The sequence below is a fragment of the Poecile atricapillus genome, chromosome 1 (genome assembly GCF_030490865.1).
Source record: "Poecile atricapillus isolate bPoeAtr1 chromosome 1, bPoeAtr1.hap1, whole genome shotgun sequence".
NCBI lineage: Eukaryota > Metazoa > Chordata > Aves > Passeriformes > Paridae > Poecile > Poecile atricapillus.
In genome coordinates this window covers 115,929,372-115,997,694 of record NC_081249.1, presented here as the reverse complement: position 1 = coordinate 115,997,694, position 68,323 = coordinate 115,929,372, and the positions used below count along the sequence as shown (strand labels likewise).

Below are 68,323 nucleotides of genomic sequence, written 5' to 3'. Positions count from 1 at the left end.
CGGCACCAGGGAAGCAAAACACCACGAAAAATGAGGCATTAATTTAAAAACCAGGAATGAGTGTTTCTGGAAATGTGCTCTCTGGCTAGTCTTCAAGGCCTATACCTGCTCCAGGACATTTAATGGGCTATGGGTAATATTGGGAGGCTCCAGAGAGACAGACTGAAAACCCCACCACTAATTCTGTATTAAACAGATACCATGGACCTAGTCTGAAATCAGGGAAAATCGTGTTAAATTCAGGCTCTAAACATGACACTGCCTGCACAACTTTAATTAAATACGTCCCATTATACAGAACTAATGCAATAAATAATTACCTTCCATTTCAGGCAGATTTGGAGATTAAAAGACAATATTCCATCTATGTGAACCAGTTTATTATTCAGGAGAACAAAAAAAAAGTTAGTGGTTTTTTCCAATCTACAAATAAAAGCCAGGACACCTTGAGATTTACTGCTCCTAAAAGAAGACTGGATCATATTGTAATAGATACTTGTGTATTTAAAAACACTTGGTGGGATGTCAAAGGCATTTAGTGTTTGACTCTTAAATTTGTCTGTGGGAAAAGGGGAACAGACACTGAATTTTCCCATTTTCTTTTAAAATCCTCTGGGGTATCTGCTTGAAGTTTTAGATGACATTCCTGAAAATCTGACAAGCAGCAATGAGGAAAATTAAATTAATTAAGCAGCAATTCCTTTGCTTAATAAGCTGAAGAACTTTAAATATAAAATACTGTAAATTAGTTTATGTTTCTTCTGTTTACCAGGATTAAAAATTTTCTTTAATTAGGCAGCAAAAGAGCAAGTGGCAAGAAAACAAAGGCAGGTAGGATAAATAAAAATTTGCAGTCTGGGCCCTCAGTGTAAAAAGCAGCAAGGAAAGAGCGTGCAGTGTTGAGGAGCAGTATGGGAGAGGGATTTCCATCCCTTCCCTTCAGGAGGGATGCAGCTGGATCCACAGCATTCCGGCTACACCTACTGCCAGCAGGCAGCAGTGCAGGGCTCCTGCAGCTCTCCCTGCCTGTGCCAAGGGATCAGAATGACTTGAACTTTAATGTCCTTCCTAATCCAAACCAGCCAGTGATACTATTTTATTAATTTTTATTAATATTAATATATTAATAATATATTATAAAATAGATAATATATAATAAATTAATGTATTTAAATATATTAATATTATTTTATTAAATATGTATTAATTAATTATTCATCTTATTTTAAAATTACACAAGCTGCTAAGACAGAGTTACAAAATAATTATTTGTTCCTATGTCAGAAGTCACCTGTTTGTTTCAAATACATTAAATATAACAGTACTGGTAGACAATCCCTTGGCCAGTCCTATTGAGCCAAGGGACTCATGATTTCCAAAAGAAATGAGGGAAAAACCTGTTAAGCTTGGTTAAATGTGATACTACTCATGCACCTTTAAATACATATATTCCATCACACAGAACTAATGCAGTAATTAATAACCTTCCAATTCAGGCAGATTTGGAGACTGACAGCATATTTCATGCATGTGAACCAGTTTATTGTTCAGGAGAAAAAAAAAAAAGGTTTGTTGGTATTTTTCCCAATCTACAAATGAAAGCCAGGACACCTTGAGATTTACCATTCCTAAAAGAAGACTGGATCATATTGTAATAGATATTTGTGCATTTAAAAACCCTTAGTGGGATGTCAAAGGCATTTAGTGTTTGGTTCTTAAATTTGTGGGCAAAGGGGAGCAGATATTGAATTTTCTCATCTTCTTTTAAACACCTCTGGGGTATCTGCCTGAAGTTTTAGTTGACATTCCTGAAAATCTGACAAGCTCAATGCATTAAGCAGCAATTCCTTTGCTTAATAAGCTGAAGCACTTTAAATATAAAATACTGTTAATAAATTAATGTTTCTTTTGTTTACCAGGATTAGAAAGGTGGTTTAATTAACAATACAACTTCAAAACTGTTCAAGACAAACTTCAACTGTATGTTTGCTGTTCTATTTGCTATTATTCCATGCTACATGAGTTCCAGGCTCCCTCCAAACACCCCTCAGACACTTCCATGCCACAGCAGATCCTGGGATGTGGATCAGCCGATCTCAGAAGGGCCCCTCAACAAGGCTTTGTAATCTTTGCTGCCCAACAAGAGCAGAGGATGAGAAATGGGGTAGTGGGATCTGAGCTGATCAGTTGAGAACCCTGGTGGGTTATTCAGCGCTGTGCTCCCAAACCATGACCAGCTGATCTTCCCTGACCTCTGTGTGCACGCTGGGACAGACAGTGACCTTTATTCTGTCCCTGTCCAGGAGCCCTAGCACACTGCAGCTCCTGCTGAAAAAAAAGCCAGTTCAGCTTTTGGCTGATCACAAAACAAGGCAGAAGAGTCACCACAACAAAGGGCTCACAGACACCTGTGAGAAGTGAAACACTCACAACATGGCCATTCTGGAGGAGGTTTCCTGCTACTAGGTAGGTGACGTGGAGCTGAGCTCCTGAGTTCTCCTTCCGTTTCCTCTCCACATAATCATAGAGCATTCTGCACAAAAGAAACCAGCGTTAGCCACCAGAAAGGAAAGAGCCTGCAGCCCCCCTCCCACGGAGCCCACGCTGGAAATGAAGAGGAAAGCCTGCCTGATGTGGACACTTGTCACACAAGCACAGTTGTTTTCCCCAGGATTAATTTAATCTTTCTGAGACCCTTGCTCCTCTGCCACTGTGAAGAACCCCAGTGCAACAACTACAGAAACCAAAGGGTAAATACATTTAATAGTGGGTCTCACAGCCCCCGGGCAGCTTGTTCCAAAGCCTCCCCTCCAGAAAGGCATTTCTGAAGCCCCTGAGAGAGGAACTGGAGACTTTTTGGTGCCATCATTGCCCAGCAAGCCTAGCACACAGGCAGGCACACAGAGTAACACAACTGGCTGTGCCTGAGAAGACAGGCAGGGTTTTTAAATATTTCCAGAGGAATAATTTTAATATGCTCACTATGATGATGGAAACAGGAATTAACATGGAATTAACAGGAGTTAACCAGGCTCTGGGGAATGCAGTGACACCTACTGTTTAGCCAGGTTGACGTGGACGCCCAGGGTGTAGCTCAGCCATTTGTATGTCACCTGGAAAAGGGAAAAAAACCCAACAAACCATTTCAATAAGAAGACCTCGACCTCTCAGTTTGATAAATCTCCCACCTTTGGCTTGTTGGTCAATCGAATTCTTTAGACAACCCCCTCCTTTCCAAGAAACCCACAGCAAAAGTGAGAGCACGTGGACACCCGTGCTTCAGTGAGTGCACTGAATTCCTTAGACCTGTCCCAAAAGCTGGGGAGGGAATTTCTGCCCCTCTCCTGTCCTGGGGACACGGGGATCTCCAGCTACACCAGAGTGCAAAGTCTCAGGGCTGGAATCCCAGCCCTGCTCTGCCTTGCTGTGTCATTTTGACCAGGTACACCTTTGACACCGGTTCCTCCTCCTGCTCTGCCCTTTTAAACCAAGCCCCAGGCTCTGGGCTGAAAACACAGTTTTCAGTTGAATTGTTTCTCTAGATTTTTCTTGGAATAAGCTACAAACCCACAGGCTGCTCTTGTTTACATTGACAGAAAAGTTGCACCAACTTTGCTGCACCATTTTCTACGCAAAGCCTATTTTATTTTATTTTATTTTATTTTTTCCAAATAAAATTTCGAAATAAAATTGGAAAGGAACAGACCCACGCAGAAAGCCATCAGCTTTCTGAACTGCCTTCAAAACAATTAAGGAAGGGGGGAAGAGAGGAGGAAGAGAGGGGAGCGGGAAGAAGGAAGCGGGGAAGAAGAGGAAGGAGGAAGGGAAAAGGAGGAAGATGGGAAAAGGAGGAAGAAAAGGGGAAGAAGAGAAGAGAGAAGGAGGTAAAGAGGGGAGAAGGAGAAGGAAAGGGGAAGGAGAGAGGAGAGAGTAGGAAAGGGGCTAGCACAAGACAGAGGGCGGGAAAGGAGGAAGGAGTGGAAGGAGAAGGAAGAGGGGGCAGGGAAGGAAGGGAGTAGAAGGAGGAGAAGGGAGGGGGAGGGAAGGAGAAGGCGCCGCGGGACTCACGATGCGGTTGTGGTCGGTGACGAACTCGTCGATGTTCTCCAGGTACAGCTCGTCCGCCATGGCCGCGCCGGGCCCGCGCTTCCCGCGCGCCCCCGCCATGGCAACGGCCCCGCCGGCGACGGCGGCCGCGCGGGGACATGGGGCAGAGCGCGAAGGGCGGACGGGCGGCAGGCCCGGCGGGGCCCGGCGGCCTCAGCGGCTCATGGCTCCTGCGCTGCTGCCAGGAACGTCTCTCCTACGAGCTCCAGGGACCTCCCGCAGCCGCTGCTCCCCACTGCAGCGTGTTCCCAGCAGAGAGCTGCTGTGTGGAGACACCCACGGGAACGAGGACTGCCCGTGGGGCTTCTCATCTCCCTCTTAGTGCCGGCTGGGTGGAGTGTACCTGGCTCCCACCTGGATAGCCGCCCTGTCGGCCTTCCCCTGATCCTTACTCATCACCTCTCCACTCTTCCTTCCATCACCGGCTGGACTCGACTGAAATAAAATAAAATAAAATGAAATAAAATGAAATGAAATGCAATAAAATATAAAATAATAATTAAAATAATAAAATAAAATATAAAATTAACTTTAAATTAAATTAAATAACAAATTAAAATTAAAATTAAATAAATAAAATATAAAATATTTCATATAAAATAAAATATAAAATAAAAATAAAACGTAATTAAAATTAAAATTAAATAAAATGAAATAAAATATAAAATATAGAATAGAATAGAATAGAATAGAATAGAATAGAATAGAATAGAATAGAATAGAATAGAATAGAACAACATAACACTTCTTAGTAGAATAGGGGAAAACCAACCTGTAGCAGCCAGAAACAGCAATGCCAGACCTGCTCCAGTCAAAGGAAGGGTCAATGACTCCACAGAGCTTGGGGCCTCTGGCCAAACAGCAAATGCAGTGGTGTCATGTCTGGCATGGCAGTGCATTTCTGTGTGCATTGTCCCTCCTGGTGCAGTTCCCTGGCCGAGGCAGCAGGTGCCAGCTGGACACCATGCTTGCCTGGCGGGCATTGGGGATGGTGAGGAGCTCTGTCACCCCTCAGCCCGTGAGACAGGGACATGGTGTGGGACAGCACCTGGCCTTGTGCCACCGAAAGGTGTCGGTGGAGTGGGGAGAGAAATCCCAGAATTGTGGGAAAGCCCTCCAAGGTCATCCAGTGGAATCTGCCAAGGTCACCACTAACCCGGGTCCCCAAGTGCCACATCCACATGGCTTTAAATCCCTCCAGGGAGGGGGACTCGCCTGGACAGCCTTTTCCATGCAGGAATTTTCCCTAATATCTAACCTAAACCTCCTCTGGCACTACTTGAGGCCATTTCCTCTTGTCCTGTCACTTGTTCCTTAGGAGCAGAGATGGTCCCACTCCCCTTCACGCCTCCTGCTCGGTCTGCACCAGACCTCTCAAAAGAGGTGCCAGAAGGAGCTGAGCAAGTTGAAAAATGTCCAGTTATCAGCAAATACCTGGGGTTTGCTTGAACAGGGTTACATGATCCCAGGAGGAACTGTGCTCTTGCTCCAGCAGGCACAGAGCCCCTGGGAAGAGCCTCTGTCTGGGGAGTACAGTGGTGATGCCATCCCTGTTCATCAGGAGCATCCCTTGCCCTGGGCAAAGTCACTCACCCCATGAGAACTCCAATACAGGTCCTCACTGGAACACAACAGCTTTTTACCTGGCAAAGGTCAGGGAAGGAAATCAGACACGTTTAATAAGTGTTAAAATAAACTCACAGAGGCCCTGTGCTGGAGTGTTTCTCTAGGGCTCACAATGGCATTCATTACTTGGCTGGCACTGGGTTTGTTTTGCTGGAAACAAAATGATCCACATCCTCTTCCTCCTGTGTCCCAGGCGCCTCCTCTCACACTCTTGTCTCTTTTTCTTCGTTTCACTGTAGTTATTCTTGTGCTGTGACATTCCTGGCTTGACGTTTCTGTCTGGTTTATGGAAGGAGTGTGCAGGTCTTAAATATGTTACTCATCTTTTTGTTGTTTTAAGTCTCTTTTCATCTTTTGTATTTTTCTTCCTTAAGTTTCCTGCTTTGAGCTTTCTGGATGATTTCATGACCTGGGCTAAGGTGCCTGGTAAGTGTAAAATCACATTTCTCACCCTCAGGGCATAGTGTGTACTGGTACTGCAGGGTAGGAATGAGTGTAAGAGGTAAGAATTCCCTAGCTGAGGATTTCTTCCCTCTGTATTAAAATGCTGTGGGATCTGGATTTGGTCTCACTCACACCTGCTTTATACTCTGAGGGAGATATCTGGGCATAAATTGAAACAGGAGAGGTTCAGACTGGACATTATTATTAGAATTGCAGAATGGTTTGGGTTGGAAGGGGCCTTAAAGACCATCTTGTTCCACTCCCCTGCCATGGGCAGGGATACCTTCCACCAGACCAGGCTGCTCCTGATCTCCTCGGTGAAGTATTTTGAAGTCTCTTATTGTGGGCTTGCTTCATTCTCTTCCTCTGTTGTGCCAACTCTGGAGTTTCAGCTCCTCTGAGGTGTGAAAGGCAGAGTCAACAAAGCACAGTTCCTTCAAACGAGCCAGGTTTCTGAAGGACACACTGACAAGCAGGGCTGGCTCCTTGGTGTCGGAGCTGCGGAACAATCCGAGCAACCTCACCCAGTCAGGCTGCGTGGAAGTGCCCTGGAGATTTGTAATCACAAACTTGAGCCTGGGCTCTACATGTGATTCGGGTCCCTTGGAGCCCCTTCAGGCCCTGCAAGGGGCTCTGAACTCTCCCTGGAGCCTTCTCCTCTCCAGGTGAGCACCCCCAGCTCTCCCAGCCTGGCTGCAGAGCAGAGGGGCTGCAGCCCTGGAGCAGCTCCGGGGCCTCCTCTGGACTCTCTGCAGCAGCTCCAGCTCCTTGTGCTGCTGGCCCCAGGGCTGGGACAGCTCTGCAGGTGGGGTCACACTTGGACATTTCTCTGGTGTTCCCGAAGAGCTGCCATTCCCCCCCTGTCCCCAACTGAGCTCTTCTGGGACATCTTTCTTAAAAGCAGTGCTGTGCTGGGTGTGTAACTCAGCAGTGGTGATTTTGGCTGGTCTGAAGTCATGCTGGCTATGCAGGTGGCAGGGTGACCCCTGGAAGGGGTCTGGCCAGCTGCTGGGGACAAACTGGAGGTGAAAGCTTCTTCAGCAGCGTTGATGAAGGACAAACAACACACCTGAGCTTCGCAAGTGGAAATGTCAGCTCCTGGTGGCACGGGAAGCTTGGAGGAGCGTGGGGCCTGCCATGTTGGCTGCAAGATGGGACAAAAAATGACGACTGTCCTGAGAAGTGCAATCAGCACAGAAACACCAGCTCTGGCCTGTCTGCCCAGCAAGGAGCTTCCTTAAGTACTTCCTTAATGCACCCGTGGGGCACAGCCCGTGGCACAACCTGACACGTGCACTTCCTTGTTTTTTTCCCCCTTTGGCACAGCCTTGGGAATGTGCTTCTCTGAGTCAATGAGCAGGCTGGGGTGGGGGCAGAGCAGTTCTGCCTGTGGGACACATCCACTGAGATCCTGCCCAAATGCACAGGGAATCTCAGCCTGAGCCATCCCCTCCCAGCTCTCCTGGGGGAAGGCGCATTCTGGAACAAAATGTTCCTAATAAGGTGGCTGGTGCTTGTAGGATTTGAGTGATGCTGGTGTTCTGTGTGAGGAGGTTGGTTCCAAGGCATCATCATGTGGGAACCTGGTGTCATTGGATCAAGCCAAAATCAAAACACTGCTTAAGGCTTCCCAGCACCACCTCCTGCACCGAGACAGGAGGCCTCAGACACCCAGCTGGATCCCAGCAGGGATGGCCAGGCATGATCAGACCCCAGCAGGGTCAGGGGCACAGGGCAGGTGATCTCTGCACTCCTCCCAGCCCTGTGGGCAGACATGATTCCAGAAACACGGTCAGGGATGCTCCTTTGGGACAGGCTGCTTCTCCTGTGTGGCTCCTGGCCACACACTGAACTCCTGCACGTTCCAAATAATTCATCTCATTGGCACATGCAAATGGCCCTCGAGTACAATCTCCTTGGGGAAAATAAAAAAGGGATTTTGCTGAAAGGCTGTGACAATGTGGGGAGGGGGCTGCTGTGCTTGGGGGTGCCAGAGGCGGCCTGAGCCAGGCATTCCACTCTCAGCTCTGTCCCTGATGTGAGCATAGCTCTGTCACCTCTCTGTGACATGCCAGCCCTGCCAAACTCAACAGAAATTTTGTCCCGGCCTTCACTGGAGCCAAGATGTTGCCCTTTGCCCCCATCTGTAGCTCTCTGCGAGCTGTGACAGTCCCTCTTGCCAGGCACCTGTTTCACAACCACCACCTCTGTCCTCCCCTCCTCCTCCTGCTGTTAAGCCCTGACTTGCATTATCCCTAAAGTTCCCCGAGGAAGGCTCTCCTGCCACAAAAAAAATCAGGTCCTGCACTCCAACAAATTGGTGAGGATTGCAAGGGGCTCTGCTAATGTTTAAGGCACTCAGAAGAGAAGATACAACAGGACAGCAAACAACTGTTTCATGGACACAAAAAGCCCCCACCTCGCTTTAGGAACACCCTAGCCCCGACAGAAGGATAAAATGTGAGCCACCCGTGGCCCCCTTGCACACAAATTTCCGCCCTGGTTCAAAAGCAGGATGTGGAGGGTGAATGGGGCAGTGACGCTGCTCTCTCATGTTGTTTACAAGGGTCCCAGCCCTGTGACACACAACTTGCCTTGTCCTGTGCAGGCCAGCCAGAAAGGAAGAGCCCTTGGCTTTGATCTCCAGGCAACAAGTGGGGGCTTAATCATAAAAGAAAGGAAATAACTCGCTGCACACACGCTGTTGGTGAAAAATATGAGTGCCTCCTACCAAGGCAGAGACACAGAGCAGCTCTCCTGGACTTGGTTGAGGCGATGATCTCACCCCGGGCAGGATCCTTGGGCTGGGTGCTGCTCGATTCCTGGTGAGGTTTGTGGTGGTTTTTCTCCCCTTTCTTCTCCTTTTCATTGAGAAAATGGCCTAACAAAGGGAAGCACCTTCCTTCCCTGCCAATAACACAGAAGTTGACCTTGTCAGCTGACAGCTGAATTACCTGTGGTGACAAAGGGTAAATTACCAGCGAGGTGTGTTTCTGATAAAAGCTAGAGTTCAGTGATTGCTCTATAAAATCAGGACATACTTTCACACGCTTAACCCGGTCGATAAGCTGGGAGGGCTGCAGGCTGGGAACAGTTTGCTCAGGTTTTCATGGTTGACTCATTAGTGGTTTGACCACATTTGTCTATTTTCTACCTTTGGAATAAAAAGCTGGGGTGGGAACATTTTCTCTTTCACAGTCCCAGGGCGATGAACTGCAGCTCTCAAAACAAGAACTTTATTTACAGTCCACAACCTTGAGGTGCCAGCACAGAATCATACAATGTTAAGGGGTTGGAAGGGAACTTAAAGTTCATCCAATTCCTCCCCCTGCCTGGGACACCTTCTAGTAGACCAGGTTGCTCAAGGCCTTATCCAACCTGGCCTGGAAAACTTCCAGGGTAGGAGCACCTACAACTGTCCTAATTTTACCCCAGAATCTTAATTTTAGCCAATGTCATGTGCACACACCCTGCCCTCACCCCCTGCCTGTTCCCCCATCACCACTGCACTGTCCCCTCCTCACATCGTCCCCCACCCTAGTGCCCCACGCCCCACATCCTATGGTGAGAGGGGCCCTGTCTCTCCCCCCTGTGCCCCTCCTGCAGCCCTGGCCCTATCCTAGCCACCCCCAGGCCCATGGCCTCCTCCCCGTGTCCCTGTCTCCTCTCTCTAACCCCTGTCCCCAGGCACAAGCTCCCTGTCCCAAATCTCCTGTCCCCTCTCTCTAACCCCTGTCCCCGGGCACAAGCTCCCTGTCCCAAATCTCCTACCCCTATCTCTAACCCCTGTCCCTGGGCACAAGCTCCCTGTCCCCAATCTCCTGTCCCCTCTCTCTAATCCCCCACTGCAGGCCCCATCCCCGGTACCTGCTTTTGGGCCATGTCCCATGTCCTCAGGCCCTGCTCCCCACTCTCCAACCCAAAACCACCATCCTCTGTCCACCTGTCCCCTCTCCCTTGTCCTCCATGTCCCCATTCACCACGTCTGTGCCCTGTCCCCCATCCTTTGCCGCTGGATCCCTGTCCTCCATCCTGTCCCCGTGCCCTACCGCTGGCCCCCATCCATTTCTGTCCCCTCTGCCCTGTTCCCCTACCACTGTCTCTATCTTCCCTGCGTCTCGCTGTCGCCACGCTCCCTGTCCCCATTCCCACAGGAGCCTGTCCCCGCTGCCCGCCCACATCGCTCTGCGTGTCCCTATCCTCGCCTCCCGTTTCCATCCCCGCCTCTCTCTCCTTCCCCCGCCTCCTTTCCCCGTCGCCGCCTTCTGTCCCTGTCCCCGCTGCCTTTCCGTGTCCCCATCTCCGCTGCCTGTGTGCCCCGTCCCAATCTCCTTCCCCGTCCCCATCCCCATCCCCGTCCCAATCCCAATCCCAATCCAAATCCCCGTCCCCATTCCCGTCCCGCCGCCCGGCGCTCCCGGTTCGCTGCCGTGCTCTCGCCCCGCCCGGCGGTGTCTCGGCGGCCCCGGCGGTGTCCCGGCGGTGTCCCGACGGTGTCCCTGCAGTGTCCCGGCGGTGCGGGGCCATGTCCCGGGTGGCGGTGCGGGTGCTGCGGCTGGGCGCGGTGCCGTACGCGGAGGCGCTGAGGGTGCAAGAGCGCTGTGTGGCGGCGGCTCGGGCGGCGCGGGGCCCGGCGGCGCTGCCGGGCCCGGGCTCGGCCCGGGGCGGCCCCGGGGCGCTGCCGGTGGAGAGCGTGGTGCTCAGCGAGCCGGCGCAGCCCGTCTACACCTGGGGGCTGCGGGGAGCGCCGGGAGCGGCGGCGGCCGCGGCGCTGAGGGCTCGGGGCGCGGCGCTAGTGGCGGCTCGGCGCGGAGGCCACATCACCTTCCACGGCCCCGGGCAGCTGCTCGCTTTCCCCGTGCTCGACCTGCGCCGCCGCCGCCTCCCGCTCCGAGCCTACGTGGCCGGGCTGGAGGCGCTGGTGCTGCGGCTCTGCCGCCGCCTCGGGCTGGGCGCGGCCCGAGCCCTCCCGCCGCCCTTCACCGGGGTCTGGATGGGCGACAGCAAACTCTGTGCCATCGGTGAGCGGGGACGGCGCCGGGAGTGTGTGTGTGTGTCTGTGTCTGTGTGTCTGTGTCTGTGTGTCTGTGTGTGTGTCTGTGTCTGTGTGTTTGTGTGTTCGTGTGTTTGTGTCCGGAACCAGGCTGCGGGAGCTGGAGGTGTTCCACGTGAGGAACGGAAGGCTCCACGGGGACCTCAGAGCCCTTCCCAGGGCCTACAGGGGCTCCAGGAGAGCTGGAGAGTGACTTGGGATAAGGGGGAATGGCTTCCCACTGCCAGAGGGCATGGTTAGATGGGATATTGGGAATAAATTCTTCCCTGTGAGGGTGGGGAGGCCCTGGCCTCCATTTCCATCCCTGGAAGTGCTCGAGGCCAGGCTGGACGGGCCTTGGAGCAACCTGGGATAGCGGGAGGTGTCCCTACCTATGGAACACCTCCCAGCCCAGCCCATCCTGCCATTCCATGTGCATCGTGGCAAGGCACAGTGGCGGAGCCCGGAGCTGTAGGCACCCGGGAGGGTGGGTGTGCACCAGGGAGCATACAGGGGTGGGATTTGCCTCCAGGAGGAGGGAGTAGCACAATTTTGAGCCCCTGCAGCCCTCCCAGGCTCCAGCACTTTTCACCCCTGCACCTATCCGGCTCTTGCACCCAGGGCTGGGTGCCTGCCTGCAGCCCGGTCCCTAGCCTTGCCCGCTTCCCTTGTTCCCCCTCCTCATCCTGTACCTCTTCCTGGGACCCTGCGGCCTGGATCTGGGGTCCTGCAGCTTTCCCCATGTCCAAGCCCATTGGAAACTCCAGCGGTGGGAGGTACTGTGGGATGCAGAGTTGGGCTGGAAGGATCTGGACATGCTGCATGCCACCCGTCCCAAATCTGGGGAGCCTATCTGTGGGTTTTCCCTGGCAGAACTGAGGAGCACAGCGTGGTGGGGGCAGGATGTTTATAGTGATCTGGGCAGTGTGGTCACTCAGTGTCTCCCCCCAGGGCCCCCCCAGTGACAGTGCTGACGGGTGGGTGCTCTTGCAGGTGTGCACTGTGGGAACCACATCACCTCGCACGGGCTGGCGCTGAACTGCTGCACTGACCTCACCTGGTTCGACCACATCGTCCCCTGCGGGCTGGAGGGGAAGGGGGTCACCTCGCTGAGCCACGAGCTGGGGCAGCACGTCGCCGTCAACCACGTCCTTGAGCCCTTCCTCGACTCCTTCCAGGAGGTGTTTGACTGCACTTTGGTCTCTTCGGAAGAGCCCGGGGATTAGGATTGTTGTGGTGCCTTGGCTGGCTGTTTTGGCAGAGCCATGGGTGTCAGGGCAGCCCTGGGGATCTCTGTTGTGAGACAAGTTCTCGTGCCTTTGCCTGTAGACTGTGAGTGGACAGTGGCACAGCATTTCAGGCTGCTGTTTCATCATCCAAACCTCCACTGGGGCTGTTCTCTCTGGCCCCGTGAGCCTCCTTCCCTCGTCTGAGACCTCCATGGGTACCACGTCCCCACATCACTTGCTGGGGAAGTACCCAAACAGCTGCTTTTGTGGGTCTATTTCTGCTTTTTGCCCCACAAAAATGAAATATTTGTGTGAATGCTCACGAATTCATGTGGGTCGAGCATCCTTCCCTTGCTGATGGGTAAAAAGAGTCAGATTTTATATATAAAGAGAGTTGCTGGGAACTTTTGCCTGCTGATCCTTTTCTCATTTATTTACCCCAAGATTTTATCAATGACAACCTTTTTCTCGCCCTGAGCTCACTGAAATACTCATGTGGCAAAGATCCTCTCCCTGGTGTCAGCGAGGGTGGAAGATGGCTGTAAAGGCTGGTTAAAGGCCGTTGGAACACTGTGGATGCAGTGGAGAAGCAGGAGGAGGAGGGGAGGGGGTTGAGGTTCACAAGGAGAGAAGCCATGGCTGTCATGGATCCTGTGGGACCAGGCAGCATCCTGGCTGGGTGATGGAGAGCTGCTCCCACTGGCTCCGTGGTGCTGGAGGGGGTGTTGCTGTCAGCCCTTCTGACATCGCTGTCACAGCTGCAGCATCAGAGGCTGATTTCATGGACAAGTTTTGTCAGGGCTGAGAAGCCAGCCTGAGGCTGAAGTACCCACACCCTGACCCCCACCCACAGCCCCTCACTGCTGGTCTGGGCCTTCTCCCTGCCCCACAAGCTTTGGGGTTTCTCTACTGCTGCACAGCACTGGCAGCTCCTTGTGAACCACCTGTGGGTGCCCAGGGGGCTGGAAGGAGGGGAAATCCCATTTCCTGGAGCAGGCTGAGCTCCAGGAGGGAATGGTGAGCAGCAGGAACATGCCCAGGCAGGCTCTGTGCCAGTGTGAGGGCTTGGGGACAGCGGTGCCGGACAAGGAGGGACAGGAAAGCATGACCGGCAGCGTGTGCCGGGGGAAGGCAGGGCCCATTCTCCTGGCCCCATAAAGCCCCCGGGATCCAGCTGGGGCTGTGGCAGGACCCACAGGGCTGGGGACAGGCCGGGTGGCTGTGGCAGGTGGCTCTGCCCCGGGAAGGGGAGGAGGCTGGCAGCGCTCCCAGCCCGGCCAGCATCCCTCCCTGCCGGCAGCGATGCTCAGTCCCGGCTCAGCCTGGCAGCAGTGCAGGCAGGGAGGGCACACGAGGTGAGTGCGAGCTCCCCTTCCCACACCCTGTCTCCCACTCCTCTCCCTGCCCTTACATCCCCCCAAGTTGTACCCCATCTGTGGGTCCCCTCCTGGGATTAACCCAGCTCTTGCCCTAAACCTCCCAAATTCAGCCTACTTCTCTTAAGTCAGGAAGGCAGGCAGATCAGACCTCATCCCCTGGGCTCATGGCTGCTTGGCCCCTTCCTCCTCCTCCTCCTCCTTACAGCTGGAGTTAAGGGTGACCTGTTTGAGAGGGGGATCAGCTGCCTCTGCCCGGGGGTGCAGCAGGCGAGGGGTGCTTGGGAGCTGCTGGGGGACAGCGTGGATACCTGGGGGGACTGGTGTGTCCCAAAGGATGGCACACGTGGGGGACAGTGTCCCAGTGTCCCTTCCTGGCTGTGCCTGCCCCGGCACCCCAGCAAGTTGTGAGGGGAGTCCAGGGGGGCTGGCAGAAGTGCACCTTGCCAAAGGAGGGATGGCAGGTCAGAGGGGTCTGGCACCCAAAGGGAAGGGAAATCCCCAGGGAGGTTTAGGGCAGCAACCCCCCAGGATGGGTTCACAGCTATTTGTGGGGGGCTGTGCTAGCTCTGCACCCTCCAGGGATGCCCACCATCCCCACACATCCCTGGGGAAAGCAGACTTTGAACCTGGCCTTCTTGGTCCCTCTGAACAGCTGTGTTCCGACATTGTCCCCAGCCCTGGGGAGGAGAGAGGAGCGGGCAGCTGCCCCAGAGCCCTGGGAGCTTTAGCCCCGCTGTGGAAGGACTGAAATTTAGGGAGAAGGCTGCTGGGAACCCAGAGGGTTTAGCCACCTTGCTTTGTGGCAGAGGAGGTGCTTTGAGGAGCAATTTGGGGTCATTGCTGGAACACCTCTGCTGTGAGGGTGGCCTCTTCGGAGTCTCCCTGTCCTTCCCTGCAGCCTGAGGAGGACATGGGTGAGAACAACCGGACGGAGTCTTGGCACCAAAGCCTGCAGGCAGTGCTGAACGCCTTAAACCAGACGCTGCACGGGGCCATCCCCTGCCCCGGCCAGGCCCCGGCCAGCACGGTGGGGACCATGCACGGCGGCCATGCCGGGCGCAACGACAACGCCTACATGTACATCCTCTTCGTCATGACGCTCTTCGCTGCCACCGTGGGCAGCCTCATCCTGGGCTACACCCGCTCCCGCAAGGTGGACAAGCGCAGCGACCCCTACCACGTCTACATCAAGAACAGGGTCTCCATGATCTGAGCCTGGCCCATGCCTTGTCCCCGGGGAGCCGCTGGCCTCGGGGTCACTGTGCTGCGCGCATCCCGCTCACTGTGGGATGTGACAGTGCTGCTGGCCCCAAAGCTTCTGAGAACCCCCCAAAGCTGCTGGGAACCCCCACCATGGAGGAGCTCAGTCCTGGTGTGAGCAGTGCTGGGATGTCCTGGCTGGCAGGAGCTGGGACATGACCTGCAAGCAGGTCCTGGTCCTGCAGACCCACCTTAGCTCCACTGCGGGTATGGGGATGGCAGGGGCAGCTCCTTTCCCACCGTGGCCTGCAGGGGCTGACAGGAGCCTTCAAGGAGAACATTTCTCCATCCCCTACTCAGATCAGCCGGAGTTGACCTCCCTGGGCTCCCAGCAGCTGTGACAGTGGTTCGTGGGTTTTTTCTGGTGCTGAAACCCTGTAATGTTTGAGCTGGGCTGGGCCCTGCTTTTCTGGCATGGAATTAAAGGAGGTGGTGGGTTCCAGGGGACTTGTGTTTGTTTCTGCTCTGAACAGAGTTGGTGTTTGGGGAAATACACGGGGCACCACTCTGTCCCAGAGCCCAGGGGACACTGAAAGGGCTGAACCTGCTGCCTGTGTGCTGCCAAGGTGGATTCAAGTCAGCCCTTCAGTGGCATCACGGCCCCTACGATGGGAGAGGTCCCCCAGGATGGAGCGAGCCCCGCGTTCCCAGCTGGACGCTTTGTCCCCGTTGCTGTCCGGGTGGCTCTGCTGGAGCTGTGGGCACGCTGCGAGCATGGCCTGAGCCTGGCCGGAGGTGTGTGGCTCCAAGCATCTCCCAAGGTTTCTCAGGGCTCCGGATGGCGATGCCGGAGTCTTTCCTGCTTCCTTCCTGCTGTCAGCTGTAGCTTTGGCCTTTTGTACCGCAGGTCCCAAATGTTTTTTCCATGGGGTGAGGGCACAGCAGTGGACGGGAAGGGGATGTTCTTGGGTCCTGCTGGGCTCCTTGGCTTTGGCTCTGCTATTAAGCTGTCTGGGTTTGGACCTGGCCTGTGGAGTGGCCAGTGTCCAGGACAGTAAATGCCCCTGTCCTTCAAAACAGGCTGTGGGGCAGCGCCAGTGACCCAGTGTGCTGCACGCCTGGACCTGTTCATAATGGCATAATGAATATCTTTAATTGCAGATAGATTAGCTGGCCCATAGGGGCCTTTCCGCCTGCATTCCAAGGTTAAAAACAGTTGCAATCCCGAGCCCAAACAGTGACGCCAAACCCTAATCCAAAAAATAATAGTGAATGTGAGCGTGTTTGGGGTAGGGCTGGAAACTTTGGCACCGGAGGCACCAGGACGGCAGCAGCTTAATGACCAATTCCTGATTTGCCATGTCCTTGGCTTGGGCACAAAACCTGGAGCAGGGGTTCTGGGCAGCCCATTTTGGGGCTGATCCCACAGGGATTCCTGAGCCAGGCAGGGCTTTCTGGGGCGCAGGTGTCCTCCGGCACCTGGCCTGAGCAGGAAGTAGCTTGAGAGGCTTCTCTCTGTTTATCTTGCACCTGCAGCGCTGGGAAAGGAAAATAAACCCTTTATCTGCAAATAAATCAGGGGAATCGGGCCAGGTGGGGACAGAGACACACGCTGTGCTGATCCTTTTCCCTCTGGGGTTTGTCGTCCTCTAACACCAGCCCCTCCAGTGGGATGAGCCGTGGAGCAGCCAGGGCCAGGATGTGGGACCCTGCAGTGGGATGGGGGCTGGATGGTGAGCATGGTACCCCAAAATCCCCCCAGTGATGTGGAATTCTTGCTTTTCCCGCTTTTTGGAGAGAGGGGTGAATCTGGTGACTCCAGAATCCCTTCTGATGCTGTGACCCAAGGAAGAAAATCCTGTTGAAGGACAGCAAGTCATAAAAATTTGGGGGAAAAAAAATACTAAAATAATGCTGCTCTTTCCTAATCCAGAAGATTCTGAGGGTGAAAATTCCTCCTGCAAGACACAGCAATGCTTACCCACCCGATCTGTGATCCATTGGCAGCTCCACTGTCCATCCATCCCTGCCGGTAAATTCGGGAAGGGACAGGGCTGGGGGGATGCCCCGAGTGGCCCACCCCGGAGCTGCCGGCTGGATGCCACCAGGCTGCGTGACAAGATGCCAGTGCCACCTTGTGGCAGCTGCCTCAGAGTCCCAGTGTCACACACACCCTGGCACCCTTGGGGTGAGAGCAGGGACTTGTATCCGCGGAACCTCCGGCTCCTGTCTGGCCGTCCTTGTCCCCATGGCTCCAGCCTGGCTGGTGTCCCCATGGGATCCAAGGTCTGGGGCAGCTTGGCAAACATCCCCAGCAGTGGATTGTGTTCTGAGGGATACAGAAACAGGGATATGTGAGGGAAGGATGGGTTTGGGAACCTCCTGAAATGGGTTTGCTTCAGGAGCCAGGGGAAGGATTTTGCAGCTATTTAGATGCTTATCCCAGAGCTCAGAGATTCTTCCTTGGAGCCGATGGGCTCTGGCCTCACTCCCTGGACTGCAGCCCCTGGAGCAGATGATTCCTGGGTCACATTCAAAAAGCTTTTGTTAACAACAGGGAGATGCCCTCAGAGCACAGAGAGAAGACCTGGGAGTGTGCCGGTCTTGGCTGAATCTCTAAATCCAACTGAGCAAGTTGTAGCTGACTACATTTGAGGTTTAAGCAATGTGGCTAGGAAAAAAAATTAGGCTCCTGGGAGGCCACTTTATTTAAGGCTTTTGCTGTTGGCACACAGCAGTGGATCATGGGCGAGATAGTGTCTGGTACTTGGCAGAAGGATATCAAAAGGTGTGGGAAGCTGGGGCTGACCTTGGCAGAGCGGATCAATGGTTGGGTTGTTGGGGCAGCAGGAATCACAGGAGCCTGTTCCTGGGACTTTGATGCTTTGATGCTGGGCATTTCGATAAGGAATGCACCAGGTGAAATGATCACGGCTCAGGGTGAGAGAACAATAGCAGCAGTGAGTGCTGAGCTGCCAGCACGGGCTGCCTCGGGTCCTACTGGTTTGGAACAGGTGGTACAGCCTGAGTGAGCAGTGGGAAGCTGCGTTCCAGGGGAGCTGCTTCTCCAGGAAAGCGGGCAGTCCTCTGGGAGCAGGTGCTGGCCCGGGAAGAGCTGCTTTCCCCTCAGCAGTGCTGAGCCAGGCTCACATCACCGATGCTGCTGTGCAGCCTGAGGGACAGCGGGGTCACAATGGGGAAAGTTGATTTTGAGAATCCAAAAATGTTGGGAATCTGGGAATGTTGAAGGGACCCTCTCCTGCCCTCACTTTGGGACCAGAGCAGAGGTTTTCCCCGTGGCTCTGAGCTTAAAAACTGCTTTTAAAGCATATTTAAAATGTTGTGCTCCTGAGGAAGGTAAGGAGTGTGCTGCCAGTGCCAGAGGGGGTGGGATCAGGCCTTCCCAAAGCTGATATCGTGAAGCATTGAGCCAGGGGCAGTTGCAGAACTTCAAAAGCCATTTCCTAATGCCAGCAGTCCCTGTTGCATCCTTCCCACCTGCCAGCCAGTGCTCTGTGTCCGTGCTCTGCCTGTGCTCCTTCAGGACAAAGCCCTTCTCCTTCTGTGACCCCAGATCTGCTTGAAACCCAGCATTCCAGCCCAAAAAGTCACCCGTGTCCCTGCCCTGTGGGGGCAGCTCAGCAGGGAGATCCTCAATGCCCGCCTGGAGCTCTCCCCTTCCCAACAATCCATGGCTCTGGGAGGGAAGGGAAAGCTGGGAGGTGCTGTGTCACTATCAGAGAACCGAAGAGGCCTGGGAGAACAAACAGGGCGTTCAGGAGACGTAAATAATAAACCAAAAAACTGTGCCCCAGAGCCAGGGCATGCGCACCACTGAGAAGCTCAGCCACCCACTGCAGGAACACTCTGGGGTCATCCCACACAACCCTGGCTCTGCAGAAACTGGAGTGGAAAAGCAACCTGGAATGTCATGGGAGCTCCAGGCTGTTTGTACACAATGTGGAATAAACAGTGATATTGCCATGGAAACGCTGCTCAGACTGGGTTCCTCCCTGGGGCTGATCCTGTTTGTTGTGCGAGAGGATTTGGGCTGTGGAACCAGATCCCTGAGGATGCTATATTCTGATTCTGATGTGTACCTTAGCCCTTCCTGTGGGCTGATCCCCCAGCCTGGGAAGCAGGGGAGGAGGATTGTGCCCCTCTGCCCCTGAGCTCAGGTGAGACCCCCACCTGCAGAGCAGCCCCAGCCCTGGGGCCAGCAGCACAAGGAGCTGGAGCTGCTGCAGAGAGTCCAGAGGAGGCACCAGGATGATCAGAGGGATGGAGCCCCTCTGCTGTGAGGAAAGGCTGAGGGAAGTGAAATTGTTTAGACTAGAGGAGCTCCAGGGTGACCTAACTGTGGCCTTCCAGTACCTGAAGGGAACCTACAAGAAGGACAGAGAGACTTTTTTGTAAAGGCCTGGAGTTCCAGGACAAGTGTTTCTCAAACTGACAGAGAATTGATTTTGCTTAGAGTTTAGAAGGAAATGCTTTGCCCAGAGAAGCTGTCCCTGGATCCCTGGGAGTGTCCAAGGCCAGGCTGGATGGAGCCCTGACCAGCCTGGGATAGTGGGAGGTGTCCTTGCCCAAGGCAGGGCTGGGACTAGAATTGCTCTAGTCCCAGATGTGCTCTATGGGTTTCCTGCTGGCAGGCAGAGAGCAGGGCTTTCCCTGGCTGCAGGAGCAATGTCCTCACGGTGCCACAGTCCCGCATGGGTGCTCGCGCTCCCTTTGGCTCGGGAGCAGCACTTCCCTCCTGCTGAGCCCTGCCATGGTCCCCGCTGGCCCTGGCGGCTCCCAGCACATGAGCTGGCGGCTGCCAGCAGCCTGGCAGCCCTTCTCCTCCCAGCCTGGCTCTTATCCATTGCTGGCAGCCTGGCCTCTCCCTGGCTTTTGGTCCCTGGGCTGTTTGCCGCTGCTCGCTTTGCTCCGCGCGTGCTGCGCCTCAATCGGGCGAAACGATGCATGAGGGCGAAAACATGGGAACCTTGGCTTTCCTTCCCTCGCAGAACAATTGCCAATCTTCTGGCTTCTTTTCCACGACCACCAGGAGTGGAAATTTTGTTGCTAGCAGCAGATGAGAAGAGATGTTTGTGCTGGCAGGCAGTGAGCGTGGGGAGGCCCTACAATGCCCCTGGAGTGCCTGGGAGAGCCGTGCTGTGCTGGGCTGCCACACACTCCTGTCATGCCAGCAGATGGGACTGGGTGTAGCTTTCCTGGAGCAAGATAATCAGCTTTAAAAATTCTTCTGGAGGCTGATTAACCGTCAAATACACTGGACTTAGTTGTCATCTCCCACGAGGTCAGTGTTGTCTCCAGGCCAATGCAGGAAATCTCCATCAGTGCCATCTAAGCTATATTACCATTATCTTTTTCCATGACTGCCCTGCTCTAGTGCTGCTCAGGCTGCCTGGCATCTGCCACGGGGTGCCCTGGAGCTAGAAATCCAAAGCCTTCTCACAGGGAAGCTTTTAGGAAGGAATCATCACTTCCCAATGTGTGCTGCTAAGATCCTGGGAAGTATCAAACCCTCTGTGCTGCAGTTTTTCCTGGTAAGGAAATAGCTTTTACCCTCCATGAGACTATTTTGTTCTCCAGGAGAATAATCATGGAGGAGTGCTGACATCAGAGAGACGGATGATTCTCCCATCTTTCATTTGGTTTTGGGGAAAACCCAAGGTTTTATGGCTGGAGCTCCTGTTATCCTGGGCTCTGGCCTTCTCTCCTTGCAGACAAAACACAAAAGAGGAGATAAGAGCAGCAGAAGCATGCAAAGCACTGAGCTCTGGAGAAATGTGCCAGGGATGTGGTTCTCATCAGACTTCTGGGCTTGGGATGGCATCAGTGCTGCTGCAGATGCTGCCAGATGTACAAGACAAAATGATTACATCCCATTTCCTCACTTTATTGGTGTCCAGGCTCTTCTCCTTCTCTGTACCAGGAACAGGAATAGAAGGGGATTTAGGAGCATCCTCACTTCTGGTGACCTACTTCCTCCTCTTCTTTATCTTCTGTTCACTTTAATCAGTGTATCAGTTCACTGTAATAAACCAATCAAAAGGTTTATCTCCCCACACCCAGCCAGACCTCTGGACCAGAGGGTTTGTTTGTGTGTGAGCCAAACTTTCTTATAATTCCCCTCCCTATGTGCAGCATTCAGCACTTTGCTGTCCTTGTTGGGTGCCCCCAAACACCTCCTGTGAGCAGTCCCACAGCCTCTGCCCATCTTCCCAAAGCCTCCCATCCCCACCTGCAGAGCTCCCTCCAGCCCTGGGATCCCAGCACAGGGGGGATATGGAGCTTCTGGAGCCACGGAGCTGCTCCAGGGCTGGAGCTCCTCTGCTCAGGAGCCAGGCTGGCAGAGCAGGGGGTGCTCACCTGGAGAGGAGAAGGCTCCAGGGAGAGCTCAGAGCCCCTTGCAGGGCCTGAAGGGTCTCCAGGAGAGCTGGAGAGGGACTGGGGACAAGGCCTGGAGGGACAGGACACAGGGAATGGCTTCCCACTGCCAGAGGGCAGGATATTGGGAAGGAATTCCTGGCTGTTAGGGTGGGGAGGCCCTGGCACAGGGTGCCCAGAGCAGCTGTGGCTGCTCCTGGATCCCTGGAAGTGTCCAAGACCAGGTTGGACAGGGCTTAGAGCAACCTGGTGTAATAAATTATGTGTAAATAAAAATTCGTAAGAGATATAAATAAGATGTATATGTTGAAATAATAAAAAACCAAAGATGTGTATGTGAAAAAGGAAAGAAACCTCTCTCCCAAGCCTGGCTGGGAGCTCTCCTCTGAAAGAAAAAGGATTGTAGCCAACACCCAGATAACAAACATTAACTCGGAAAATAGGCAGGATGGGAGCCATCAAGGATAACAAAAGGACTAGCTCGGAGGAGGAACCCAACTCCGGACCGGACCAACGTCTCTGCAGACCTCGGTTGTGAAACAATCAAAGTCGACAAAGATGGGCCTCAGAAAAGTATCCGCCGCTAGTCCGTAATCGCCCACCTGCCAGACCAGTGTTGGAGATACAATCACTGGGAACAAAGGGGGAGACTCCGCCGAGATTCCCATCGGCACCAACCCCGGATCACATCACTCCATCCTTGATAACGCAAAATTAAAATACATACAGAGTCTCTTTGCATATGAGGAGACTCTGTCCGGACACAAGTTAGGTTTATTATTCCAAGCCAGGAAATCTATTCACCGAGCAATCAAGAACACTTGGTGAATGGAGCCTGCTTGGAATTTTTAGCCTGAGGACTCAAAAATCCTATAAAACTCCAATCCCGAGAGCGCTCAGATGTGGATTTGGGAACCCTACACCTCGGGTGTAGACCCTGTCCACCCAGCGCTGCGCTGACCATTTTTATTGTGGTTTTTCTCTCTGTTTTTTTTTCTATGTTGTTTATTAATAAATTTCTCTTTTGATTTTATCCCAAATTTGCCTTTGCATTTATAACACTGGGACAGTGGAAATTGTCCCTGCTCATGGCAGAGGGTGGGAATGAAATGAGCTTTAAGGTCTTTTTCAACCAAATCCATCTGTGATGCCATGATTCGATCCCTCTGCAGTGCCTGCTGTCTCTGTGGTAACCTCTGCACGGACATGCTGTGGGGTGGGGATGCTCTGTGGGATTGGGATGCTGTATGGGATTGGGATGCTGTATGGGATTGGGATGCTGTGTGGGGTGAGGAGGCTGTGTGGGGTGGGATGTTCTGTTGGATGAGGATGATCTGCAGTACGTGGCCACTCCGAGCCTGCTGCTCAGGGCCAGGCAATCCAATTAGAGCTGATGCAGCCAGGGGAGGGCTATGATTCTCCTCCTAATGCCTATGGAATTGCCATCTGGAAACGCTTCTAAGGGAGCAGCTCATCCCCCCGGACAGCGCCTGATCCATTACCCTCTCGGAGGGAACATGATGCTGCGGGCAGCCCGAGGTGCACAACCTCGGAGGGTTGCAGCTTTCCCTCGGATCCATCAGGCAGGACGCGGGCAGTGTCCGTGGGTGCGGAGGAGGGGACACACGGGACATTGTTTTTCACCTCGCGGAAGAAGCGGGACGCGAACCCTGGGCCCCTGAGCCCGGTCCCGCTCCCTGAGGCGACCGCGCGCCGCGGGGGGGCTGCTGGGAGTTGTAGTTTGTCCCGCCTACCATCACCTCCTTCCAGCGCCTCGGGGACTACATTTCCCGTCATGCCCGCGGAGGGGCGGGGCGGGGCGGTGGCTCGGGGCCGGCCCGAGGAGGAGGAGGAGGCGGGGGCGGTCGCTCCCCGTTAATCGCCGCTGGCAGCGCCGGGCGGGGATAAAAACCGGCCCCGCAGGAGCCCCCAGGCCCCCCTCCTCCTCTCCTTCCTTCCCGGGCGATGCGCGGTGCGGCGGCGGGCGTGGCGAAGTGAGGAACCGGCGCCTTCTCTGTCTTCATCCTCTTCCTCCTCCCCGCGACCATGGGCGACTGCGGAGCCGCCGGGGACGTGAACTCCAACGTGCTGGTGGCCCGCAGCACCGGGGACGCGCAGCTGGACAAGGCGGTGTGGCAGTGGCTGAGCTGGGACAAGGTGGGCGAGCGGCCGCGTCCTCCCGGCACAGCCCATGCCCCTCACGGCGCCACAGCCGCGTCCCCTCCGCCTGGCGCCGGTGTTGCCCTGGCCCTCCCGGCCCTGGAGCGCGGCCCTGGCTCCTCCCGAGGGATCCCTCAGCGGTGCGGGGATGGGAAGGGATGGATGTGCCATCCTGGCACCTGGAGCAGTGCCTGGTGCTCACCTGTGTGGGGATGGGGATGGATGTGCTATCCTGGCACTGCCCAGCGCTCACCTGTGCAGGGATGGGCAGGGATGTGCCCTCCTGGTACTGCCCAGCACTCATCTGTGCAGGGATGGGCAGGGATGTGCCCTCTTGGCACTGCCCAGCACTCATCTGTGCAGGGATGGGGATGGATGTGCCATCCTGGCACCTGGAGCACCGCGCCTGCCCCACCTTAGTGCCCAGCTGGGGCGGCCAGCTGGCAGGGGGGATGGATGGATCAGTAGCACATTAAAATGTGGTGTGAGTCTGTTTTCCTCAAAAGAAAAAAAGAATTTAACCCCTCCCTGCGAAAGAAACAGCCAGGTTCCAGCATTCCCCTTTTCTTTTTTGCACCAACACGGTGTCAAGAGCACTGCAGGCTTGATTAATTTGCATGAGGCCACCCAAACCTGTGATGGTGTTGGAGGGTTTTTTGCTTGCCCTGTCATTGAAAGGGTTACTTTGGATTTTTGAGGGTTTTTTTTTGCAGCTGCTTTTTCCAACCATCATGGCCTATGCTTTAAAAAAAATACCTTGATGATGGGGGAGGGTAAATTACCAGTACACCAGAAGTTTAGGCTTCTGAATGCTTTTTTCCTTTATTCTTTAGGGTTCTTGCTCCTGAACTTCTTTTGCCTTTATCTTTATTAACTAGGACTGCCAGTGTGTTGATACTGTTTCCTCTTTAATTTCATCCTGCCAGGATCAAAGCAGGAGAGCTACAGGCAAAGGCCACCTGATGGCTCTGAGATGAGCTTTCTCCTACTTGGAAATCTGGTGTCTCCTCCCAGCTTTGCAGAAATTAACAGGTGCCATCTGCACCTTCTGCACTCAAGCTGCTGCTGTGAAAATATTCGGGAATAGTGGCCTGGGAGAGGGAAGGAGTGGAGGAAGGAAATAGCATTCCTGATAACACATTTGATAACTCAGGTTGAACTCCAGGACTGTTGTTGTTGTTTTTACAACATCTTGTTAGTGTATTGAAAGGCTTTTGTTGTTTTTAACAGGTTGTTTTGTCTTTCCTAAAAATGTGTAAGCTGAAAGAGAACTTAAATCAGGGGAAAAATATTCAGATTAAAACTGGCAACAGTGAAATGTCCCCATTTCCAGAGCTCCTTCTGGGACTGCAGTTAACCAGTAAAATGCAAGTTGCAGGGTCAGCGTGAGTGTACCTGTTTGCCCTTGCTTCCCTAGGTGACAAACATGACCTTTCCCACAAAGCTGCTTGAACTTGGAGAATTCAGAACTACTTGGAGAGGCTTCCAAGAGAGCTCCTGGGAAATTTGACAATTCAAAATTGCCCGGAGGAGGAGGACTGGGGGCTGCTTGCTGGGGCCAGGGGTCATTCAGGAAAAGTGTTGACAAACCAGGTGAAGGTGGTGTGGGAGGGGAGGGCAAGGAGAAACCAGGAAATACGGCATGAGCAGGGATTGTGGCTCCAATGCCTTCGTGTTTCACCAAAAGCCGAGGACATGGGGCCTTTGCTGCTTATCAGACTTGACTCCCCCTCCCACCCCCAGCTTCCTGAGCTGCAGGGATTTTTGTTGCTTCTGATCAAGGAAAAATCTATGCACTCCATTCCCAGCTGTGGGAGGCTTTTGTCCTCCAACTTAATTGAAAATTGCTTGCTGTAATTACTTACCAGATCTGTGCTCTCTGTCCTTTGGGGTTTGGGTGTTTGTGCTCGCCTCGCCTAAAACCCTGGGTGAGTGGAGGAAGCCTGGCTGTGGCATGAGTATCCTGCTTTCCTTCCCTTCTCATGAGCATCCTGCATCCTCATTAAAGCTCCTGGCATTCCCCCCTTTCCCATTCTCTCTCCTTAGTTACTGCTTTGAGCTGGGCTTTGAGGCACAAGGCAGAGCCTTTTGTTCAATTGTGAGCAATTTGTCATTGTTCTTCACTTTCTCCCGTTAATTCCCTTTCATCCACTTTCTAATTTTCCTGTTGTGCTTCCACATCTGCCTGGAGTCTCCTGAAGGAGTCTGGCTTGTGTGGCAAGCACAGACACTGCTTGGGGCTGGGGGTACCTGGGAGAAGCTTTGGCTCTTAGACGCACTGCTGGAACTTAACATGGGGAGGGGAAAGGCTGGAATTAATTATCCAGGAGCTGTTTGTGCAGGTCCCATTCACTGCATTCTCCCTGGATTTTACTAATTCATGGACTTGGTGTCATTGTCTTAGCTGTAGCGTGGAGAGTCCCTCCTTGCTGGTTAGGTGCTTTTGGAGTGTCCCTCGGTGTTCTCCTGATTTTTGTGGCTTTTAAGATGCTTTTCAAGAGGAAGTGGACTCGATAGATTGAGACCAGGAACTTGCTCCATCATCTGACTTGCAATATTTTTGCTTATTTTAAGTGATTTTTTAAGAATAACATTGGGAAAATGAAAGCCACAGAAAAATTAATGGAAACTCAAACCAGCTTGAGACTTTCCCCCTTCTTTCAGATGCATGTGCATACAGTGTGCAAAACCAAAAAAAATTGCTGTGAGTAGTAAATTGACAGTTATTTTGACAGGGTATTAGCTTTGAAACCTAACTCTGGTGGTAGGTTAACATGTGATTAACATGATTTGGTGCAGGAGATCCATAAGAAATACTCAGTTAATGCCCTTGTCTTTAATTCTCCACTTGTTCCAAATGTTGAACTCTGATGAGCCACAAAAAAGTGCAATTCTGCCTCAGCAGGCAACTGTGCAGTATATGCAAAGCTGAAAATTTGGTGGAAAAATATATATGTTTTGTTTAATAATACTTTTAACCAGTCTGAAACGTGGTGCAGAGTATCCTGCAGGTTGTGACCTCAGAGTTCTGATTCTGGCAGTGACTTTTTATAAATACTTGTTTTGTATATATATGTTAGTTTAAGAATTCCAGAGGAAAAATAATTGCAGAACTTCTTTTTTTTCTGGTGTTTATGTGAGCGCAGAACAGCGTTTGGGCTGTCACCCACGCAGCAGCCTGTCTTTCTCTGTCCCAAATGTTTCTGATTTCCATTTCTTTGTGCCAGGGAATGCCAAGTACTGAAGGGAAGGTTCTGACAGTAATGCCAAAGGTTCTGTGAGAGAACCTTGTGCCAAGCCCTGCTCTCTGGGAGTGAGAGCCCTTTTGGGATGTGCTGGGGACATCCTGCTCAGGATGGCATGGGAAGGCATTGCCTGCCTCTGGCCCCTCTCCACTTCCTACCTAGCCTCAAAGGTACCGGAAAGTTAGGGGTACCACACAGAATGACATCTCAAAATGGCAGGGTAGGTGCCTGAGGATGCTGCCATGCTGTCGGTGGGTGCTGCAGGAGTGGGAATTGGGTGAGGTCAGGGCTGCCACTCAGGGACAATCCAGGCCAGGGGTCCTTGAGGAGATGCAGGGAGGATTCCCTGTGGCAGTGCCAGCTCGCCCATCTCTAGCCCAAACACCAGCCAGAGCCCTGTCCCCCCGTCCCTCTTCTGCCTAACAGGGTGTGTTTAGGTAGCAGGAGCCTTTCCCAGGGCTGTCACCTTATCTGCCACCTCCTAATGCAGCTGGCCGTGAGCAGGAGCCTTTTCCAGAGGGAGCCGGGGACGAGGCAGCTGTGGCCTCTTGATTGTGGCTTTGGCCGGGCCTTCCTGGGCTGTGCTGGGGGAGCACATTTACAGATGTGTGCATGGAGAACATGGGGCTGTGTTAGGTAGGCGTCACTATGTGTATTGGATCTCTAGAATTTGTTTATATATATTATTATATTATTAGTATTATATTTTTGGGGGTTTTTTGTATTTTTGGGGGTTTTTTTTGTATTGTCGTTTTTTTTTTTTGGTGGGTTCTTTTTGGTATTTTTTGGGTTTTTATGCTATTATTTTTGGGGTTTTTTGTATTATTTTTGGGGTTTTTTGGTATTATTTTTTGGGGTTTTTTTGTGTTTTTTGGTTTTTTTGGTATTATTTTGGGGTTTTTTTTGTATTGTATTATTTATGGGGTTTTTGGGTATTATTTTTTGGTGATAAACTGGTATTTTAGTAGTGATATATTTTTATATTGTTATATATTATTTTATTTATTAGGTCTCTATAATTTATTTAAACAAAACAGATATACACATTTATATTTGGTATCATAGATTTATTGGATACATATATGTGTGTGTCTGTTAGAGAGGTGTCATTTATTTATTTACACATTTATTATGAAGTTGACTTATTCCTAGTGTTTAGGAGGGTGAACAGATAAACAGATGGCTGGAGTTTTCTACAGAAATTTTTGTGTTGATGGTATGGTTTGAGGGTGTGACTTTTTAGGTTTTTTTGCAAAGTGAAAATATAAAAAAGTGATGGAATTGAGTTGCTTAGTTGCTTTGTAAGAGCCACTGGGATGCAGGGATGTCTTAAAGCATTGCTTTTTTGAGGGCTGACTATTTTTGTATCAAACAACCCAGTTTATTTCTGCTGAAGACAGGAAGCTTTAGGTTTTTTTTAAGGATGTTAATCATCAAACACTTGTCTAAAATCTCTAAGGAACTTTTCTTTTTTGCACTGGGGAAGATGAACACTCACAAAAGCCCCCGTAAGACCTTCAGATGTGTGACTTGATTTCAAAACTGCCAAGCAAACCAGCAGAAGCCCCTGACTTTTTTCCAGGTTTTACAGTGGGGTCAAGGATCAGCAGTGGGAGCTGCTTGAAACTGCCAGCTCAGGGTGGCAGATGGTGCTCAAAGCCAGGCTGGGAAAAGGGGAGCAGGAAGGATGGTGCCAGGGTGGGATAAGGGGAGCAGGAAGGATGGAAGGAGGCTGGGATAAGGGGAACAGGAAGGATGGAAGGATGCTGGGGTAAGGGGAGCAGGAAGGATGGTGCCAGGGTGGGATAAGGGGAGCAGGAAGGATGGTGCCAGGGTGGGATAAGGGGAGCAGGAAGGATGGTGCCAGGGTGGGAAAAGGGGAGCAGGAAGGATGGTGCCAGGGTGGGATAAGGGGAGCAGGAAGGATGGTGCCAGGGTGGGAAAAGGGGAGCAGGAAGGATGGTGCCAGGGTGGGATAAGGGGAGCAGGAAGGATGGTGCCAGGGTGGGAAAAGGGGAGCAGGAAGGATGGTGCCAGGGTGGGAAAAGGGGAGCAGGAAGGATGGAAGGATGCTGGGGTAAGGGGAGCAGGAAGGATGGAAGGATGCTGGGGTAAGGGGAGCAGGAAGGATGATGCCAGGGTGGGATAAGGGGAGCAGGAAGGATGGTGCCAGGGTGGGAAAAGGGGAGCAGGAAGGATGGTGCCAGGGTGGGAAAAGGGGAGCAGGAAGGATGGTGCCAGGGTGGGAAAAGGGGAGCAGGAAGGATGGTGCCAGGGTGGGAAAAGGGGAGCAGGAAGGATGGTGCCAGGGTGGGATAAGGGGAGCAGGAAGGATGGTGCCAGGGTGGGATAAGGGGAGCAGGAAGGATGGTGCCAGGGTGGGATAAGGGGAGCAGGAAGGATGGAAGGATGCTGGGATAAGGGGAGCAGGAAGGATGGTGCCAGGGTGGGATAAGGGGAGCAGGAAGGATGGAAGGATGCTGGGATAAGGGGAGCAGGAAGGATGGAGGGAGGCTGGGATAAGGGAGGCTGGGGGTCAGGTTTATCTGTTCAATAGCATTAGAACCCAGAGTTTGAGACAGATCATCAGCATATCTGAATTTATACCCGCCCTTTTAGTTTTCCCTCTTTCTGTTGACCCAGGTGTTTCAGGTCATCTGTGGAAAGCTTGGAGATTTTCACTTTCAACTTTTTTCTCCTTTATTTTCTGAAGCTTTAGCTTAACTGAGTGTGACCTGAGCAAATTAAAATGTTATTTGGGTGCTGTTTTGGCCAACTCATTTTTATTCCTTAGGAAATTAATTAAGTAGCATCAGTCAAAAATGCTTGTTAATCTATTTTTTAAAATAAGTGCTTGTGCTATTGCCTTAGTATTGCCTCAGTTCTGCCAAGCTCCATAAACTATAGAATGTGTAATTTCTATTCTATTTTTGCAGGGAAGCAATGCAGTGTGTCCTAAAAAGATGTGGAGGATGTTGTGTAATTTAATAACTGTATTTTAAAGCAAAGCCACGCACTATGATAGTGTGAAATGAGCTTTTCAATACTCTCGCCTTAGACTCTTTTTACAGCAGTCATTTGTTTTCTGGTTGGATGCCTATGAAAGAAGCTGAAAGAGAAGCTTTCACTTTTGCAGTTTAATATCTATTGTGCCCCATTGTTTTGGTTTCTTTTTAGGCCTGTGTTTAGCTGCGTGGTGTGCAATGTCTTGCTTTGGTTGCCAGGCCATCCAGGAGCCTGGACAATAATGGCTTGCCTTTTATTTTAGAGCACACAGAAATAAAAAGTTATTTGAAATTCACATGTCTGGTGTTCAGGGTCTGTTACCAAGCTGCAGGAGTAATTTCAGATTTTCCAATGTGTTTCATTGATTTTTTTTTTTTTTCCCAGTGAATGTGCATGGTTCGTATCTTTGTGCTTTTCCCAGAATTTTGCCAGTCCTCCTGAAGAGCCTCCCCCTGTCTGTGTGGAGCGTGTTTCCCAGTGCTGCTGGAGCTGGCTGACCTCTGTTTTAAATGTCAGGGGTGCTTCACCCCTGCTCTGCAGATTCCATCTGCCTTTTTTAACCCTTCCTTGTGACACTGCTTGAAGCAGCACCACTTCAGAGAAGCACTTGTGCCACCAGAGCTGTGTTTTACACATCTGCAGTTGCTGGTTTTTCCAGCTGTGTAACCACTGACTCTTACTCCTCCTCTGCTGTGTGGGAAGTGCCTTGTCCAAACTGGGTGTCAGCAGTTTCCTGGTGACCAAATAAATTCAGTATTAGTTGGATAACTAGGAGGAGCAAGCAGCAGAGATGTGCAAGGTCCGGTTTGTGCGCTTGCAGGTTCTCAGCTGTGACAGTGGTGTGGGCTTAGGAAAATCCTGGCTGGACAGGGGGATCAGTCTGGGTAAGAATCCAGCCTCAAAACACCCTGTCCACTGCTGGAGGGGGCTTAGGAACCTGCTCCAGTGCAAGGGGGTGGAATGGAGCGATCTCCAAGGTGCCTTCCAACCCAGGCCCTCCTGTGATTGCCACGGTTTTACTGTGCCTGTTTCCTGTGGGTGGGGAGGAAGGAAATGCTGCTTTGAAGTTTGGATTTTTGCCCATCTTTCAAAGATGGGGAATTGAATTGTGTGATCTGCCTTGTAAAAACCCTTTCCAAAGCCTATGCTTAAGGGGGAGGAAGGTGTCTGAATGACCAGACAATCACATCACCATATCAGTGGCAGCAAAAGCTCTTGAATCTTTTGTTGATAAGGATAACGTGGGAGGAATGGGAGAGAAATGAGTTAGGGTGCAGGCTGGTGCACACGTGTTTTATAGGATAGGAGGAGTTTGCTCTAGGAATTACTTACAGCTGCTGAGCATGTACAATTCAGCTCCTGATTCCAAGCACTGAACAAAGGCCTTAATCATCTCTTGCAGAACCAGAAGACGAAGGAGCAGATTGAGAACCTGCTGCACAATGGGAAGCACAAGGAGCTGCGGGACCGCCTGTGCTGCCGGCTGACCTTTGGCACGGCCGGCCTGCGCTCGGCCATGGGAGCAGGCTTCTGCTACATCAATGACCTCACCGTCATCCAGTCCACTCAGGTGAGCTGGGCACGACTCTGGGACAGGCTCTGCCCGCGGGGAGAGGGTGGCATCAGCTGGAATCCCTCTGAAATCCCAGAGCTGGGCTGCAGCAGCCGCTCAGCAGCGGGGTGGAAGGCTCAGAGGGAATGAAGTGGCTCAGAGAGGTTTGGAATTTGGCCAGTGGTTGGTCTGTTAGACAGCCCTGGAGTTGGAAGTCATGAGCTGCCATAAGAACTTGTAGTATTTGTCAAAAACAAAACAATAAAAATAACCCAAACCGAAAAGGTGAAGCCCCAGCCAAGCAAGCCTTTTCTTTTGTTTTTACCAACATATATGGACTGAGTATACATATACATATACTCAAACAGTTTATTTGTGCCCACCTCTAGCCTTCACTATTGAAAATAGAATGAGCTGATACATTTGGAACCCTTAGACAATCAATAAAATGTTTGTTATGACAAAACTACTGAATCTTACCTATTCTGACAGATACTTTTTGTAGAAATGGAGCTTCAGCCATATGATCAAAGGTGTTTTATTGAGTGGTTTAGCAAGGGCTGGTAAAACCTCTCATTTAATACTGTGCACTTAAAACTTTTTAGCTAGTTTCTCTTTGCAGGCTGACCTCCCTCAGGACATGTGACTGAAATAATGCTTTCTGTTGGCCTAGGATGGAGGGATGTGCTTAAAACTTGGAACAGCTGGGACTCTCCTAATCTGTGTGACATTCTGTTGTCTGAGTTGTACAACTGGAGCCCACACTCTTGTGGAGAGGCCAAATTCCAATGCTGTTTACAGAGGTTTTGTGTTGAAGTGTTGGTTTGAAACCCAGCCTTCTCTCTGAGAGTTTTGCTCTGCAGTAGCTTCTAACAAAAAGCTTCCTTTAGGTGTCTCACCCGTAAACTGGACACATCCTCGAATGAGCCTTCCTTCACTCCTGCCCTTCCTGATCAAGCCTCCTCTGCCAGGAATGCTAAAGTGGCATGAACAGGTCCAGGTGGACTCTGTGGATGCAATGGGAGCAGAGTGAGAAAAGGGGATTTAAAAATCAGTGTTTTGTTGCCAGTGGTGGAAAAGCCTTCAAAGCCGAGCTGCTTTGAAGGCGAGCTCTCTTTTCTTGGCAGCAGAGGAGGTTTCTGGGAGTCATTTCCCTGCTGCTTTGGAAGTGCTGGCCACTGCCTGCTCCCTTTGTGGGTTGGGTTGGTGGAGCGTGAGCAAGTGTGGGTCTGCTGGCTCAGCCACGTTCCTGGCAGAAAGGGGAATGCTTTTTGCTGGGCAGGGAATGTGCTGGCAAGCTCAGTTTGATGGGCATTGCTGGTTTTTGAGAGTTGCAAACTGGGGGTGTGTGCATCTGCTCCCTCTGCACGGCTACTATTTTTAGCTGTTTATTAAAGCTGTGGATCAAGTTGGGAAAAGCAGCCTCTGGGAGGTGGATTGGAACTTGTTTCTGAAGGAACCTGCAGCAGGTTTAATCTTTGTTTGAGCACTCTTGTTTCAGGAGCTGAGGGCAGGAATGGTTCTGCTGAGCCTGGTCTGAGCATGGACAGCCCTGGCTCTCTGGGACAGGAATAAATGCAGACCTGAGTGTAACCAACACTTCCTTCAGTTAAAATAAGCTGCAGTGAGGCTCCACATGTGTTCTGTGTCCTTCATTTGCTCTGGCTTTTTTTCATTTGGTCTTCATTTGATTTGATTATATTCCTATTGTGATAAATGTAACATTGGATAAAAATTCGTGAAAGAGAATAAAGAATTATATGTTATATTTGTAATACTGTAAAGATACAAAATGTAAAATAACCCAGAGATTTCTTCCAGAGTCTGGCAGCAATGCTTACCAACACAAAACAAAAGGCAGGACACAAGCCATCAAATCAGACAATGAGAGTGGCTCCGCACCCAAACTGGCCATTCCACCCCGTAAGTGCAATCAGGAGCTATTCCGCATGTGAAAGGGACTCTGCTCCATCGAGATATCCATCTGCTCCGCACCCAAACTGAACATGCCACCCTGCAGGCCCCGACCAAAGGTGCAATCAGGCTAAACAATGAGAGGAGCCCAGCCGAGATACCCATCGGCTCCGCACTGGACCTGGACACTCCAACCTGAGAGCCCACCCAAAGATACAATCAGGAAGCACTCAGAACCTTTCACATGCAAGAAGACTCTGCCCAACTGTTTATTAATTCAGTTCACCGGTTCCAGGAAATCCATTCAACCAACCGTCAAGACACTTTGTTGAACAGTGACTGCTCGGAGTTTTGGCCTCAGGGCACAAAACCCCTATAAGAACCCCGGACTGCAGCACATACAGCGTGGATTTGGGAGCTCGGTACCTCTGGGTACAGATCCCTGTCTACCCAGCTGATCTATTTATTGTGGTTTTTCTCTCTCGTTGCAGGTACTTAAATTATTTTATAATAAATTGCTTTTTATTAACCTTATTTTGCCAATGCATTTATAACAGATTGGTGCCGTGACTCGGATTCGGAGAAAGCTGCGGGGAACCTCACTTCCCAGGACGGGTACCCCTGCTGATTTCGGCGGCCTGGTGAGTTGAGAGCCCCCGTAGCTCGTTCCGACATCCGAACTAAATTTAGGCTGAGAAAAACCACAATAAAAGGGAAACGGATCCAGAGGAGAGAGCTCGGGAAGGCACGGAGCCTTTGGGAAGCCGCGGCTTGTTTTGCTCATAAAACATCTGTTGTGCACGAAGACATCCACGTAGGAAAATAGCTGATCTGCGGAAAAGAGGACTAATTCCCCAAAGCACAACACTAGGATTTGCAATACACCAGATACAGCCTGAGGATAAAGTCCTGATCAAAGCTTGGAAGGAGCTTCCCCCTCAACCCCCACTGGGAGGCACCATTTCTCGTTCTCCTGACCACGGACACAGCTGTCCGGACTGCAGAAAGAGGCTGGACACACTCATCCCGTGTGAAAAAAGTAAAAGATTACGACGCCTCCGAGTGGAAAGTCACCACACCTCCGGGAGAATTGAAAATTAAACTCCGGCGTCATCACAAATGACAAGTGACGACCAGATAAGTTGTATTAACCCTGAATGTGATTGCTTTCCATTTATTCATTTCAAGTGCGCTTATTGTAAACAAATTTGAGTAACCCACTGTTAGGGAGGGTACAAGCCTAAAGGATTGTGTACTAAGTGTCTGGAAAAAGAACAGGAGGAAACTAGCCGTTTCTTATCACTTGCCACCCAGGCGGGATTTTTGGAACTAGACTCTCCTGAGTGGTTCCTGCTTTTTCAAAAAGGATTAGGAGGTAAACTAGATTCCAAGGCAGAGGCTTTGGAAATCAAGTGCCAGAAGACAGTCAAAGTTCTGTGTAGGACAGACACAATCAGGTTGTCTCGGTGAGCTACTTTCAAAAGAAGGTATGCCATTAGGACATCAAGGGCCCCTGAAGATTATCCCTGCTGCCGAGAAGATGGTAATCCCTGCCGTATATTATACGGGCGAAGGGCAAGGCAGAGGGATACAACGGTGGTGAATCCTGACAGTCCTGAATCTAGCCGTGTGCTTAGCCGAGGGAATGAATCCCAAGGTACCTCCAGGGGAGAGTCCCCTGGGGAAGTGTGAGCAGTGTCGGACTGCCACAGAAACCGAACGAATGATTGACTGTCCTCCAGAACGACAGAAAGGGTTTTGCATATCTAACGGCACTCAGTATAATCTCTGTAATTTAAAGGGGGAGATTTAGTGTTTTCGCTCAGGAGCAAGTTTTAAGGACGCGCAGTTTCAGATTCCTATGAGACAAAAGACCAGAGCTGCCCACTTCAGGTATAGAAGAGAAGTGGGAGTGATTCCTCCGGTTTCTATCTGTAGCCAATGTAACAAAACCGTCTGGATCGGAGGAAAGAGACAATCCACCTTTGTAGCGTATTACAAAATCAATCCTTTGTGTTACAATAAAGCAAACTTGAAAACATGTACTATAGGAGGGAAATTATATTGGGAAGGTAAAAATTTAAAACACGGAGAAAAAGCCTCCTTTAGTAATGAACCAATAATTCTGGACTTGTTACAAAGTGATGATGACCGGGTATGTTTACAGTTTGATCAGGTATTCTGCTTCTCCAAAGATAAGGAAGGGTTGGACCCTGAAAGTAAAATAAAACAACTAACCCTGGAATTAAAGAAGCGAGAAGTAGAAATTCGAAGGAAGAAGCTAGAACAAGAGAGACTTAACTCCCTTAGTGAACATTATGAACAATTAGAGAAACAATACAGCAACTGGGGATTACCAAACCCCAACCAAAATCTATTCATAGACCTAATGCAAGAAATAGCCACAGAATTAGGTCTGTCTAATTGTTAGATATGTAGTGGTTTAAAATCGGCCGAAAGGTGACCATGGAAGGGAGAAAGACTCACCCCAGAGCAACTCCTAAAATGGAAGGGCTTAAAGATGTTAAAAACAACGAGAAGACCCGAGGGGTGGGTGATAAATCAAAGAATAATCGGTACTATCTGCATTAGCAGAGAAGGGAGAGAATTTACTGATTTAGTGGGTTATACCCCGTGTATAAACACACTCACAGTGAATTCTGACAGTAAAACAAAGACTTGGCAACCCGAACCACCCACGGGCTATTGGAGTCTCACCCGGGGCAATCACTGCGAATGGATGGAAATGATTGAACTATGTTGGTACAAAAACTCCGGGGCCAATCCCTTCCATGCACTAGAAGGCCTAAAAGAATATTGGGATGATCTGGCAAAAACGAACAAGGGCTAAGAGGCTCCTGACGGCATTTATTAAATATGTGGCAAAAAGGCATATAGTGAGCTACCTAGAAAATGGAAGGGATCCTGCACACTCGGAATAATTCGGCCCTTTTTCTTTACTCTACCCCGAACAGAGAGTAAATCATTGAGGGCCCCCCTCTTTGAAACATTAAATAGACAAAGGAGGGAATTAAAACGGGAACAACCAATGGCAGGAGGCAGCCAGAAATGGAAAGAGGAAGAATGGCCTGCCGAAAGGATCATTCAATAGTATGGGCCCGCTACTTGGGCAAATGCTGGCAGTTGGGGTTACAGAACCCCCATTTATCTCCTCAACAGGCTTATCAGGTTACAAGCGGTAGTGGAAGTAGTTTCCAACCACACCTCAGAAGCCCTAGAACTCCTAGCAAAACAGCACTCACAAATGAGAGCTTTTGTATACCAAAACAGATTAGCTCTCGATTATTTGCTAGCCGAGGAGGGAGGAGTGTGTGGTAGATACAACAAGTCCAAGTGCTGCATAGAAATAGACAATTATGGAGAAATGATAAAAGGACTGGCTGCTGAAATAAAGAAAGTAGCGCATGTGCCAGTTCAAAAGTGGAATTCAATTCCACAAGCCTCCTGGTGGGATCAAATATTTGGGCAGGGGGCTTGGTGGAAAAAGTTAGTATTCTTCGTAGCCTGTTCAATTGCCGGAATCATTTTCCTCCCCTGTTTAATTCCTTGCTTCATCAGATTAATTCACTCTGTTGTGCAAGGAATGCAGATTGCCACCCTTCCAATTGATCCAGAAAAAGCACAAGGGAAACCTACTTCTCTCTCTAAGCTGATGAAATTAGAGGAGGAAAAGGAGAACAAGAACGCAATTAAGGCCTTAAAGAATTTTGAAAATAAACATAACCGGTCTCAGGAATATTGTGTGAATTCGCTATCGGACTGGGAAGAAGATGAATGTGGTTAAAATTTCACAGTTCTTCCTCAGTAAGATTGAATGAAATAACACAAATTTTTAATGTGATAAAATATTAGGCGGGGGACTGTGATAAATATAACATTGGATAAAAATTCGTGAAAGAGAATAAAGAATTATATGTTATATTTGTAATACTGTAAAGATACAAAATGTAAAATAACCCAGAGATTTCTTCCAGAGTCTGGCAGCAATGCTTACCAACACAAAACAAAAGGCAGGACACAAGCCATCAAATCAGACAGTGAGAGTGACTCCGCACCCGCACCCGAACTGGCCATTCCACCCGTAAGTGCAATCAGGAGCTATTCCGCATGTGAAAGGGACTCTGCTCCATCGAGATATCCATCTGCTCTGCACCCAAACTGACAGTTGTGAACACTCCACCCTGCAAGCCCCGACCAAAGGTGCAATCAGGCTAAAACAATGAGAGGAGCCCAGCCGAGATACCCATCGGCTCCGCACTGGACCTGGACACTCCAACCTGAGAGCCCACCCAAAGATACAATCAGGAAGCACTCAGAACCTTTCACATGCAAGAGGACTCTGCCCAACTGTTTATTAATTCAGTTCACCGGTTCCAGGAAATCCATTCAACCAACCACTGTTCAAGACACTTTGTTGAACAGTGACTGCTCGGAGTTTTGGCCTCAGGGCACAAAACCCCTATATAAGAACCCCGGACTGCAGCACATACAACATGGATTTGGGAGCTCGGTACCTCTGGGTACAGATCCCTGTCTACCCGGCGCTGCGCTAATCTATTTATTGTGGTTTTTCTCTCTCGTTGCAGGTACTTAAATTATTTTATAATAAATTGCTTTTTATTAACCTTATTTTGCCATTGCATTTATAACACTATTATGTCAGATCCAGAAAGGCACAGAATATTTAGCAGTTGCTGTGGACTCTGCTGAAAATTGCAGGTACATAACTCCATTTAAAGCCCTGATTCCTTGGCTTTTGTCCTACTTTGATGCATGCCCAGGTGCTTTCATTAGTGGGAAAGCAACCTGTCACTGATCTTCACAGTGACAAAACCGAGCCACCTTTGCATCAAGGAGTTTCCTGCTGCTAAAAAGCAAAGGTAGAGGTAAAAGATGAAAAATTTAAATGCTGGACTTCATAAAGCTGGTCCTACCTCTCTGGATTTCATCAGCCAAAAATCTTTCAGTCTTATTCTTGATACCATCACTGTTCACTTCTCTTTTGAACTTGAGCCTAGGGGACTGGACACACTGTAGATGTAGACTTGTTCTGTTCCATGGATTTTGCATCAGGAAATCACCTGAACCACACAGTGGGAGAGGAAATTGTGATACTTGAGTCACCTGAAGAGAATTTTGGCTTAGCTCTGAGGGGATTATACAGCTGTGTGCTGACACCTGCTAATGAGCCATTAATTATCACCATGAAATGCACCTGGGCCTCATTTATAACAGTGGCAGAAATTGGCTAGCAGTAGCAATTAGGGACACTATCAAAACCTGAGTCTTGTTAAAGGGAAGTAGAAATTCTTTAAATTGAGAAACTTTTTCAAGAGAGGACTTAACCTCAGAGGTGCTGGAATTCCTAACTGCCCTTGTGGCACCTGGAAGAAGATTGGTGGGAGCTCAGGTAGAAGGTTTAGATGGTATAGAGGCTCTGCATTCACTTCCTCACTGACATTTATTGATTTATTTCCTGCAGCTTTCATAAAGATGTTTGGATAGCAAGCAAGTCCTGTAGGACTGAGCTAACTTCAGCTGTGGAGCCTGTGGCTGAGCTTAAGGGATTAATTTTAAGCAAACTGCTCCATAGCAGAAAGGAAAGACATTCCTGTTTTCCTTCGTACAAAATCTTAGCCTAAATAAGGGATCTGTTGTAAGGAATCTGCTGTTCATGTCTTTAGGTGTTATTCAGGTTGTTCAAGTTGACTTGAAGAGTTTTTCCTGTTCCTCTTTCTTCTCTTTGCAGCTGAGAATGAAAGTTCTTGGCAGGCTGTCAGGGCAGGGTGAACATTTTGTGTGTTTTGGGCTCAGCTTGAAGGTGACTTCAGCAGGTGATCCTGCCATGGCACAGCCTCCAGGCCTGCCACCATTCAAAGAGTTGTATGTATTTTAACAATAAATACATCCCTCTCTGCACAAATCCTTCAGTGTCTGGAGCCGAGAGGGCTCTCCAGAGAGGTGCCAGCATCCACCAGGTCATGCTTTGGAGCGCATCCTTTGAGTGCCTGCTTGGACTTGATCTCCAGCCTGAACAATCTGTGATTCTAAAGGGCCAAAGCCATGTAAGAAAATGGGTCTTGAATTCCAGGGTTGGAGTCAGGCTGGCTTTCCAGATAAAAACATCCTGAAGGATTGCACTAAATCCAGGTTTGGGGGGAAATCAGTTTAATTCTGGTACAGAACACCCCCGCTCCCATCAAGAGGCAGTTTGTGCCTCTGTGAGAGGCAGCATTTGTAGGATCAGTGTGGCTCTGAGTGCTCTGTGCTCTAGAAACTTCCATTAACAATAGTGCTTCCATCTTTTTTATCTGAAACTGCTGATCCATCTTGGGCTGTTTTTGTGGTGGGTCTTCAGAGAGCTTCTGGCTGAGAAATGAACAGATGTGAAGGCTGCTGGGGAGGTGAAACTGGAGTAAAAGCTGGTCTTCTCACCCAAACCATTCCCTGATTTAAAGGCAAATTTAGGACTAACACTTTGGAAACAATGTTGAAAATGTCTGACTTGTACTGTGGACAGAGAGATCAAGACTAGGCTGACACATTTTATATTGCCTGAAGGGATAGACTTCCAAAATATGGATTTTTCTCAATTCAGTCTTGAGAAGATGATTTGAATAAATGAAACACACAGTATGGATTGAAAATGGGTGTTTACTTCTTGAGGGTTTTTTGTTGTCCTGTTCGCTTTTATCTCCCACAACAGTTGCTCTCATTACTTTCTTTCAGTGAACACTGGGGGAAAATGCTTGCTGCTTTTGAGAATATTGTTGTTGATGTGTTTGAGCTGTATTTTGCCTACTAACATTATCCATCCTTTGTGAAAGATCACCTTTAACGTTTGTGTGTGCTGCTGTTCAGCTAATTCTTCTTTTCTCCTTTTTTATTTTCTTTTTCTCCAGGGGATCTACAAGTATCTTGAGAGGAACTTTTCAGACTTTAAGCAGAGAGGCTTTGTTGTTGGATATGACACACGAGGTCAGGTCACCAGCAACTGCAGCAGTAAGAAGTATGAGTATTGATTACATTTGCAAGACTAGAAATGAAATTGTGGCTTTAAATGTGTTCTGTCCTATCAGCACTTTTTTCTTTTTGTTTGTGATGACCTGGGCACACTCTTTCCTCTCCCTTAGTCCATTGAAATAGTAATGAGGAGAGGCTGGGACTAAGTCCTTTGTGGTACCAGTTTGCTTCTTGCTCCACCAGAGAATTTACAGATTAAATTCACAAGAACATTAGGCTTAATATGCCTGGAGATAAATTTGAATATGAAGGTAAACTCAAGAGTATTAACATCCAGCTAGAACCCCCTAACTATTAAGGCACTTTCAGCACTGTCATTCTCTAGTATTTCACACCTGATTTAAGCTTGCTTGAGGGAGAACAATTCCACCTGCAGCCTGCTGTAACCCGGTGTATTTCCACTTTGAGGGGATTTTACTTGGAATGCTTAAAATGTAGACTTCCAGAAATGTTAAATTGTGCTCTTTGCAAGAAAAAGGGAGAAAACTGGTTCCTGAATTCTCTAAGGAATCTTAATCCCTTGTCACTGGGAGGCAAACACATGTAGTAATGGCATGCTGTGCAAAAAAGCCGACCCAGTAGCTAATTACTATTTTTGTAATGAGCGGTTAATTATTGTAGTTATTGTTGTAACTAACAGCTTTGTGTTTTTTTTAACTTCTGTAGTATTTAATGTTCCAGGCATGAAGAAGTCCTAGGTATAATAGAGGACAGAAAGCAGTGGCTGTCTTTCCTTTTCCCTGAATGCCTTGGGATAGGTGTGGCCCATTATCCCAACTCCTCATGTTTACAAACCCAGCTCGTGTGGGTTAGGCGCAGTGTAAAAATGGGGAAGTGTCAGAGTGATGTCCCTTTTTAGCCACACAAAGCCTGGAATTCAGACTTGATGGTAACACAGCTGTTTCACACCTCCAGGCAGCTCCTTGGTTCCTGACTACATGTTTCTCCTGTGCCCCAGGGATAATGCACCCTTGCAGCAGCTGAGCTCCCCCAAAAGAGTGTTTCCAATGGGTGCAGAGTGCTTTTCCAGCACTGTGTGGGCAGCAGGGCTCAGGGGGGTGACAGGTCATCCAGCTGTGTCCTGTAATTTAGTGTAAACCAAGCAGAATTTTAGTAGCTTCAACTCCAAGCTGAGCTCTCAAACTCTACCAGGTGGTTTCAGGTGACATTTGACAGGTGCTGTAGTGAAATTGAGTCAGTGAAACTTGGGTTGCTGGTGGTGGAGAGAAAGAAATCAGTATTAGTGCTTGTCTGTGAGAACAAGGGAGCAAGGTGAGCTTACACCATTTAATATCTCATCTGCTTTGGCTCTGAGACTTTATCTCCTGAGCTGTGGGTACCTGAGTGCAAAAGGAATTTGATATCAGTTACCTGGAAGAGAATGAGCTTCCCTGGTGCTGGAAAGGGAGAGTTTATAATAAAGTGATATTTAGAACTATGGGTGTTGTTCCTGTTTCTAAACATTCTGGAATGAGAGCTGCTGCTTTGCAGAAATATATTTTAGGACTAGATCTGCTTCCTGGACATTGTCTGAGCAGGGCTGGCAAATGAGGTTTGTGTGGGATACCAAGCCCTTTTCTAAACCTGCTGTTGCAGACATCTGGTACTTCAAACTTTCTGGGAAGTCGGTTCTGTCCTTGAGCAAAGGATGAGTGTTCTGCCGGTGGGTTCTGTATCTTTGTGTGGGATATGTGCTTTGTTTGGGTGAGGGGTTGAAGTGCTTTGCACTGTCCAGGCAGCAGCTCCAAGTGCTGGCTCAGGTTCTGCAGCCTGAAAACTCTTACCCTGACTGCAATTTGTAGGGTACCACTCTAAGTGTAAGCTAAAAAGCAGTAGAGTGCTTTAAGAAACAAGTGCCTGGAGGTGACAGGAATTCCACCTGGCTGTTGGGCTGCCCTGGGGAGTTGCAGTGACTGAATATTTTCTTTTTCTTGTTGGTAGGCTTGCAAAGCTCACTGCAGCAGTCCTGCTGGCAAAAGATGTACTTGTGTACTTCTTCTCCACCTATGTCCCTACCCCCTTTGTGGTGAGTCACCTTCTCATCCATATTGTTGCACCACACAGTGAAGGGAGTATTTGAATTTACTGAACAAGAGAACTAGCAATTTTCTTAAATTCTGTTATTTAACAGAAAAACAGAGGCTGCTTGGTACACTTGGCTCTGCAAGGAGGCTGCTGTTACAAGGATGTCGCCAAATTCCTTGGTGCCTCTGCTTTTAATATCTCAAAAATGGACTCTTCTAGTCACAGCAGCTTTGCCTTGCATGGGTTCAAATCCTTGCTGGCAATCCATAAACTCTTCTGGTGTGCTGTGTATTCTGTGGACCTTGGTTTGAGGGGAGGACTGGAATGCCTGGAGTACCTGTAATTTGTTTTTCAGCAAGCCTTTCTGTGAATTCCTTCATCCTGTTTCAGCCTGCTTCCAAGTGCTCCTGTAATCTGAGTATAGACTTTAGCCGGCCAGTTAACAGCTGCATTTTGTAATTGGTAAAAAGACTGATTTTTATGGAGGAGAAATAGAACCAACTTTGTACCGCTGGCTGCAGGAGACGGTGCGGAGTGCCCACGTGTGCAGCTTTCAGATAAACTGCTGCAGGGTTAGAAGCCGCCTCTGTGGGATCCTATTGCAAAGCTGTCCTAGCAGTGTGATGTGTGTGGCAGAGCCTAGTGTGAGTGCTGTCTCTGGTTCCTTTGCAGCCCTACGCCGTGCAGCAGCTCGGGGCTGTGGCTGGGGTGATGATCACAGCGTCCCACAACCGCAAAGAGGACAATGGCTACAAGGTGAGGCCTTGGTCCCAGCATCTCACAGCTGCTTTCCAGCATCCCCTGTCTACACTGGGCCTGTCGTGGCACCGTGGAGCAGTTTGGGTTGGAAAAGGCCTTAAAACTCATCCAGTTCGACTTCCTGCCAGGCAGGGACACCTTCCACTATCCCAGGTTGCTCCAAGCCCTGTCCAGCCTGGCCTTAGAACCCTCTGGGATGGGGGGAACCTGTGCCAGGGCCTCCCCAGCCTCACTGAAAAACCTCTTTTTGCCTGTGTCTATTAGGAGGATAAACTATGTAAAACAATTCATCCTTCTATAACCTGGCACGCTCATCTGTGGTGAGAGCATGAGACCACACAGTTTGTGTATCTAGAGCATAAATCTGTAGTGATGTTCCTTAGAGTCAAATCAGCAGCTGAAGAAGTGCTCCAGCAATTTGTGTGTTCACTGCTGAATCTTAAAACTCAGTTTAAAACTAAGCTAGAGGTGAATTCATGCACACAGTAGGGGACTGTGCTGAAGATGGGAATGATTTAAGAGTGGATTAATAAAACATTGATTAATAGTAGCATTGTGTTATTCCCTGATTTTCTGGGCACTGAAGAGGGGTGGGTGGCTTCACTTTAAAACCATTCACAATAGCAAGTAGAATGTTTTAGCTGAGCATGTCCTTCCTCAGCTTTATAAGAACCTGAACTAAACTCTCAAGTTTAGCTGAGTGTTCTAGAAGCCCTGTGGCAGCTCAGTGAGTGATGGCAGTGTGAGGAAAGGCAGTCCTGCCATGCCCAGAGGGAACTCTTGGGGGTGATTGAGCTGCTCTTGTCTTCCCTGGAACAAGTTAAGTTCTTCACCAGCCTTTGTTTCTGCCTAATTGGAGCAATGTGGAAGGAAAGAAACCACATGAATTTCCCAGGTGCTTCATTTGTCAAGAAGCAATTTCATGCTTGAGCTCTGATACACAGCAGTTCACTTTTGCCAGGATACTGGTTTGTTTCCTAGTCTTTCCCAAGAGCTGTTGCATCTTTCCCAATTTCCCATGTGAATTTCAGCAGCTTCTGAAGGTTTTGGACAATTTGAACCGAAGGTGACAAATGCAGAGGATGCTGAGGAGAAAACAGAGGCAGATTATCCAAGCAGAGTCTGCGCTGTGGGCTCAGCCATGCTATTGGCAACAGACTGTGGGAAAGCTGGCCTCTGAATCTTTAACAAAGACTTTTTTTATAGTTGAGGGTTAGAGTGTTTCCACTCTAGAGAGCATTTCCAGCTGAGAGATTACAGTTGCTCAGCTGTGGAAAAACACGGACCTTGGCACTCTGCTTATCTGTTTTGCTTGGGGTTCAAAAACAAGTTGTACTCCTTTTTTTGAAAGGAATGCCAGCCTTGGAGAAGGTGTTTTTCTTACTGTTTGCACAGCGCTCCCAGATATGAGTGCCCTGTTTTGGTTTTTCGCATCCTGATATTTCAGCCGTAATAGTTAAATACCAGCTTTTGTGAAAACAGGTTGTGTTGCTGTGTCAGCTCCATATATCACAATCCTGAGCTCAGAGGTTTGTGTTGAATGGTTCCAAATGTCTTGAGAATCAAGCCAGTCAGATGCTGACTTCTCTGTATGACTTAGGCAGAAAGTAGGTGGCATCCTATAGCTAAAAGAATTTATCAGGTAAATCCTCATAAATAAACTGTGTCTTGTTATCTTTCAACTTTGACCAGGTTTATTGGGAAAATGGAGCACAGATCACCTCTCCTCATGATAAGGAAATTATAAAATGTATAGAAGAGTGTGTTGAACCTTGGAATGGCTCCTGGAATGAAAATCTGGTAGATACCAGTCCCCTCAGACAGGATCCTCTGAAGAAAATTTGTGACAGCTACATGGAGGATCTGACAAAGATCTGCTATCATAGGTATTGTATAAAGCAAAAAATTGTATAATAGCATAGATATTGTACCTAAGTTACGTTTCTAACTAAGCTGTGGGTTGCATGTGCAAAAGCTGACTGCAGACAGTCTTGACTGTGCTCTCTGAGGTGTCATTAAATTCAAGGGTCACCATCCTTAGGATTAATCCATTTGGTTGAGAATAAACCAGCTGCCTTTGGGAGTTAAGCTGCTGTGAAGCACCCAGTGGAAACCGTTTAGTGCAAGTGAATACGCTCCGAGAGTTCTGAATTAAAATGCAGAAATTCAGAGTGAAAATGAGGTGCACATGCATAAAATAGATTCAGTCTAAAGGTTAGGTGGGGCAGAAGATGAGAATAAAAGGAGGAGGATGTATGACATGAAGCAGATCTGGAATAACATTTTAAGGTGGTGGAAGAGCTTGAGTTTGATGTAGAAATCAACAGTTTATTCTTGGGAGACTTTGATCTGTTTCAGTGGAAGGTAAATACTTCATTTTCCAGGAGAAGCTTTAACCCAGCAATTTCTAGTGCAAAATAAGTACTTTCACTCATTCCTTTGAAATTCATGCAGAAATCAGCAGAGTAGTACACCGGGGAATTGCAGCTTATTTTGCTTTCCCTCATGAAGATAGTCTTGTTAAAGAGATGAAATCTTACTGAAGTTCTGTTTCTTCCTCAGGGAGCTTAATGTGCAGAGCAGTTTGAAGTTTGTCCATACCTCTTTCCATGGAGTTGGACATGACTATGTGCAGTTGGCCTTCAAAGCCTTTGGATTTCAGCCCCCCATTCCAGTACCGGAACAAAAAGATCCAGATCCAGACTTCTCTACTGTCAAATGTCCAAATCCTGAAGAAGGAGAATCTGTGCTGGTATTTTGGCTTCTACATCATCAGATTTCTGTGAGGAAAAGCAAACAGAGGAAGAGAACAGGGAGAACCTGCTTTCAGCTGTATTAATACAGTGGGCAATGCATGGGGGGCTTTTCTTTCACTGGGGGTTAGGTACAAGTAGGAAGGCTGTGGGTTTATTTACTCTTATGTTTTGGGGTTTTTTGCCCCCTTCTTCTTCTCCCACCAGGAGTTGTCACTGAGGCTTGCGGAGAAAGAAGATGCAAAAGTAGTAGTGGCCACTGATCCAGATGCAGATCGACTGGCAGTGGCAGAACAGCAAGAAAAGTAAGTGTTGGGACCCTTTTTTGTGTCTTCCTGCAGAAAAGGTAGTGAGAGTCAGAGAATGTCCCCAAACAGTTGTCAGGCACAGGCCTTCAATCCACTCTTTTCCTTAGGTAGATGGGTATTTTTCCTTCTAGTTTTGTCCTTTACTATAGCTCCAAATGCAGTTAAAATCAGTTCACTCAGCAGAGTAGATTAAATACTTACTGGTGTAATAGTAAATGGCCAAGTACAGCTCAGCTGAAAACTGAGTGGTTACTAAAGACAGTCAAATCTTCTTGTTTCCTGTGTTTTCATTTATATCAGGCAAACCCTCTTTGGCAATTGTCATGGGCTTTTTTTGGTGGAGTGGGGTTTTTTGTTTGGTTTTCTTAATATATTTTTAATTTGAATCCTTTGTTTTCCCCTGTTTGTTCATATTGAATAGAAATTATTTTTCTCCCACTAGCAGGCCCCGGTTGTGATGGCTGTGTAAGTAAAAGCTGTGCAGGCCCTGCCTGGCTGCCATGTGCAGATGGCATAGACTGCTCTGTATTGATCAGTTCTAGGCTGCTGGCAATCAGAGGTCTGGAGCTGACAGCCAGGAGACCCTGGGGCTTCTTTCCTTGCTGGGCTTGTAAAATCTTGAGGTGTGAGAAGTGTGGAGTCCTGTCCGTACAGTGCCTTTGCCTAGAGCAGCTTTGTCAGTGCTGTGCTCACATCCTGGTGCTCAGGGGCTGCAGAATTCCTGTCCCCAGTCCTTACTCTGCCTCTCTGGTGCTCAGTGACTGCAGAGCTCCTGTCCCCATCCCTCACCTTGCCTCTCTGGTGCTCAGGGACTGCAGAACTCCTGTCGCCAGCCCTCTCTGGTGTTCAGTGACTGTAGAATTCCTGTCCACAGCCCTCTCTGGTGTTCAGTGACTGTAGAACTCCTGTCCCCAGCCCTTACCTTGCCTCTCTGGTACTCAGGGACTGCAGAACTCCTGTCCCCATCCCTCACTTTTCCCCTTTGGTGTTCAATGACTGCAGAACTCCTGTCCCCAGCCCTCACCTTGCCTCTCCCTGCAGTGGCTGCTGGAAGGTGTTCACGGGCAATGAGCTGGCAGCCTTGTTTGGCTGGTGGATGTTTTCCCGCTGGAAGGAGAACTGCTCCCCAGATGCTGATGTGAGGAGTGTTTACATGCTAGCAACCACGGTCTCCTCCAAGATTTTGAGGGCAATTGCACTTAAAGAGGGATTTCACTTCGAGGTGAGTGTGGGTGATGTGCTGTGTCTCCATCTGAACCCCTGCCTGACCTCATGGAACGGAAAGCAGGCAGGGGCCTTCCAGGCTTCTGGCTGGGAGTTGTGAGGGATTCCAACTCGAAGAGAATGTCCTTTCACCCAGACAAGCCCAATTTCAATCTCCTCAGTGTTCTCAGACTGGGAGATCAGCCTGGGCAAAGCTCAGTAACAGGGACACAAATTAACACCTGGTTCCAGATAACAGCAATACCTTAGCTGTGGTTATCTCCCTAGAGAGAAATTCTTCTCTGTGAGAGAAGGGAGGTTTGTGCAGCCTGCTGTGGTCACTGGAGTGTTGATGGACTTGTAATGAGCACTTGGAGGTTACACGAAGGCCCTTCAGGTGCCCCGTGCCAGCACATTTTGAGTTTGGGTTTACTTCAGGTGGGGACAGGCAGAGGAGCTCTTGTGTTCCGATCTTTATTGCAGCTTTAAGAACTTCCTAAAAAAGAAACTGGGGGTGCTCCCCCCAGACTGACAGTTTAGTTCCTGCATCCAAATTAAATCTGGTTTCTGTTGGATGTTAGCCAGAAGAAAGAGGCGAGTGCCCAAAATCATAGTACAACACACAAATGTCCAAAGGGACATCGTTTATCCATGTCTTAATTAAATACATGTGCAATAGGAATAAATATTTTGCCAGACAATGAGGAATTTAAAATTGAAAGCAACTCTGAAAACCATTTTGAGTGACTGGCCAGATAAGCTCAATCAGGGAGAACATCAGTTCCTTGTAGTGGATTGGTTCTCTCTCTACTGTTTGTTTTGTTAATGGAAAAGGACGTACTTGACTGAAAGAAAAAGAAGCTAGGAATTTGCAGAAGCTCTTGGCCTTCTCTAAAAGCTCCCCTTCCTTTTTATTTGTAACTTCCTTCTCTTCAAGAAAAGCTGTTTCTAAGCTTTTGACTCCTTTCGCATGATTTATGGAAAAAACCCCCAGAACAGTGCTCTCCCCTCCCAGCACCTGAAAGTGTTGCTTTTCTATTTCTGTAGCTTTTCCTTCTGAATAACTGTGTCTCATCTGATGAGAGGCACAGATGATCTGATGTGATCTCAGAGCATCACAGACCCTGACACACTTTTTCCTTGGTTTGGTCCTCCTGTCCTAGTTGAGTATCCACTAGGAAAATGCTTTCCAGTGGCTCTTTGCCTTGGATTCATCATCCAGACTAAAGATAGGACTTGTCTGATGCTTCTTTATTGTCCCTCTTCTGCTTATCAATTAATCAGATTTAAATTTAAGGAAATCACTTCAAAAAAATCAGAAAAACATCCTTAAGCTTTAGTGTTTTGACTCTGCAGCAGTCTTTCCCATTGACCCTAAAATTTAAAATACATTGTTGTATTTTCTCCTTGGTTGGTCTGTGTGTGGGGGCTTTTTTGGGTTTTTCTTAGTTTGAATTGAAGGCAACGGTGGCTATACTTTTTTTCTGTGAATTGAAACTAAATTGGAAATATGTATTTTAAGCACTTCTTCTTTCCCCTCTGTTTTAGGAAACACTCCCTGGTTTTAAATGGATTGGAAGCAGAGTAAAAAATCTCCTGGATAATGGAAAAGAAGTTCTCTTTGCATTTGAGGAGTCTATTGGTATGAGTGCTGATATCCCTTTAAACTGTTGAGAACTGAGGGGGGAGTGTGAATAGGAAGGACTGATCTCAGTTATGAAATCAAACACAGAGAAAGTACTTTATTTTTATCCTAGTAGTTAATAGCATTGATATTTTGCTCTCATCAAATTGACTTGGCAGCTCTCATAATAAATTGTATCTGACTTGCTGGTTCTGGTGTTGTGCTTATCGTTCCAGCCCTATAACCCCCAAGTTAATTAGATTTCTCCTGCATATGCAGCAATAAAGCAGCTTCCACGTACCAGCCAATTTTCCTTTGTAGGATCAAAGGTTAAAACTTTAGTCAAGTAAATCAGTGTAATAATCTGTCAGGTTTACAGATTTGTCCACAATCCCTTTTTTCTGCCTAGGCTTCATGTGTGGCACATCAGTGCTGGATAAGGATGGAGTGAGTGCAGCTGTGGTCACTGCTGAAATGGCAACTTACCTGCAGGGCCAGAGCCTGACCCTGACACAGAAACTGCTTGACATTTATGAGACGTGAGTGGTGCTTTCAATTAGAATATTCTGCTTCACTGTTTCAGAGCTGAGAATAATGTAAGGAATATTTCTTTAAATATATATATTTAAATGTGTCCCTCAGATGTTTTCTCATGGCAAATTCTTGTGGGGTTTTTTGATGTAGGATGGCTTACAGCCCATCACTAGTGCAGATAAATCACAAGGGGCTCCAGGAGGGCTGGAAAGGGGTTTGGGACAGGACACAAGGAATGGCTTCCCACTGCCAGAATTCATCTGTAACAGCAGAGGTGGAAGGAATGGCGATGGATGCAATCCCAGGATTAACACAAGGATGGTGTTTGTCAGAATTAAGCCTCGTACTGAGATCTCTCAGATACCAAATGTGCCAAAACCCTCTGAATCTTACAACTGAGAACATTAATCTGCTTGTAGGTATGGATATCACATATCCAAGACTTCCTATTTCCTGTGCTATGATCCCCCCACAATCAAAAGGATATTTGAGAGACTCCGGAACTTCGATGGCCCTCAGTCTTACCCCAAGTGCTGTGGGGTTTACAACATCTTGCACGTCCGGGATATCACCACTGGCTATGACAGCAGCCAGCTGAACAAGAAGTCGGTGAGTTAGAGTGTGTTTGCAGGGGAGGGCCTGCAGGAGCTGGAAGGGAAATGCACGGGGGGGGGGGAGAGGCACGTGTGGAGTGCTGTGGCTATTCTGACACAACAGCTGATGACTTTTATTGACTTGCTGAGCCTGCAGCTCCTGAGCTTCCAGCTGCTGCTGCAGTGGCAGTAAGGGGCTGCTGGTGTTTTGTAGGTGCTGCCAGTGAGCAAGAGCAGCCAGATGATCACGTTCACCTTCCAGAACGGCTGCGTGGCCACGCTGCGCACGAGCGGCACCGAGCCCAAGATCAAGTACTACGCCGAGATGTGCGCGCTCCCCGGGCACAGGTCAGTGCCCAAACTCCTGGCCTGCCTGAAGCAGGGACACGCCAGGCATGGAGCTCTCAGCATCTGCTACGGTGGCTTTCTTAACAAACACAGCTCCCACTTCCAGTTAAATAGTGATGGGGTGACAGAAACATGGAGTTTAGGCTAGGAGAGCTCTCTGAGCTCACAGAGCCCAACCGGTGACCAACCCTCACCTAGTCAACTGAACCAGGGTGCTGAGTGCCACACCCAGGTCTGTCTTTCTCTTCTGAGATTGTGCTGCTGCTGGTGAGTGTGTTTGCAGCCAGGTGGGCTCCCATTGCCTTTGGGAATCTGCTGTGTTACTCTGAGCTGCTGGAGAGGAGCTAGATGTTGTTCGCCTGGGTTGAGCCGCTGCCAGTTTAAAAGGGGGGGTGGAAATCCAGGATGTGTTTACACCACAGAAACCTCTTCTGTTATGGAATCATGGAATGGTTTGTGTTGGAAGGGACCTTAAAGAGAGTCTCATTCCACTCCTCTGCCGTGGGCAGGGACACCTTTCACTCTCCCAGGTTGCTCCAACCTGGCCTTGGACATTCCCAGGGTTGGGGCAGCCACAGGTGCTCTGGGCAACCTGTGCCAGGGCTTCACCACCTGATTATTGCAGTATTAATTGAAATTTATTTAATTGAAGAAAAAGGCCACTAGAGGGCTCTGGGCACCATCTTTAAAAGTTCCTTCCAACCCAAACCGTTCTGTGATTCCTTGATAATCCCTGCTGAAAAGGAGCTTGTTAAAGCAGGCAGTTTGGAGTCTCTGCACCTGGTGGGGTAGAAAACACAGCAGAGCCAGTTCATCCCCATCAGGTGTTGCTGTTCATTTATTTATGTTTGGGCGTTTCCCAGACCTCTGACCTGGCCCTGTTCTTTCCTGCAGTGACAGAAGTGTGCTGGAAGAAGAGCTCCAGAAGCTGATTGAGGCTTTGATTGAGAATTTCCTGGAGCCTGCCAAGAACGGGCTGACCTGGCGCTCTGCATAGAGCTCCCAGGAGAGACCCGTGGAGCAAAGGACCCCGGAGCAGAACCAGTCTCATCTTTGTGTGTGTGTGTGTTTTTAACAGCTGCATTCTTTTTCTGTAAAGAAGAAGCATTCTTTTGTCAGGCTTTTCACCAAATTGGGATAAGGAGAGGAGGTCAGAGGAAAGGGTAGAACTTATTGTTGCAGTTTTCAGTCCTTTTGACCAAAAGTTTAATTAACCACACCAATGCAAAGGAACTACCCTAGTACCTTTGAGGCAGCTGAGCTTAGCTGCTAGATCTTGTCTTAAACTCAGTTCAGGTACCTAAAACACCTCTTTATTTGTGTGAAAAGGTTTTTAAAGTTTTAAAGGAGTAATCACTCCAAACTGACAACAAAGGCTGCTTCTTCCCCGCAGCTCTGAGACCTTCCATACCTTCCATGCACTTCCAAAAGCATTGAAGCAGAGCTCAGCATTTCTTGTTTAGGCAAATTGTTGACATTTCTCAGCTACTTAAGAATTCTTTTGTTGGTGAAGGTGTTCTTGGGCTTTGTAGCTTTCCTGTGTGTGTCTTAAAAGAACTGGCAGTGAAACAATAGTGGCAACAGCTGCAGCTTGGGGTTGGAATTGCCTGGTGCCTTTCCAAGGCTTCCAAAGAGCATGAACTTGGTCATTCCGCAGTAAAATTGCCCCTTCTGACTACCATAGGCTCTGTAGCTACTTTTTGTCCCACATCTCTGAAGGGTCTTGGTTTTCTGTATTCATTACTTTGAATGAAATTGCTGGTCAGCGACTCTTTGGATTTTGCTGGCCTGGATTTATATTGTCTGTGTATTAAAAAAAAAAACCACAAGAAAGTGGAGATGAGAGATGGACACAATTACTAAAATTTAAAAATTTTTTTTTGGTCGTGTCCTGTTGGGTGTTTTCTGTTAGAATAGCATGTTGCAAATTCTGTTATTCTTTATCTTTAAGGGTAAATTTTTAACAACTTCTCTCATTTGTTTTCTCACTTTGTTCAAGTAGCAAGTGGGATTGCTAATCACATATTCAAAAAAAAAAAAACCAAAACCACTCAAACCAATACTCAAGTTGTCCTTGTGGTTATATTTTGGGCAATAAAGGCCGTGTTTGGCTCAGGAGAGCTGGTTCTGGAAGCTCCCTGCTGTCTAAAGAGAAGTAGCAGCAACTCAGTGCTGGGTTTTATCTGTGTTGAAGATGATGGGAGAAGACCCCAAGGTGCTCTGGAGCTAAAGCTGTTGTTTTGCCACTATTGCTGCCTCTCCAAATTCATCCTCCCTCTGATGATGCCCTCGCAGCTGGATGCCATAGGATGGCACAGGGTAGCTTTGTGTGTGTTGCCTCTCCATGGCTTCAGAGAGCCCTGAGGTTTGGGGGTTTCCTGCTGCCAGCAGCTTTGCACTATATCCATGGAGAAGTATTTCAGTGTCTATGAATGTACGTGTACTAGAGAAGGTCTGTGTTGCACAAATTCTGACCTGTCACTGCTATTTATTTATTTTTTTATTTTAAGAGAAAGTGTCTCCAAATTGTTCTGCCATTGAGTGAAATGTATCTAATGCCAAAAGCTTGGGTTTTTTTACCTTGATTGTACATTTGACTGACATGGTGGGGAAAACAGGTAAACCCAGTTGCACTCAGAGGATGCTTTTGTTGTTGTCTGTGCTGGGTAGGTCTGGGAAGGCATTTCTGACTGCTGCTCCAGCTCCGGATCCAAAAAGGGTGCAGATCTGCATCCCCACTGTGCTGAACTTGAAGGAGCTCTTGCCATTCCTTCCATTGGCAGCAGATTAACTCTGAGGGGTTGGGGATTTTGTTCTCCAAGCAGCAAAGAGAGCAAGTGACCTGGGACATGATTTTGAACAAACACTGTAAAAAGCGTAGTGTGTGTGTGTGATGAGCCCAGCTGGGTGCTACTGTAGCAGTCACGTCTTGTGAGTAGTGGTTGTGCTCCTACAAAGAGCAGGAATCTGCAGCTTCCCAGAGACCTGCTTTGTGTCAGTAGGCAAGTGCTAGAACTGGAGAAAATGGTTTCAAACAAGCTTTGTTAGAAGCTGGTAACTGTTCATAGTCTGACTATCTTTAATTAAAGAAGAAAACCCAGCTGTGGGGTGTTGTGTCTCTGGTATTTTCCCGTGGATAGGTTTGACAGTGTGCTGTAGCTGTAGAGATGCTTTTGGGAGGACAGCAGCAGGCACAACATGTTGAATGTACTTTCAGGGTATAATAACTATTTGCTGTTTTGAAACTGCTGCTACTGTTGTTTTCCTACTGTATTGGAGCTGTTTGATATATTTATACTGTTCCATTTGTGGAACTCCTTTATCTCCTCCCTCTGATCTCACATCCCTTACTTCCCCTTACTTCTGTTACTGTGAAGGACTGGAATTCTCGTTCCCTTGCCCCATAACTTTGTTATGCATCGTGTTAGAGTTCACTTAGTTTGTGCACAACCTTCCTTGAGCTGTTCTTCCCCACTTCTCAGACAAGAACAAAGGCTTTTCTAACTTGAGTAGAAAGCAGATCACAGATCAAAGGATGTTGTGGATGTTGTTTCCAAGGTGCTTCCAGGTAAAACACCTTTTCAAAGGCTGGACCGGGGCTAAAGCTGTGGTCATGCAGCCGGTGTGTTGTGTTTAGTGTTGGATAAAATCTGGAGGGCTTGGGTTTGTCCCTTGGCTGTGACAGGTTTAATCTCTGTGGTGGTGTTTTTGTGGGCCTGGGACAGGAGCTTTCCAAGTTCAGGGCTTTGCCAGGCAAGGCTGAATGTCTGTGAGGCAGAGCTTACAGTTGGGTTACTTACTGCGGTTGTGATAGAGCCTGCAGGGTGTGGATTAAATATTTGCAAGTGCTGTCCATGTCTCTCTTCCAGGCCCTCTGAGGGTGTATGAGGGAACTGTAGACTCTGGTGTGGCATAGGAGGAGGGAATGTGTGTAACAGGGAGAGCTGGGCTGCAGTTGTGGCCCAGAGGAGCAGCATGGCCCCCACTTTGTGCTGGGCTGCTGAGCAAGCTCTGCTTCCCTTGCGTCTCCAGCAGGGTGTGAATCCACAGAGCTGGGTTGCCTTGGGCTGCAGGAGAACTGGGATCTCACCTGAGGAGCTCTGCTCATTTCCCTCATTTCAAATATCCAGCCCTTCCTTCTGAGGAGGGAGATGACACCTGTGTTGTCTGTAGGGTGAGGAGAGCAGACCTGGGGTTTCAGCTGGCTGGGTGAGCTGCTGCTGCCTGGGCTCCCTGACCTGCCTCCCCTGCTCCCAAGCTCTGGTGCTTGGTTTAGTAGCTGCATGTTGGCATCCCTGGTGCTGCTCCTCCCTGGTTCAGCTGTGTTCAGGTAGCATGGGGTGTGCCCTCCCTGCCAGGTTCCTGAGGTTATTCCAGCTCCCATTTCCCTGCAGGAAATGCGTTTGTGTGACACCACGGTGGAAGCCAGGAGAGGAACAATGGGTTCTGTCACTTGGGCAGGGTGGGATGTGTGTGCTGCTTTAGGAAGCACCTGGATGGTCTCTGGTTTTAAAGCTGATACTGTTAGCACTTTGTTTTGTCTTCCCTCCCCCTCTCTGTCCTCTCCCCAGCCAAGGGGGGCTCCTTGCATGGTGACACCTGGGGGGTGGTTACAGTCCAGCTCGATTCCCTCCGCTCAAGAATGGCTTTGTACAAGGTGATTGAAGTGTCTCAAGTCGCATGGTTCTCCTTGCCTGGAATCCTGGGGAGTTCTGGATCTGTGCTCCTGCTCACCCGATGTCTGTTCTGTAAAAGTAGGGCGTATTACAAATTCAGAGTGAGAATTTGCACTTTTCTGAAGAGTTTCTGTGTACTGCTACGTGGATTTAGCTGAATGAAGTGTTATAAGTAATAAAATATTCCCTTTGTAGTCTCAATCTAGGTTTCTTTGTCTTCTTTAGCCAAACACCTCTGCCCCAGAGGCTGAGATGGGTTTGGAGGAATATCCATGTACCACTTGGATAAGGCCTGGAATCAAGAGACTGCCCAGAGCTTCTCCTTTTGATGGCACCGAGCTCTCCCCTGATCATCGTGGAGGCTGTCCCTGGGGCTGATGGGGGGCTGGGGCCTGGAGTATCCCTTCAGTGATGGCTGCAGGCCCCATCCCGAGGGGTCCTGTGTACCCACTGTTGTTTTATCTGCCAAGGCTGCTGTGCCTGAGCACTCTCCTCCTCCCAGCTCACCACAACTCCCTTGAAGTTCTGGCCCATCCTCTGCAGGCCATTGCAACAGATGGTGCTTTCCAGGGAGAGCCTCAACCTTCCTGGTGGTGGGGGAAGCAGGATAAGGGTGGGGCCTCTCCCATGTTTGTTTGGGCTGGGTGAGGGGAGCAGTGGGGTCACCCTGGCACAGCAGGGCAGGGATTGTAGTGGGGACACTGCAATTCCAGGATCCAGCACTGGCTGTCACCAGCAGCCCGTGCAGAAGGATGGAGCCCCAGGGCTCCCAGTGTGTCCTCCTGGCCGTTCAGGGTTGGGGAACACTTCAGCAGGGATAGGGTGAACCCCAGTCTTGGCATCTGGTGGCCTGGTCCCTCCTGAGCACAGACATTTCCAGAATAGCACGATGGGGCTGGTCCAGCAGTGTGGGGCACCAGAGCAGCTCCTGGGGGCTCCAAGCCCCTCCGTGCTGCTAGCAGATCACCAGGACCCGGGGACAGCGGGCTGGGAGCAGCCAGGGTCGCTGGAAGCTGATTAGTCCTGGCAGGCAGCAATGCCTGCCATCACATTCAGGTCTTGTCAATTTAAATGTTAATTTAGTAACTAAATTAATTACCAATGTGCCAAGCCCAGCCCGCATGGGCTGTCCCCTGGGCTTGGCTTCCGCAGGCTCCTGAGGCATCTCCAGAGCCAGTCCCTCCTGGATTCATCCTGCTTGGCTGCTTCTTGCCATGGGAGGATGTGGCTGGTGCCCCGCGGGCTGGTGCTGTGAAGGGATGAGGGCTGGCTGCTTCCAGGAGCGGCTGTATGGAGTGTGCTGGAGCACCTGAAATCCCATCTGAGGGCCTGGGGGGGAGCAGGACCAACAGCCCCCAAAACCTGGTCCCCAGAGTCACGGGGAGACCCTCAACCGCAGTTTGCCATCAGGGAAACTGAGGCATAGGGCCAGAGAGACATGGGCTCAGGGACCCATCCTGTCCCTGCAGAGCAGCATCTCTGAGGCTGAGGAGCCTGAACAATTAGAAGTGATGAAGATCATCTAAAAATAGGGATTTGTAAATGTCAGGTTGGCTGGGGAATGTGCTGGGAGGATGGAGCAGCTCTGTGGGACTGCCTGTGCCCGTGTGTCCTCAGGCAGGATCAGGGGCCTGCACTGATCTGCCCTGGATTGATCCTGGCTCCCTGAGAGATCCCCAAACCCCCCAAAACTGGCTGATTTGCATCATCCTGGACAGCCAGCACCAGAGGCCCTTTCTGGGCTGCTTTATCCTGGCAGGAGCTGCAGAGGATCTCAGCTCTGCTTTGGATGGAGATGAGGTGGGGGGACACCAGGCCCTCAATATAAGTTATTTTCCACTGGCTTTTGACAGGAGGAAACTTCAGCGAAAGCCTGAGGCCCTGTAGGATGATCCCAGCCTCAGGATTTGGGTGATGCACTGCCAAAACCACCTCGGAGCCGTTTGGTCCCTCCCTCTGTGCAGACGATGGAAGCCTGGTGGCTCAGCAGGATAACACCTAGCAGATGTTATCCCCTCCATCTCCTCCACCCCTGACAGCTTCTCCCTCATCCCCAGAATCCCACCTGTCCCCAACATGCCAAAAACTTGTTTAAAACAGCTGTGAACAGAGGTTTATTTGGAAAAATAATCCAGATTGGGGCAGATTAGTGGAAACACGTCCTTCCCCATCTGCCTGCGCAGTGCTGTGCCAGCTTCCCGAGGGGCTGCCCAGAGCCATGCTTGGGGAAAACACACAGCTCTGCTCAGTCCAGGGACTTTGACCTGACCCCTGGGTGTCCCCAGCCCCTGTCCCTCAGGAAAAGGCCCCTGATTCCTGGTGGTGTCACCTCCAGCCCCCTCCTTGCTGCTGGGGACAGGATCCCTTGTCTCCCAGAACTATCACAACCTGGCTAATTAGAAACATCCAGAGGTAAATAGGAGAAACCCTTATTAACAATCCCATTTTCTTTGGCAGGGCACAGGAGCCACCTCTGAACCAGAGGAAGGACAAACAGAGCACTGTCCTGGCTATAGTGGTCCTGAAGCTGTCCTGCTGAGGACTGAAATCCATTTCTGTGGGGCTTTTCCCTTGTGCAAACCCTTCCTTGCCATCAGGAACTCGACCCTGCTTTGTTTGTGTCTCAGTTTCCCCCAGGTATGAGGGTAATGTCCCTGCCTTGCTTTTCCTAAAAGGAATCAATGAAAAGCAGGGGGTGTTTTTCCTCCCTCTGAAGGTTTGGGTTAATTTGTGATAATGGAGGAAGGAATGTGAGGACTGAGGAGCCTGGTGCGTAGGTTCTCAGGGGTGAAGCTGCCTGGGTAGAATTAATTACCATTAATTCTGTGTGTTTCTGTAAGGATGAGGCAGCTCATGGCTGCTTTTCTTCCTTACCCCAGTGCAGGAGCACCACAGCCCTGCGCTCAGCAAGGACAAGGGTGATGCTCCAGCCCAGTTATTTCTCCTGGGTAAATCCAGCTGCCATCACCATGCTGGGAGTTTTGGTCTGTTCTGCACAAAAGGAGACCACACTCAGCCTCTTTCCTACAGCCCTGGGCACCACAGAGCACCAGGGAACATCTGAGCTTTGGAAAATAAGGAAGAAAAAGCAGATGTCAAAGCCTGTGCTGGATGTAAAGCACTGGTGGCATTTCACATGCAGGGCATATAAATAGACATTTTTTGGCTTTTTTTCCCCCCTCTGTTTCGGTGATGAGCCACTGCAGGGGGCTCTGAGTGTGCTTTGCTTGGTTCATATCAAGGATGCTGTTTCTATCCTGCATTTCCTTCGGCTCCAGGAGCTGCTGGGGTAACTTTCTGCTCGAGCAGCAGCTCCTGCCGTGAGCTCAGGGACACTGGGAGGTCCACATTCCTTCATGGAAAGGGACTGCATGCAAACATGATGGCACCTGGGACTCTCCAAACACAGGGCTGCCTTTGAGAACCCAAAAAGCACATTTTTGAGTCTCAGCTTGGTGATATCCAGAGGTTCCCTACTCCTGCTTCTTTGTCATGTGTGGGGTATGCGCTGTACAGAATAATATTGATACTAACAAGCCACAGGAATTACGCTCCCACAGCTGATTATCCACCCTCCTCCAACCCTCTGCATGTTGCCTGAGGGGGGCTTGGCATCCCTGGAGGGCTCTCACTGCACCCACTTTGGAGGCCAGGATGCTCTGAACCTTGGGCACAAGAAGTGCCCTCATCCCTGGGGAACCAAAAGCTACCACCTCCTTCCCTCCCTCTGGCCTCAGGAACAACCAGCTGCCCACACCAGCCACCCCTTCAGAGAAAGGGCTTTGGGCTCTGGGAGTGTTTGGCTGCTTCTCATTTTGCCTGGAGGCAATTTCCTTCCATTATCTATGGCCAGGCTCTGGCGCCTGCTGCCAGACTGGTGCTCTGCTCCCTGCTCCAACAATCCCGTCTGCCTGCACACCCTCCGGGCTTCTCCCTGCTCCAACAGCCCCATCCTGGCTTCTCCCTGCACCATGCTCACCCTCACTTCTGTCCCCATGCCCCACGGCACCTCTGGAGTCACAGCTGGGGTGTGCTCTGCCAGATGTGCAAATCCAACCCGCTGCCCCCCTTCTTTTGCTCAGGGGCTGTGGTTTGGCTGCACTGGGGTGGGAAAGTGGACGAATGTGAGGGCAGGCTGAGACTTCTTCCCTTGTAACTGCACGGAGTGACAAGGCGGCACTGGAGCTCACAAGCTCCGGGGGAAAAACCTCAGGGAAAGGTCTTCAAAATGCAACAAGTTTCGCAATGACCCCAGGAGCCAGGATAGAGTGGGGAACCTGCTCCCTGCTCAGTAGGACCAGCCCCGTGCATCCAGGAAAATCATTTTGACTCTCAGACTGAACACAGGCTCTGTTTCTGCTCTCCCTTCCCGACCGACCCACCTCGATACTAGGATTTCAAGGACAGCAAGTTCAAAGGGGAAAAATGAAATGGATCCTGCACCAGGCTGCATCCCCCGCCACAGAGCCTCCAGGCAAGCCCGGGATGGAAATAACTGTGCTTTCCACCTGGCAGCTGAGTCCACACGCACCCCAGGCTCAAGGAACAGAACTGCCACAAAACTCTCACTTCAAACCCGGCGCACCGGGCACCAGCTGCTCCCGAGCAACCCGGCAAACCCTGGCACCACCGGCACGGCCGGATGCAGCCACGATCCTCACCCTGCCCGCCTCAGCCTCCCGCTGTGGAGCCCGCCAAACGCAGATGGAGCAAAATGCAATGCTTCAGTTTTCATCCCAGCACCGAAACTCGGCATTTCAGGATGCCACTTTACAAAAGCTGCAACCTCCTTTGGGGAAGCCCCGCAGCCGAAGATGCTCAGCGCTCTGGCACCTCATGAATTAGGCACCAAACCACCCGGGAGAGAAAAATTCCTTTAGAAAACTGTTACCTGGATAATTTTCCTGAGCCCTCATGCTGTTGCCAGGGAAGGATCAGGACTAGCAGAGTCTGAGATATGTGCGCAACCCACACAAAACCCCTCTGCATCCCTGGCCACCGAATCGGCTCAGGGAGAGAAGTTCTTAAGCGCCGATGAAATCAGAGGAGCCCCGAGCTCCCTTCCTCTGGCAAACCAACCACAATAACTTCGCCTCAGCCACGGGGATATTCGGAAATCGTTTGCAAGGAGCTCTATAGAAAATAGACGATGGAGTGGGTGCATCTTTCAATATATTTGCTCTAGGATATAGTAACAGGCACTAAAGCAAACACGGGCAGGGGAATTACGGCGGGAGCTTCTGCTTCGCTCGTTTTAAATTACAAAGTGCCGAGACAGCCAGGTCTAGCTACATCCTAGAGTCAAAGGGCTGCCCCCGTGTGCCCCGGGGAACATGCACGCAGCCGGCGGAGGCGCTTCCTACAGCTGCATCGCCTTGTGCCTAGAACGAGCTGGAAATGTCACTGAACAAAACTAAATGGATAAACGGGCTCGGAAAAGCATGTCGCTTCCCGGGGAGAGCAGCTGGACGATGCGTTCTCTTTGCAGCGAAAAGAAAAAAAAAAAAAAAAAAAGAAATCAAGTTAAACTTCGCACCTGTCAAATAGAAATCTAATAGGAAAGAGAGCTGTACATGACCAAAGTGAAGTCCAGGCTCCAGGAACGTCCAGGAGGACAGTTTCAGGTACTGCCCGCGGCTTCCTGGGCTGCGCCGAGCAAACCCTCGGGTGCGAGCGCCGAGGCCGGAGGGGCCAGGCGTGGGAGCTTCCCGATCCTCCGGGAGCGCAGGGGCTGTGCACGCCAGCATCCCGCGGGGCCGAGCCGGATCAGGATTAGGGCCGGAGAGGGCACGGGGAGGGAGAGCCGGTCCGGAACCTTCCAGGGAGGGTCACCCCGCGCCGGTGCACCGCAGCGCCCACCCCGAAGCCGGCTTGTCCTCGGAGCCCGATTTGCGGTGGGGCCGTGGCAAGGGGATGGATGGGCTAGGGCGAGGCGAGGGCCGGGTGCGGAGGCTTCGAGGAGCGGCTCGGCGGGCAGGGGCAAGGGCGGGTGCCGGGGATGCCCTCAGGGGCCGGGGGTGCCCTCAGAAGGTGCCCTCAGAAGCCGGGGGTGCCCTCAGAGGCCGGGGGTGCCGGCGCAGCGCGGATCGGCGTCCTGCTCGTAGCGGTAGTGGTAGCCTTCCATCTGGTCGCGGCAGGCCTCGCGCAGGTTGTGCAGCCAGCGCTTGATGCCGCGGCGGTTCAGGTAGAGCACCATGAGGAAGACGATGCCGATGAGCGCCAGGACGATGCCGAAGAAGACGTAGGAGGCCGTCTCCAGCTCGGCGGGCTCGCCGCCGTCGCTGAGGGCGCAGGCCAGCGCCTCGGGCCGCAGGCGCAGCAGGGCCGTGCCTCGCAGCCCCGGCGGCGCCGCGCAGCGCAGGCTCCGCGCGTCGAGCACGCGGGCGGCGGCGGCGCGCAGCCAGGCCAGGAAGGGCCGCAGGCCGCAGTCGCAGCTCAGCGGGTTGGAGGCCAGGCTGAGGCGCAGCCCCCGCAGCTCCGGCGCGTCCAGGCTGCGCAGCTCGGCGGCCGCCAGCCGCTGCAGGGAGTTGTTGCGCAGGTCCAGCTCCTCCAGGCCGGGGGGCAGCAGGGCGGCCGGCAGCGCCTGCAGCGCGTTGCCCGCCAGCTCCAGGCGCCGCAGGCTGAGGTTGCGCATGGCCAGGGCGAGCTGCTCCTCGAGCGGGGCCGCCAGCAGCGCCTGGTTCAGCTGCAGCGTGCGCAGCAGCGGGACCCCGGCGAAGGCGCCGGCGGCCACCGAGAGCAGCGGGTTGTGGCTCAGGTCGAGGGTGCGCAGCGCGGGCAGGCCCTGCAGGGCCATGTCCTCGATGGTGTGGATGTTGTCGTGGCGCAGGCGGAGCAGGCGGAGGTCGCGCAGCGGGCGGGCGGCGAAGGCGGCGCGGGACAGGACGCTCAGGTTGCTGCCGGCGATGCTGAGGTTGTGGACGGCGGCCGGCAGCTCCCTCGGGGGCTCCTCCAGCCTCTCGTAGCGGCACTGCACCAGCTCCGGGGTGGCCACGCAGTAGCAGGCGGAGGGGCAGGCGGCGGGGGCGGCGGCGGGGGGCACGGCCAGCGGCAGCAGGGCGAGCCCCAGCCAGGGCAGCCAGCGCCCGCCGCCCGCCGGCCGCGCCTGCCTGCGGGCCATGCTGCCGGAGCGGGCATGCAGCGCCGGGGCGCGGGGGTCGCTCCTGCCGCGCCGCAGCCCCCCCGGGCCGAGCTGCCTCCGGCGCCGCGCCCGCACACGGCGGCTCTGCCGGCAGCGCCGGGCGCGCCGCTGCCCAAATCGGGCCGGGGGGGGGGGGGATGGAAGGGGAGGAGAGCGAGGAGGAGGAGAAGGAGGAGGAGGAAGAGGAGAAGGGCACGGCTTGGGGCTGCCCGGCGCTGCGGGATGGGCTGCGGAGCGCCGCGGGCTGCGGCCGTCGGGGGGAGCTGAGCCGGGCTCGGCTGAGCCGGGCTCGGCACCGAACCCACCGAGCCCCCGCCGCTGCGGGGTCCCGGGGGCTGGACGGGGCTGGCGCGGCCCCCTTGCTACCCGAGGAGTGATTCGGGGATGTCGCGGTCCCCGTCAAGCCCGGGGAGGATTTGGAGGCTGTCCCGGTCCTTTCCCAGCAAGGTGGGAGTTGGGGGGGCTGCTGCGGTGTGTTTTCCCCCCCGCCAGCCCTCGGGAGGGAATGCGGGCTGTCACGGGGTCTTTCCATCCCGGGGAGGATTTGGGGAATTATCTCTGACCCGTTCTGTCCCAGGGAGGATTTGGGGAGTTGTCTCAGCTCGTCTCCAGACGGGGAGGATCTAGGGGCTGTCCCACTCCCCTTCCAGCCCTAGTCCTCATTCCCTGACCTGCCCCACAAGCCAGACACCCCGCAGCATCCCTGGGCATTGCAGGGTTATCTGCCTCTGCTTCCAAGCCTGCTTGGTCCCCACCGGCATCCCAGTGGCTGTCCAGGGCTGGGGGGCACAGGGAGGGATGCCCCTGGTCATGGTGTTGGGGTGTGTGTGGGATTTTTGGGTGCTGGAGCCACGGACAGCTAGGGACTGGGAGTGCTGTGTTCAGAGCCAGATGCAGCAGCGGTTGGATCCCCTTCAGTGCCTAAATACCTCCATGGACCTGAGCTGGGGGCCACATTAAATAAACCCCATCCTGAGCACAGAGAATCCCAGAATGGTTTGAGTTGGAAGGGACCTTGAAGTGCACCCAGTCCCACCCCTGCCATGGGCAGGGACACCTTCCATTAGCCCAGGTTGCTCCAAACCCCATCCAACCTGGCCATGGACACTTCCAGGGATGGCGATCTCATATATCTTGATTTTTCTCCTCCTCCCTGACCTCATCTCTCATCTTGACCTTTTCCCCAAAGTATTTCCCCTCTTGCTGGGGTTCCATTCCCCAGAAGCTGACCTGCTATGACTGGGTGGCTTGAGCTGACTACCATTTGCCGCACTCCCAGAAACTGGGGAAACTCTGTATTTAAAGTGATGGGGTGTCTGATAGCAGCCAGAGAAATCAAGGAAACTTGTGGAATGGGCAGGGGAGAGAAATAGACGTGGGAACATGCCAGATAACTGTGTGCCATCACATCGTGAAGTGTGGGGCAGCATCCATGGCGGGTTAGTGGGGAGGGCCAGGTGTGCAGTGGGTCGTGCTGAGCCAGCACTGCAGCACTCGCAGATGGAGCCTCCTTTCTCCCAAAATAGCACTTTGCAGTCCATTTATCACATTTAATTGCTATATATAAAGAATTGATAGCACTCTGGAAGACAAGGCAGTGGGTGGGCGAGGTCAGGCCAGGTGAAGCAGGTCCTGGCAACTCTCACCAGCCGGGCTGCGAAGATCCTGGCACCTCTCAGTCCTTCTCCGGGCTCCTCGGACAAGGAGCTGCCATAAAAAAAAGGCAGGCACCTTCTCTCCCGGTCCAAAAGCCATAAAACACGGTGGCTGAGTGACGTTAGAGGTTATGGGAGAGCATGAGGCTCTATGCAGCTGACCCCTTTGACTTTGAAGGGTGGAGATGCTCCAAAGTTTGGAGAGGACGGGTGTTACAGGGCCATACTGCAGCAGGGCCCTTTGGGGACGTGGGGGCTATTGCCTGGTGGCACCGTGGTGACTTCCTTGCCTGCTGCAAACACCCTGGGCTTCCCCAGGGATGGCTGGGGGGTGGTGAAGTCACAGCATCCAGCTCAGCAGAGCTTTGGGGAGCCAGGGCTGTGCCAGCATGTACAACTGTTCCCGAGGTCCCAGCACCAACCACCAAGCTGATGTTATTCATTCCCATCTGTCATGCTGGAACCTGGAGCACCTCAAATATGCTGGGTGCAGACCTTCAAGCCCCCTTGGATTGATTTGAGAGCCTTCTCCACCATCACCCCCGACCATAACTGCATTTGAAACAGCATTGAAGACTTCCTGTGGTTCAAGGCTGGGAGATTGTATCTGCTATTGCCTTGTCTCAGGATGAGATTAGGTCAGGCTGATGAGATTTGTTCCTACAATTCCATACAGACTGTTACTCATTGCCTGGTTATCTTCTGGAGGCTTCCAAGGAGAACTGATTGCTTGTGCCATGTCTTTGGTAACTGCTGTCAGGCCACCTCTCTGTGGCATTGCTTCTCTTTCCCCCTTGTCAGCGGTGGCCCGGGTTATTTTTGGTTTTGCACCCTGGAGATGTGCAAGCACAGCTCTGGTTCCTCTCCCACCTTGTCCCACACTGTTTTTTTGCTGCTGCTGCTGCTCCTATTGGCTGTTTGCAGATGTGTTTAGTGAAGGCTGGAACAAAAAGACAGTGAATGGTTTGGCTGGCTCCTTATAGTGGTAGAGGGCATTGTTCTTTCCCTCTCCATCTCTCTGTGTTTCCTGCTGCTGCACACTGAGGCTGAAGGCTCTCCTCTGGGCAGAGGATGGGTGGAGAGCAGCCTTGAGGAGAAGGACCAGGGGGTGTTGATGAGTGAAAAACAGGACCTGCTCCAGCCCAGAAACCACCCCCATGCCCTGGGCTGATCCCCCAGCATGGACAGCAGGGGAGGGGTGATTGTGCCCCTCTGCCCCTGAGCTCAGGTGAGACCCCACCTGCAGAGCTGTCCCAGCCCTGGGGCCAGCAGCACAAGGACCTGGAGCTGCTGCAGAGAGTCCAGAGGAGGCCCCGGAGCTGCTCCAGGGCTGGAGCCCCTCTGCTCTGGAGCCAGGCTGGGAGAGCTGGGAGAGGAGAAGGCTCCAGGGAGAGCTCAGAGCCCCTTGCAGGGCCTGAAGGGGCTCCAGGAGAGCTGGAGAGGGGCTGGGGACAAGGCATGGAGGGACAGGACACGGGGAATGGCTTCCCACTGCCAGAGGGCAGGGATGGATGGGATATTGGGAAGGTATTGTCCCCTGTGAGGGTGAGGAGGCCCTGGCACAGGGTGCCCAGAGAAGCTGTGGCTGCCCCTGGATCCCTGGGAGTGTCCAAGGCCAGGCTGGACAGGGCTTAGAGCAGCCTGGGATGGTGGAAGGTGCCTCTGCCAACACTGCAGCATTTGAACCCAGACATGAACCTTTGCTCAGCAAACACTGGCAGCAGCATCCCTTTAAAATTCACACCTGTGACACGGGAATTGCTCATTTCCCTGCAGGAGCATGCTTGGAAAAATGCTGGAAAATAAGGAATACTTTTTTCGATGTTTTCCACATGAAACTGTTGGAAATTACATTTGTTTCACTTGAAAAAATTCTTCCACCTGTATTTGCAGAGGTTTGTCACTGAAGTCCTGGCTTTGCCTTGTCCCAGGGTGATTTCTTTCCCTCCCTTGCTCATACCAGTTTGGGATTACAAAAGATTTTGTAAAAATCTGCTTTTAAACCAAGACGGGAGAGTCCCCAGGCACAGGAAAATGGAGGCCAACTCCCAGATTTTGTGTCTTGCTCCAGGGATGGTGCTGGGGCTGGAGGTTGGGTTGGGCCTCCCTGGTCCCACGGCTAACCTGTTTCCCTGTGACCTGGCAGAAATTGCCTTCCCCAGGCCCAGCAGATAAAACGTGGGAAATAAAAGCCAGGCCAGGCTGGGCCACCAAAACCAGATGGGGACAGCCCATCCCTGTGGGTTGTGGCTGGCCATGCTTATCTCTGCAGGAAGAGCTCATCCCTGGCACAGGCAGAGGCTGCTGCTGGCCGGGTGTTCCACGCCGCCTCCTTTTCCCGTGGCACAGCTCCCGTGTCCGTGTGTCCCAGCTGGCACCACCCAGAGCCCATCTACTTGCTCGGGGAATGGGGTGGCTCCTGTGGGTAGCCCAGCCACTGCTCCAGCCCCACTGATGGATTCCTCCTCGTGCTAATCCAGGGAGCCAGGCGGAGCTGGGCACGGCTGCTAATTGCTGCATATCTTACGATGCCATCGGAGCTTTTGCATTTAAACATGACAGACGTGCAGAGGCAGCTGCAGGGTGGTGCAGGGGGTTGCTCCCCGTGCTTACAGCCCTGTGGAGCAGGGTCCTGCACAGTGGCAGAGGAGAGGAGGGGAAAGCAGTGAATCAGGAGGCCCTGGGTGACCTGGAGTCACCAGGGTGTTTTTTCACCCCAGATAAGTGGAACCCTGCGGTGCTGGGCTGTGCTGGCTCCCCTGGGCACGAGGGTGCCCAAAGCCAGGCTTGGCTTTGCCGAGTCCCGGGTCCAACAGAGAAAACGCTACCCCAGGCCGGCAGGGAAAGAACAAATCCCTCATGGCAAAGCCACAGGATGCAGGAGGGGAGGGATGGCCCCTCCGCAGCGTCAGGGCTTGGCCACGGAGCCCGGGGCGTGTTTAACTGCTCTGTTTAAACCACGGCATCGGAAGGAGAGAGCACCTTCTCCCCCGCCGCCTGCAGAGCCCCGTGTGTGCTGGTAATGCTCTATAAATACATTAGCAATAAATAATGGATAGCCTGGATGGGCATTAAAGTGTAAACAGGAGGTGAAGGGCTCTCTCCCATTACCGGTCCCCCGAGAGCCACGCGCATTCCTCTCTCCAAGTCCGGCTTGATGTTACTCCAACTGCAGAGCCCTTAGTCACAGCAGCGACAATATCATAGATCAGTGGCTCCAGAGTTGGCAAAAACAAACCAAAAATAGTCCGGAGGGCAGAGTCTTCCTCCCGATGGCATGCTGGATTTGCCTGCATCAGCGTTTTTGCCTGTGATGCTCCTCTGCCTGCACGGGCTGACCCTCCCAAGGAATCAGAGTCCTCTCCCTGGCACACTCCATCCCAGAAAGCTTGGGAGCGCCCCTGATTTGGGAGGTTTTATACCCCTTGGATGCAGCTGAATTGTTGAGCCATGCCGGCTGGATATGGTCCCCAAAAGTCAGTGCCCTGTGGCCGAAGGTGGCCCCATTCCCAAGCTGGGGGGGATTGTCCCCATCACTGAGGTGACTGTGCCCCCAGATGGGTTGGGGTGACCATGGCCCAGATGGTCCCAAGGGGTGGCACAGACGCCAGTCTGATGTGCAGAGACAAGGAGGTTAGATGAATTTACAGATGTGACATGGGACCTGGGGAGGAGGCTTGTGCTGAGAGTTGAAGGAGGGGCTGCTGGGAGTCACTCAGGCTTTGTGCTGCTTCCAAAGGGTCCTCTCAGCCCCAAATAAAAGCAAACCTTCCTGGTGCCAGCTGTTAGTGATACATCCCAGGGTCTACTGTCCTCCTGGAGAGGAGAACAGGGCTTGGAGAACAAGCTGGCTCCGAGCCCTTCTCCTCCTGCAGCCTTGCTCTGCCAGAACTGGGCATTAATTCATCACCTGGCTGCAAACAGCTCAGGAATGGCTCTGCTTTGAGAGAGGAAAGGGATGAGCTCTTCATCTCCCCAGCTTTCCCGGGAGCCTCAGGCAGAGCCATGGAGATGGGATTTGGGAGCCGTGCCAGCCCAACTCAGGGTCAGGTACCGGCAAATCCGGTGTGTCACGGTCTGGTTGGGCTCTTTCCTCTGCGAGGGGCTCTGGCAGCGAGCCTGGACAGCCAGCGTGTCCCAGGGCAGGCCTGCAGCCAGGCTGGGCTCGGCAGGGCATTCATGGATGAGCCAGCAGCATCGGCTGGGAATGGGGCAGTGCCGAGGTTTCCCCCTTTGCTGATGCTCATGGTCTGCCTGAAGCTGGGGGCTTCTGACCTGGACGTGCTCATGTGATTCCTCTGGATTCTTCCCCTCTAAACTGCCCTTGTGAGACCCTGCCTGGAGTCCTGGGCACAGTTGTGGTGCCCCAG

The 68,323-nt window shown here is 51.0% G+C and overlaps 5 protein-coding genes across 9 annotated transcripts in view; 3 read left to right on the top strand and 2 right to left on the bottom strand.

Annotated features, from left to right (window-relative positions):
• The window catches only part of POLD3 (DNA polymerase delta 3, accessory subunit), a 22,939-nt gene extending 18,432 nt beyond the window's left edge, over window positions 1-4,507 (bottom strand). The window contains exons 1-3 of one of the 2 annotated variants that reach the window (XM_058864637.1): window positions 4,069-4,507; window positions 3,058-3,113; window positions 2,431-2,533 (exon numbers count right to left, since the gene is read on the bottom strand). In XM_058864637.1, the coding sequence (XP_058720620.1) occupies window positions 2,431-2,533; window positions 3,058-3,113; window positions 4,069-4,167 (258 nt within the window). In that variant the 5' untranslated portion in view covers window positions 4,168-4,507. The remainder of the gene's footprint in view (window positions 1-2,430; window positions 2,534-3,057; window positions 3,114-4,068) is intronic. The other variant, XM_058864646.1, reaches the window with a different exon arrangement.
• Window positions 4,508-10,472: 5,965 nt separating this feature from the next.
• On the top strand, window positions 10,473-12,838 carry LIPT2 (lipoyl(octanoyl) transferase 2). The gene is made up of 2 exons (XM_058845204.1): window positions 10,473-11,198; window positions 12,203-12,838. Exons 1-2 carry the CDS (start codon window positions 10,703-10,705, stop codon window positions 12,433-12,435), a joined length of 729 nt encoding a protein of 242 aa, XP_058701187.1. The 5' UTR covers window positions 10,473-10,702; the 3' UTR covers window positions 12,436-12,838.
• Window positions 12,839-13,610: 772 nt separating this feature from the next.
• Window positions 13,611-19,247, top strand: KCNE3 (potassium voltage-gated channel subfamily E regulatory subunit 3). 3 transcript variants are annotated; one of them, XM_058829659.1, is made up of 2 exons: window positions 13,611-13,793; window positions 14,716-19,247. In XM_058829659.1, exon 2 carries the CDS (start codon window positions 14,728-14,730, stop codon window positions 15,028-15,030), a length of 303 nt encoding a protein of 100 aa, XP_058685642.1. In that variant the 5' UTR covers window positions 13,611-13,793; window positions 14,716-14,727; the 3' UTR covers window positions 15,031-19,247. The 3 variants fall into 3 exon arrangements, with proteins under 3 accessions (XP_058685642.1, XP_058685640.1, XP_058685641.1); XM_058829657.1 differs by having other exon boundaries at window positions 13,656-13,793; window positions 14,470-19,247; XM_058829658.1 differs by having other exon boundaries at window positions 13,696-13,793; window positions 14,624-19,247.
• Window positions 19,248-23,259: 4,012 nt separating this feature from the next.
• Window positions 23,260-55,358, top strand: PGM2L1 (phosphoglucomutase 2 like 1). Of its 2 annotated transcripts, none has more exons than XM_058838773.1 (14): window positions 23,260-23,570; window positions 31,227-31,394; window positions 40,214-40,320; window positions 42,276-42,360; window positions 43,032-43,115; window positions 44,811-45,004; window positions 45,681-45,870; window positions 46,079-46,176; window positions 47,221-47,401; window positions 48,931-49,024; window positions 49,416-49,545; window positions 49,960-50,149; window positions 50,348-50,481; window positions 51,376-55,358. In XM_058838773.1, the coding sequence occupies exons 1-14, from the start codon at window positions 23,460-23,462 to the stop codon at window positions 51,476-51,478; spliced, it is 1,869 nt and encodes a 622-aa protein (XP_058694756.1). In that variant the 5' UTR covers window positions 23,260-23,459; the 3' UTR covers window positions 51,479-55,358. The 2 variants fall into 2 exon arrangements, with proteins under 2 accessions (XP_058694756.1, XP_058694764.1); XM_058838781.1 differs by lacking the exon at window positions 23,260-23,570 and adding an exon at window positions 27,352-27,454.
• Window positions 55,359-60,936: 5,578 nt separating this feature from the next.
• Window positions 60,937-62,372, bottom strand: TPBGL (trophoblast glycoprotein like). Its single transcript, XM_058851555.1, has one exon. The coding sequence runs from the start codon at window positions 62,275-62,277 to the stop codon at window positions 61,213-61,215; it is 1,065 nt and encodes a 354-aa protein (XP_058707538.1). The 5' UTR covers window positions 62,278-62,372; the 3' UTR covers window positions 60,937-61,212.
• Window positions 62,373-68,323: the final 5,951 nt, after the last annotated feature.

Coding starts and splice junctions, on each gene's coding strand:
- LIPT2 (XM_058845204.1), top strand. CDS start 10,703: ATGTCCCGGGTGGCGGTGCGGGTGCTGCGGCTGGGCGCGGTGCCGTAC. Junction 11,199..12,202: donor CAGCAAACTCTGTGCCATCG/GTGAGCGGGGAC, acceptor GTGCTCTTGCAG/GTGTGCACTGTGGGAACCAC.
- KCNE3 (XM_058829659.1), top strand. CDS start 14,728: ATGGGTGAGAACAACCGGACGGAGTCTTGGCACCAAAGCCTGCAGGCA.
- PGM2L1 (XM_058838773.1), top strand. CDS start 23,460: ATGGGCGACTGCGGAGCCGCCGGGGACGTGAACTCCAACGTGCTGGTG. Junction 40,321..42,275: donor AGCAACTGCAGCAGTAAGAA/GTATGAGTATTG, acceptor TCTTGTTGGTAG/GCTTGCAAAGCTCACTGCAG. Junction 45,871..46,078: donor AAGAAGGAGAATCTGTGCTG/GTATTTTGGCTT, acceptor TTCTCCCACCAG/GAGTTGTCACTGAGGCTTGC.
- TPBGL (XM_058851555.1), bottom strand. CDS start 62,277: ATGGCCCGCAGGCAGGCGCGGCCGGCGGGCGGCGGGCGCTGGCTGCCC.